The following is a 72,089-nucleotide window of genomic DNA, read 5'->3' on the forward strand; positions in this document are numbered from 1 at the left end:
TTCAGCTACGTGAATAGCGTAGCTGAAGTCGAACTACCTTAGTTCGACTGACTTACCCGTCCTGACGCCGCGGGATTGAAGTCCGCGGCTCCCCCGTCGACTCCGCCACCGCCGTTCGCGGTGGTGGAGTTCCGGAGTCGACGGGAGCGCGTCCGGAGTTCGAACTATCGCGTCTGGATTAGATGCGATAGTTCGAACTCCGAGAAGTCGAACTCTCCGCATCGACCCGGCGGGTAAGTATGGACCTACCCTCAGTGTTTCACCCAGAAACACAGCACAAGTTTTGAAATACAAATATACCAGACATATCTATAGCTCACAATACAAAGGTGATACAAACATATAAACAAGATCATCATACTTGGCAAATCATAACATTTTCACAGATACATTACATGGCACATCTGCTCAGATTCCTTGCAATTTTATAATATTGGTATCAACATTATCATAAAGTGTCTCTCATATTCCATACAGCGGGACACCCAGCCCTCATTCACTGGCTGATTGCTTGAAGGAATCACAGGCAAAGTTAATCTTGAGATGAGATTTACAGGAGACCATATGGATCAGTTCAGGAAGTGCAACCCTGAATGGGTGGTGTGGAAAAAAGCAGGAAGATGTTTCTGTGAGGAGCTGACAGACAGCTGGCTGGGGCTGTGTGATAGTGTATGATTGAATATGACTATTTCTATCATTGATATTACAGCTGTTATACAATTGTAACAATTCTTGTACAAAGTATGTCCTGTAAGATGTCAATGAAAAAGTTATGATTAGCTAAATACAATTATACTATTTATATGCATGTATCATTTTTGTATCTGAAGTTATGCATATTGCCTATGTACTAATTTCTTACACGTGTTGTACTCCTGGTAACAACACGTTACCAGGAGTACAGACAGAATTTACTTTAGTGCCAGACAGCTATGTATTGAGGACACTTATCTCTCACAATGGGACACTGAATAAGTTTATCCCACCCAGACAGTTCTTCCTGTGGACGCCTCAGAAAGAATATGGGCAATGGCTGCCCCCGTGAGTCATCAAAGCATGTGATATATTCATGTGACCTTTGGCCACCATCTTGGTCTCGTAACTTTCCACAAACAGGCTGTGGGCTGTGTTTGGGACAGTAAAATTCCATGCACGTGGCAGAGGCTATAAAAGGCATCTGAGATATCTCCATTTTGTCTTCATTTCCTGCTTCATTTCTCTGGACTGGATTTCTAACAAGGAAGCTCTAAACTGATGACCCCAAAGCTGTTTGGGTAATTCAGAGAGACTTTTGCAAGCTAACAGTTTATTCCATCGCTGCTATGATCTTGATCTATGAACACTGAAAAATCAGCTGCATGTATATGATCTGTTAACCATCTATAACTCTCCTTTCTTTTATTATTAAACCTTTAGTTTTTAGTTACTAAAGGATTGGTATCAGCGTGATTATTGGGTAAGATGTGAGTTAGATATTGATCTGGCTAAATGGCTGATCTCTTGGATTGAAAGGACTGAGTCTATATATGATGAAATTGGTTTTCAGTAACCACTCATCATGAAGTCCAGTGTCTGGGTGGAGAGCCAAGGGCTGGAATGCATTTTTGGCTTCTTATTAACCAGTGTAGTGAGACAGAAGTCCACTTCATTACTGGCTTGGTGTAATCTAATGATAGAATAACCACCAATTTGGGGTGAGTCTGCCCTATTTCTCTGCAGTCTGTCCTGAATTTGGCATCCTCAGCTGTGACCCACTGAGGCATGGTGACAGACTGGCATTTCTGGCAGGGCAAAGAGGCAAGGGGATATGATTCAATCAGGGTATGTCTAGATTGGCCACTCCTTACAACGGCATGTAGCGTACATGTTCCGCATGCCTCCTAGTATGTGTATAAATAGCAGTATAGATGGTGAGGCATTGCTTAGGCAAGTAGAGTACAGACCATCTGAACCCTGAGGGTATGTACCATACAAGTCTGTCTACACACCAAAGTAGTTCTTCCCCGATCCACACTGCTATTTTTAGCATGTAGTATCCCGCTGCCTCCCTGCTGCCAGAGCCTTTTCCCGCTGCCTCTCCCTTGCCCTCCCTTTTCACTGTGGCATGTAGCCGCACATGCCCTACATGCAACTGCCAGTGGTGTGCATTACAGAAAGAGCCTAAAGAGACAAGGGGACAGGAGCAGCGTTCATACCGATCCTTGGCAAGAGAAAAGTGTTTGCCTTTGGAATAGACCAGCTTTGCTGCAAGCATCAGGGGCAGGGCTGGTGCAACCCTTTAGGTGACCTAGGTGGTCGCCTAGGGTGCTAACATTTGTGGGGTGGCGACCACGGCGGCTGGATCTTCGGCCGCCCCGGTCATCAGCGGTATTTTGTGGACGGGATCTTCCACCGCCTCTGTCGGGGGCGGTATTTCGGGGGCGGGACCTTCCACCGCCTAGGGCGTCAAAAAAGCTGGCGACGCTCCTGCTCAGGGGTGAAAACCGGGCCCCATCCAAGTAATTGCCAAAACTTCCATTGACTTTGGGGGGGGGGCAGGATTTCACCCCAGTGCGGGGAGGATATGCCAGGATCTCCCATAGCAGGTCTTCTTCCTCCTCCTTCCTTTCTAATGTCACAAGCTGAACTCTGTGCTGCACGATCAATATTCTCACGATAGTTCTTAGGAACAACATACAAGCATTTCCAGCAAGGGCACTTAAATTAAATTTTCTTAGACAACTAGTGCTGCTTCCTTACCAGAAGGCAAATGGGGGAATAATGTGCTGCTTATCAGGCTGATCACATTACCTTAAGTGCTCCTGTCCCTTTCTTGTATTGTCTCTGTAAGCCTGTAGGGCAGAAACTCTCCTTTTGTTTTGTGTTTGCACAGTGCCCTGCTCAGTGGGCACTGGATCCCTGATAGTAGCCTGCAGGCACCACCACAATACAAATAAATAATCACCCCAGTCCATTTCTCACCCTCTCCAAGGCCACATGCACCCTTCTGATTGCACATATGGCTTATCACAGGCGAAGTGGGAGCCCCTTTGTCATAGGTCTCACCCCCACTTAGAGCTATTGGGTTCCAATATGGGCACCTGCATGAATCCTTCTTCTAAACTAAAATCCTAGTTTAGATCTGGTAAAGCTGCCACCACCCAATCAGGTACGTGGATTGGGACACAGTCCTTCCCCAAAATCCTTGGGGATCCCAAGAACCCCAAATCCATGGAGTTCTTACACCCAGGAGAAATAAACCATTCCCCCCTGCTTCCTCCCCCCTCCCTTTTCCTAGGAGAGATACCGGGATCTAACTACAGAGGGATGCCTCCCCCTCCCCTTTCCCTGAGAATCCACCCAAAGAAAGATTAACCAAGTTCTTAACAGAAAAGATTTATTAAAGAATAAAAAGAAAGTAACTTGTCTCTGTAATCCAAGATAGAACAATACAGGGTCTAAACTTATCAATCTCTGGAGAGAATCCCCCCTCCTTCCTTTCTCAGTAAAAGCAAAGTAACAGCAAACAGAAATAAAGAATTTCCTTCAGCAACACACAATTGCAAATGTAGAAATCAAATGATAAGACTAATCCACCTTTCTAATTAATACTCACTATTGAATAGTAGAAACTACTCCAGGAGAACTTGGAGACATGTCTGGCCTCTCTTAGATCCAAAAAGAGAACTAACACTTACACAAAGAACACAGACAAAGGCTTCCCTCCACAGAGATTTGAAATTATCTTGTCTCTGATTGGTCCTCTGGTCAGGTGGTCATCAGGTACTGCATGTTAACCCTTTACAGGTAAAAGAGACCTTAACCCTTAACTATCTGTTTATGACACCCTTATGAAAATATTTGCCGGAAGGCTCTTGTAAGGATTCTTCCAATCTCAGCTCCTCAAAAAACTGCATATGGAACGGAAGCAGCAAATCTCACCAGAAACTCTGTTTGAACCATGCACAGGGGTTCTGTCTGCAACCATGTCATAATTTGTCTTTGTTTCAGTAAACCCCTAAGGGCTGGTCACCTGTGCTAGAGAAACAGTTGTCAGGCTGGCTCAGAATATGTGCATTTCAAGACTCATCTTCTGCCCTATCCATAAATTGACAACTTGCTTTCCCTCTGCCAGGTCTTCCAGTACCCTACTCTTTGCCCTCTCCACATGAATGATTGAGCAAACCTTCCCCTGAATGGTCAACATTATTCACTTGAAGTGGTATTTTTGTTTCTGGGAATGTTTTTTAGGGCGGGGGCGGAGAAGGCCGGGGTCTTTTTATACAATAATGCTTTTTTGATAAAAAAGGAAATTTCCATGAAAATTGTACATTTTCAACAACTTGTGTGTGTGTGTGTGTGCGTGAGGGGAGGGGGCGACATTTTTGCCCAAAACCCCCCAAACCCCTAGACCCCAAAATGTTTTGGATTTCAGTGACTGAAAATTCTTGGCCAAAACTTGAAAAAATTTCCAATGAAACTCTGAAAACTTATGAAGAAAAAAATGGCATGGAAACAAAAGCATTTCTGTTTTTGTCAACATTTTTCTCAGGAAGAAAAATCCTTTCCTTTGAGATAGTGTCATATCTACTGCAGGTGAAAAGAAGGAAAGGGATGATATTTGTTGGCTGAGAAGATGGAGGAATTGTCACCTCTCTCACAAACACTCCCTTCCACCACCACCCCCAACAATGCTCTAGAACCATCCTCTGTGCCCCATGTCTCTCTTGCTCTCTGGTGACAAGTGTCACCCTCCTTTTCACCTGAAAAATTTATCACCGTAAGTCACGCACGCTGTTTGCACGAACTAGAATTACCATTTTACCTGAGCATATGAAAAGCACCACACTGGAATTGCCTATGGACTCAAGAGACAGCTGCTGTTGGTACAGCAGAAGATATTGACACTTGAGCCAGTGGGAGGGAAACAAATTGTCCAGATAATGCTATTAAATTGTTTTGTTTTTTGTTTCTGTTTTTGCCTAGGCTCCAAAGTCCATTTTAGCTCCTAAGGGGCTCTAAACATCAAACATTTTATTTAAAAAAAATGATTTCCAGCATCAGTCAATATTTAAAAATGGGTTATCTCCCCCCACCCTGCCCTGCACCAGCTGCTGTCTCTAAAATATATATATGAGCAAACATCAGACAGTGATATAAGAGATGCCAATATCTTTCCCAAGGCCCTTAGGGGCTGACACATTTTATTTCAAAGCACCTCAGTCCACCCAAAAGTTAGCTCTACAAATTATTAAACAAACAAAGGTTTTTATTTCCCTAGCTGAACAAATGGTGATTAAAATGAAAGTGTTCTGCACTTTCACTTGCTAAACTCTTTAAACTGAAGTTTATTTTAATCCTAAATATTAGGGGGGGAAATTCCTGGCTCACTGAAGTCAATAGTAAAATGTTAATTGGGAGCCAGGATTTTGCCCCCAATCTGCACTGAGCTACAGGGCTAGGTCTGCTTTTCAGTTGAGGTTAGTGGCCAACAATGCCAATGTCTTTAATGGTAGAAGGGGAAGGTCACAATATAGTATATATTGCCTATGCCTGCGTGTGTATGGCAACACTACCAATCCCCAAGTGTTCAAAAATCATAAGAAGATAAGAATGCCCAGACTAAGGCAGACAAAAGGTCCATGATCCAGCCCAGTATCCTGTCTTCCGACAGTGGCCTGTGCCAGATGCTTCAGAGGGAATGAACAGAACAGGGCAATTTCAAGTAATCTATCCCCTGTTGTCCAGTCCCAGCTTCTGTTAGTCAGAGATTTAGGGACATTAACAGCATGGGGGTGCATCCCTGATCATCTTGGCTAATAGCCATTGATAGACTTAGCCATTGACGGATCTATTCTCCATGAATTTATCTAGTTCTTTTTTGACCTCAGTTATACTTTTGGCCTTCACAACATTCCCTGGCAAAATCATGAGTCAGGTTCCAAATAATAATAATAGTAATAGTAATAATAACAATTAACAATTAATATAATATACATTCTGGGTTCTCTTTGTTTTCCTTCTGGTTTCAGAGCCTGCAGGGTGCACTTGGGTCATGTTGTTATGTTCTATGAGTAATCACGAGAGCTATAAATTTACTTCTTTAAAAAATAAAAGCTGTGATTCATATCTAATTACATGTCTCCAGGAGTTGGATCTTCAAATAAAACACCAAATTTTGTGAGATTCATGATAAAATTCTGAGAATAAGCAATATTGCTCTGATATTTCTAATATGCCTGTCACCATGGTATCTATGTGCTAAATACAACATTATTAATATTTAAGAGGGGACTCGGGTCACTGCTTCTTTAAGATTATAGACTTCAAGCTTACCCCAAATCTGTCAGCTGCTAATGGCTGTCAGGTGGGTGAGCTTCTGCCTTGTAGTAGAAACATGCTGATGTAAGCAGAGTCTGAATGAGCTCTCCCCTAACGTCTAGTGGTGAGCTCTGGAAAAAGACTTCAGAAGCTGATCTGGTTTGCATGGTCACACCCACCCTGCCTAGGTGCTCAGCATGATGGGATTGCTTACCCAAATGATCACTTGTGGCTGGTGTTGGATCCCCAGTCTACTTGTTATTGGGGCAGGAGTAATAAAGGGTGGTTATCATTGCTGTATGAATCGAGGGCAGCAGAACTGTACCTGGCATACCTCAATGGAGGGACTCACCTTCAAGTGAATGGAATCGCTAGGCAGGGGACATGGGTTCCAAAGCCCAATGAGTTGTGAGAGGGTCTCAGACACCATTTGACCTGTCCTCTCTCCATGGTATAATAAAAGAACTAATTTAGACTCAACTGAGAGTCTTGTTACATGCTGCAGAGCTGAAATCACTGATACCTAGGTCTAAGTATTAGACCTACTTTGGGAAGTGTCTCTATTGCAAGAGACTTTTCAGTGTGCACCAGCAGTGGGGCTCCCCCACTACCAGCTGAAATCACTGAGAGCTGTGTTAAGGGGGGGCAGAACTGAAGACATCTTGGTGAGTGGGTAGCTGGTGGAGAGTGGCCAGCGGAGAAGTTGGTGGAGAGAGCCAGAGCAGAGCCCCGCAGAGGCATGGAAATCAGCTGTTGGGTGATGAGCAAGTGCCCAAGCAGTGCAGCATGTAAGGTGTCTCCTCACCCCCTCGCTGCCGTCCACACGGGGTGGGAGGTGAACTCTGCAGATGAACTTCTGAACTCTGGGGCTGCACTGGCCAAGGACAGCAACTGTGAGTGGGATACAGAGAAGGGATGGGCACGTTCAATGAACTTTTGGTTTGCTGGACTTAAGACCCTGCCCAGCTTATTTGGGTGTGGGTCTTTTGCTCATGGTTTGTGCTTATGAACCCTAGTTGTGGTGTTTTCCCAAATTAATGCTGAGTTAATTCCCTCTTTTTATTAAAAGTTTTTGCTACACTCAGACTCTGTTCTTGTGAGAGGGGAAGTATTGCCTCTTAGAGGCGCCCAGGGGGTAGTGTGTAATTGTCCCAGGTCACTGGGATGGGGGTTGAGCTGGTTTTGTACTGTATTGTTGAAAAGGAAACCCTAGATGCTGGACCCAGCCCTTGTTGCTGCTGGCTCCACCTGGCAGAAGGGTTATACTTGTTTTACTTTTACTTCATCACTCCACTTCCTCGCCTGCCTTAGTCACTTGTTGAATCCCTTTATAAACCTACTGTTATGCTGGCAGACCAGGTGCCAGCTCATGCCAAGGACCTTAGGCCTCAGCTGAACACTGACGAATACATAGCTGGAAACCACTCTGGCTCACCTGTGTGCTAGTGTTATTCAAATAAGTATTAAGATTTATAAAAATGTGTTTAGTGTTTAGACTTTCTGAAATGCTTGTAGGATGCTGCATGCATTAATCTCACTTAACATCTGTACCCCATGTTATCAGGTTATATTATGTGTCTGCATTGTAACCCTCTGTAACTGAGTAACTCACTAAACAGGAACGAAGCATTAATTAACGTAAAGGCTGGCTTCCTATAGAAGGTGTTAGGTCCCGCACACAAGAACCGTTGAAACCAAAGGAGCCATTGTGAAACATCAAAGACCAAAGGCTGTGGCTACACTTAGCACTTAAAGCGCTGCCGTGGCAGCGCTGCCATGGCAGCGCTTTGAAGCACTAAGTGTAGTCAAAGCGCCAGCGCTGGGAGAGAGCTCTCCCAGCGCTGTCCATACTCCACCTCCCTGTGGGGAATAACGTACAGCGCTGGGAGCCGCGCTCCCAGCGCTGGGGCTTTGACCACACTGGCGCTTTGCAGCGCCGCAATTTGCAGCGCTGGAGAGGGTGTGTTTTCACACCCTGCTGCAGCGCTGCAAATTTGTAAGTGTAGCCAAGCCCAAAGACTTTAATTGCCCCCCTTCCCGGCATGAAGAGGAGACGTACATGTGAACTCATCCCATCAGCTTGAACTCTGGGGAAAGGGAATAAAAATCCATGAGAAGAAGAAACTGGATTTCTGTGCTCCTTGGACTTTGGGAGGGCAAGATTTCTAAGCATAAGCAAAGGATCCCCAGCTGCTTAGCCTGGGTTAGCCCTACAGGACATAGAGAGCTTGCATATTACAGCAGTTTCTATCACCTTTTGGAACCTAAAACTGTAATTCATTGGTGAGTATATGTTTACCTGCTTTAACCTTGTAAATAACACTCTAATTTCTTTTTCTTTGTTAATAAATCTTTAGTTAATTTATTATAGGAATGGCTACAAGTGTCGTTTCTGATATAGTATCTACTGTGCAATTGACCTGGGGTAAGCAACTGGTCCTTTGGGACTGGGAATAACCTGAATATTGTTGTGATTTAGGGTGTAAGGGACCACCTGTCACAAAGGCAGGCTTACTTTGGTGACAAGATAGATCGGGGTACCCAAGAGGACTGTCTGTGACTCCATGTTAAGGCTGTTGCAGTGCCTGAGGAGGTCACACTTGTTGCTTGGTTGGTGAAATCTAAGTATAGCACCCACAGTCAGTTTGGGGTTTGTGCTCTCATTGTGCTCAGTCTGCCCTGAGCTTGGTACTCACACTCCTCAGCCCCTCCAGGCAGCTTTACACCTGTCCTGTGAGCTCTTTGGAGCACAGACTGCCTTTACATTACTTGTTTGTACAGCACCTAGCACCATGGGGTCTTGATGCTTGACTGGGGTTCCAGGTGCAATACAGTACAAGTAATGGATTAATAAATAAATATAAGAATAAAGCACTTCTCATCCTAAAGAACTTCACAAACTGGACACACGGTGGAGGGAGGAAAGGGGAGAAGTGTGATCTAATGTTCCGGCAGCCAGGAATATCCAAGTGTGGCAACCACCATCTTGGCTTACAGAGCCACCCTGGCTAACTCCAGAGCTAAAAGCATAAGGTGCTGCAGCTTGAAGTGAAGAGCCAAGACTCCCTAACTGAGGTTGTGACAGGCTCCATCTCTTCCCTGGATCAGGCAGAGTGGCATGCAGCACACACTCACCAGTGGGTTATACAAGCTGTTATTCCGACTCCTACACCAACTTCCTCAGGGACCTTGTATGAGTCATTTCACTTCTCTGCCCCTCTTTAAAATGGGGGAATAGTAATTATTTCCTCCCACTCATGGGCATAAAGCTCCATGAATCTTGCACCTATTCTTATTAGGAATGCTTGGTGGGAAGCAAGCAAGCAGGCTGCACAAGAGTGAGGGGGATGTTTGGAGAAAGTCCAAACACCATGGGTCCTTCAGCATCCACTCAGAGAAAAGTGCAGAGTCTTAGGGCTTGTGTACACTTACAGTGCTGCAGCAGCCACTGTAGCATTTAGCAAAGACACTACCTTTCATAAACAGACAGTTAAGGGTTAATTCATCTTTTACCTGTAAAGGGTTAAGACGTTCACATAGCCTAGCTGACACCTGACCAGAGGAACCAATGTGGGGAGAAGATGTTTTCAAAGAGGGAGGAGAGAAATCAGTCTTTGTCTGTTAGAAAAGTTTGTGCCAGAGTGAAGAATCCAGGAATCAGCCATCTAACATTTCTTAAAAGTAGTGTTTAGAGAAGAAATGTATTAAATAATGTTTATTTTCTTTTGTGACTTTGTTTTGCATAGAGGCAGAATCAAATTGGGTTTCTTTGTGTAACTAAGGTTTTTTCCCAGAGGGACAGCCTCTGTGTTTTGAATCTGTTGTCTGTGAGAGTAGCTTGCATGCTAATCTCACAGAGGTATTCCTTTCACCCTTTTTCTTTAATTAAAAGTCTTCTTTTAAGAACCTGATTGATTTTTCCTTGTTTTAAGATCCAAGGGTTTTTTGGATCTGGGCTCAACAGGAATTGGTGGGAGGTGAATCAGTCTCAATCCTGCCAGGAAAGGGGGGATAAAGAGTGGGGAAATATTTGGAGGGAAGACAGAGTTTCCAAATGACTCTCCCATAAACATTTGTTTAAACTATTTGGTGGTGGCAGCTACTAGATCTAAGCTGGTAAATAAGTTTAGGGGTTAACTCATGCAGGTCCCCACACCAGTACTCTAAAGTTCAGAGTGGGGGTGACACCTTGACACTACCTGTGCTGATGGGGGAGCTTCTGTCAGTTGTTTATAGTTGATGGTGTCTTTGTCTCCTCCTTTTCTATGTGACTTGTCTTCTTAGGCCTAGGCTACACTAGCAGGGGGATTCGAATTAAGATACGCAACTTCAGCTACGCGAATAGCGTAGCTGAAGTTGAAGTATCTTAGTTCGACTTACCTGGCCGTCCTCATGGCGGCGAGTCGACTGCTGCGGCTCCCCCGTCAACTCCGCTTACTCCTCCTGCCGAGGTGGAGTACGGGCATCGATTAGCGGACCAATTTATTGCGTCCAGATGAGACATGATAAATTGATCCCTGATATATCGAACGCTACCTGTCGATCTGGTGGGTAGTATAGACGTATACTTAGACTGTGAATACTTTGGGGCAGGCACTGTGGTTTTGTGTGTGTTTGTACAATGCACAGTATAGCGGGTCCTTGCTCACGACCCATGACGTCTGAGTGCTACTGAAATATACATATTTAATAACTGCATTTGTAAATCACAGGGCATGAGCTCTTAGAGAGATTGATCTTTCTACTCCTTTTGTATGGAGAAGGGGAGAAAAGCCAGCTCTGGTGAGCTTCATTTTTATCAGTTACAATAGTGCCTACCCAGAATTTCATCTTCTGAGTTGGTTATTTTAATTACAATTTGTTTGTTTTCATTGTATAAATGGCAATAGGTTATTATTACAGCACTGTATTTGAATTGTGCAGGATATGCCTTGGAATCAGTGGGTCATTCTGAGTGTTTTCATAATGGACTTTGGTTTGATAACAAACTCAGCAGAGAAGAAAGGCAGAAGAATCCTTAATAATGAAAAATGTTTAGCAACCTACATACTAAGGTCACCACCAGTTCCCCCTATAATGACGACTACAGGGATTAGCTATCTCTAGTACGGATGATTTAACAGTGTCCTGAAAGGAGGTACTGCAGGAGAGATAAAGAATTTACCCCATCCCCCTCTTCAAGTCACTGGGGAGGCTCTGGTGAACTTCTGAGACCTCTCTCCAGCCCAGCTTTGAGCACCATATACTATTCCTCTAACACAGAAAAGTTAACAGCATGGGTAACATTTATTTTGCAACAAATACCAACTTGGAAATGTCTAGACCTGTTAGCAATCGTGCCAGCAGATGGCACTATGCAGCAGTCAAAAGCTAAGCAGATGGACACTTTAAATTCAGCAGCAGTTTATCAGGTTGCTGGTGAATCTGTACAGAAATCGCAACTCTATCTTTTTTTTTTTCTCTCTTTCAGAGATGACAAATGTAGTAATCACCCCGGGTAGAACTGAAAAGCAAGAACACTAGAGAATTAGAGATTAGGGCCCTGCCTGTCTCCACCACCCCACAGCAGTTGTTTCAAACAAGCTTTCTTTATTCTTGCAGATTGCACGTGGCCCCACAGTATTGCTAAAGGTTAAACTTGAAACACCTCCTTTTGGGCCCCTCATTTTTTTTTTTTAAGGAAGGTGGCTTCTTTGGTATTTCCCGTTCTGTCTCTCCTTTTTTTTCACCCTCAAAGGCCCTTCGGTTGTGGCTACCTACCTCCCTGCCAAGGAGGACTTTGCAGTGCTTGTGAAATGCCATCCCAGGCTATAGGTGATGATGGGATGAGTTCTATCTTAGTCCCTTATGGAAAGATCCTGAAGAACTTCTAAGGAATGATATTAATTGGGTTCAGCAGAAATTTAAACAGGATTCTATAGAAATGACGCTGATATCTATGGGAGTCACTATCTCCTTTCTATCATTTTTTTTAAAGCAATCTGTGTAACTTGCTCATGAATTAGAGCCTGGCTATAGAATTCTATTGGGTAAAAATGTTATAGAAAAGTTTTCGTTCTCCACTGGATTCTATAGGGCATTCAGAATAAGAGAGATACTGTACTTGCAGCTCCTTGTAGCTTTGGGGAAATGAAAGCCTGAGCTTTATCCTGAATTTGGGTTACCCCTTGTGGACTAGAAGCACTGGGACCTGGTGGACAAGGCACTGAATGGAGAACCAGGAGACCTGTTCTCAGTTCTGTCATTTGATCTGCTGTGCGATCTTGGGCACATCCCTTTGTCGTCTCTGCTTAGGTTGTAAACTGTTCTGGGCGGGGACAGCCTCTTACTATTTGTATAACGCCTAGCACAATGGGGACCCAATCTAGGCAGTGCCATAATATAAACAATAACAATAAGGTGAAAGCCAATCACGAGCCATACAAAAGCTTTAATTTCCTTCAGATTTGGGCTGTGACACTGGGAAATGAGTGGATTTGAACAGGCTCTTCTGATGTGTAAGTGATAAGTAACAGTCAGCATGGATTTGTCAAAAGCAAATCGTGTCAAACCAACCTGATAGCTTTCTTTGACAGAGTAACAAGCCTTGTGGATAGGGGGGAAGCAGCAAACGTGGTATATTTTGACTTTAGTAAAGCTTTGGATACTGTCTCGCATGTCCTTCTCATAAACAAACTAAGGAAATGCAACCTAGATGGAGCTACTATAAGGTGGGTGGAAACTGGTTGCAAAACTGTTCCCAGAGAGTAGTTATCAGTGATTCACAGTTATGCTGGAAAGGCGTAATGAGTAGGGTCCTGCAGGGATCAGTTCTGAGTCTGGTTCTGTTCAATATCTTCATCAATGATTTAGATAATGGCATAGAGAGCACATTTATAAAGTTTGTGGATGATACCAAGCTGGGAGGGGTTGCAAGTGCTTTGGAGGATAGGAATATAATTAAAAATGATCTGGACAAACTGTAGAAATGGTCTGAAGTAAACAGGATGAAATTCAATAAGGACAAATGCAAAGTACTCCACTGCAGAAGGAACAATCAGTTGCACACATACAAAATGGGAAATGACTGCCTAGGAATGAGTACTGCAGGAGTACTGCAGAGTACTACAGTACTCTGGGGGTCATAGTGGACCACAGGCTAAATATGAGTCAAAAGTGCAATGCTGTTGCAAAAAAAAGTGAACATCAGACTGGGATGTATTAGCAAAAGTGTTGTAAGCAAGACACGAGAAGTCATTCTTCCGCTCTACTCTGTGCTGATTAGGCCTCAACTGGAGTGTTGTGTCCAGTTCTGGGTGCCACATTTCAGGAAGGATGTGGACAAACTGGAGAGAGTCCAGAGAAGAGCAACAAAAGTGATTAAAGGTCTAGAAAACATAGAATCATAGAATCTCAGGGTTGGAAGGGACCTCAGGAGGTCATCTAGTCCAACCCCCTACTCAAAGCAGGACCAAACTCAACTAAATCATCCTAGCCAGGGCTTTGTCAAGCCTGACCTTAAAAACCTCTAAGGAAGGAGATTCCACCACCTCCCTCGGTAACCCATTCCAGTTCTTCACCACCCTACTAGTGAAAAAGTTTTTCCTAATGTCCAACCTAAACCTCCCCCTCTGCAACTTGAGACCATTACTCCTTGTTCTGTCATCTTCTACCACTGAGAACAGTCTAGATCCATCCTCTTTGGAACCCCCTTTCAGGTAGTTGAAAGCAGCTATCAAATCCCCCCTCATTCTTCTCTTCTGCAGGCTAAACAATCTCAGTTCCCTCAGCCTCTCCTCATAAGTCATGTGCTCCAGCCGCCCTAATCATTTTTGTTGCCCTCCGCTGGACTCTCTCCAATTTATCCACATCCTTCTTGTAGTGGGGGGCCCAAAACTGGACACAGTACTCCAAATGAGACCTCACCAATGCTGAATAGAGGGGAATGATCACATCCCTCGATCTGCTGGAAATGCCCCTACTTATACAACCCAAAATGCCATTAGCCTTCTTGGCAACATGACCTTTTCATGGGAAGATTGAAAAAATTGGGTTTGTTTAGTCTGGAAAAGAGAAGGCTGAGAGGGGACATGATAACAGTTTTCAAGTATGTAAAAGGTTGTTACAAGGAGAAGGAAAAAAATTGTTTTCTTAACATCTGAGGACAGGACAAGAAGCAATGGGCTTAAATTGCAGCAAGGGCAGTTTAGGTTGGACATTAGGAAAAACTTTGTAACTCTTGGGGTGGTTAAGCACTGGAATAAATTGCCTAGGGAGGTTGTGGAGTCTCCATCTGTCATAAACAGATAGTTAAGGGTTAATGCCTTTTTTACCTGTAAAGGGTTAAGAAGGTCACCTAGCCTAGCTGACACCTGACCAGAGGAACCAATGGGGGAACAAGATGTTTCTAAAGGAAGGAGGGAAGTTTCCTTTGTTTAGTCAGTTTCAGTTTCAGCCAGAGTGAAAAAGATCAAGGAACCAGCCTCTTACCAGAATAGTAAGTTTTAGAATGGAATAAATAGGTTTATGTTTATTTTCTTTTGTAACTTGTCTTTGTGCAATTAAGGGAATTTTCAAATTGGGTATTCTTGTGTGTATTAAGGTTTTTGCCCAGGGGAACACCCTGTGTTTTAAATCTGTTGTCTGTGAGATTAGCTGATATGCTGTCTCCCAGAGGTTTTTTTTTTCTTTTACCTTTCTTTTCTTTAATTAAAAGCCTTATTTTTAAGAACCTGATTGATTTCCCCCCCTGTTTTTTAGATCCAAGGGAATTGGATCTGGACTCACCAGAGATTGGGGGTGGAGGAAGTGAGGGGGAAGGAGTAATTCTTCCTTGTTTTTGAGATCCAAGGGAATTGGATCTGGACTCACCAGGGAATTGGTGGAGGAGTCTCTCAAGGCTACTCAGGGAGGGGAAGGTTTTGCGGGGGAAGAGAGTTTTCCAGGTACTCAAAAATCTGGATGGTGGCAGCGAGACCAGATCTAAGCTGGTAGTTAAGCTTAGAGGTGTTCATGCAGGTCCCCACATCTGTACCCTAAAGTTCAGAGTGGGGGTGAGACCTATGACACCATCATTGGGGACTTTTAAGAGCAAGTTAGACAAACACCTCTCAGGGATGGTCTAGATCAGTGGTGGGCAACCTGCAGCCCACAGGTAATCCGCTGCCGGGCTGCCAGATATTTTGTTTACATTTGCATGGCCACCCACAGCTCTCAGTGGCTGCCGTTCGCCACTTCCCGCAGCTCCCATTGTCCAGGAATGCCAAACCGCGGCCATTAGGAGCTGCGGGCAGCCATGCAAATATAAACAAAATGTCTGCTGGCCTAGCAGCAGATTACCCTGATGGGTCACGTGCGGCCCATGGGCCGCAGGTTACTCACCACTAGTCTAGATAATATTTAGTCCTGCCATGAGTGCAGGGGACTGGACTAGATGACCTCTCGAGGTCCCTTCCAGTTCTATGATTCTACAATGAGTAACTATGTAATATGCATTAAAAATAATACATTACTGCAGACATAAATTCATCATCCTGCTAAATGGACATTTAAAAGAAGTCCTGGCAGTGTGTCACTATGCAAAACAAGCCATGCCATCCTCTAATGAAATTTACATTTGCAGTCATCTTCACCACAACCTCTCTCAGGAGCTCAGCATGCTCTTTCTGAGAGCAGTCCTTGTCTGGAGTGCTAACTTATGCACTGAAAGAAAGATTTGTCTCCATTCCCACATGAAGCCTAAAGCTTATAAACAACAATCTAGTATGTGCAGGATCCCTATATCGGTTTCAATTGCCGCATGGCAGAAAGTCCATGTGAGGTTAAAGTTTAAAATACTTTGGGCCCAACAAACATCACACAGTAGTCCAGGATGATTTCAGCTCTTGGAGCATCTGATACTATGGTACAACTCCTTCGGCCTGGTAAATAACTTGAACCCCGGACACTTGTTCATGGTTTAACATATTGCATATGGAGGAAAAAAAGGATCATCCATAGATTGCCAGGATTATTTATTCTGTATTTATGAGCAGCAGAGAAAACACAACAGGAAGGGCAATTTCTATAGAAAGAATAGCAAGCTAGCTATTGTGCTGTGAACATCATTATCTGCTGTACCAACCTTACCTGAGATAAGAAGCCTACAGTTTATGGGGCTGATTTTACTCCGGCATTATTGCTCTTTCATGCCTTTGTAGCTCCATAAAAGACTCAGCCTTAACAGAAATCAACACTGGTGTAAAACTGGAGTGATTCAGTGGCAAATCAAGCCCTCTGATGGAAAGAATTCTGTTTGTTATATGAGAGAGAATTCCTCTCTCCCTCCTCTGGCATTCTGTTACATTTCTACAGGGCCTTCTCCAGTTAATGGATTAAACACAACAACAACACACTTTCAAGGTTAGTCTGACATCAGCGAGTTTACTGTTAATGGAATGCAATAGTCTAAATCAGCCATTCATTAATACCAACCTATGTTCTGAATTGCTTACAGGTCGCTGTAAAAATCTACCACTAATGGGAGCTACAGAGCACCTTATTGCTGGGAGAACTGTGGAAAATATTCATATAGAAACATGAAAGCTTTGCAATGTGAAGTTTTCTCATTTGGGGCTAGAACCTCAGCTGATGTAAGTCAGTGTCTCCCTATTAATTTTAATATGCTACACCATCGGAGCATCTGGCCAATTCATAGCTTGCACAATCATCTTATCTAATCTATTTCTGTATCGAATCTGTGAGATATTGTCCTGTTTCAAAGCAAAAAATCCTCATTCTTGGACAATTTAGTCTTGACCTTTTAAATTCCATTTTGGCTTAAATTAAGTTTTGCTGAATCATGCAAAATGTTGCCTGTTTCAATGCCAAATTTGTTTTGTTCACATTTTATCCTAAGTGGGGCTGTGTAGCTAGATGTCCACTTTATTTGGAACTACCTGCCTCAGATTCTCACAACTTGGTAGAGTCTCGTCTTCATTCCTGGAGCCTTGTCACTAGAGTTCTGAGTGAAACAGTTTCAAGGTGGCTGAAAATTCATTAGCATCTTAGAGGTTCATAAGAAAGCAAAACATCTTCCTTTTGCACCTGCAATTATTACTAAGGCAATTCACAGATCTGGATCTCTGTTAGTTTTGGTATGAGAGCCTGCTTTTGTACTGAAAATGGTTGATTCCTGAAAATGCAAATTCATGCTTTTGCTGGGCTTTGATGTGGAAAGCTGCAGTCATACAGAGGTGGCAGTGGTGAATATCTGTGAGAATATTGTTTCCTATTTTCATGTTTTCTGCCACAGCAGGGACTCTGTGTGTGTGTGTGTGTGTGTGTGTAGGGGGGAATTTCAACTTCTTTTTCTACATCATTTAGCCAGGATCAACTCTTTGGATCAAAAGGGATTATCCCATCTCACCTCACACACTTCCTGTATTGCAAAATATGAGTGCAGCGTTGTGTGGAATCCTGTTTTCTATTTCTACTGATATTTTTATTGTTGTTATTAATACTTGGATCTTATTTAGTGCTTTTGCTGAAGTATTAAATTGATTAGCCTCACGAGACCTCTGGCAGCTGGGTAAGTATTACTATAGCCTTTTTACAGATGGGGAAACTGAAGCACAGAAGGATAAGGGAATCTCCAAAGGTACACTGTGAGTTGGTGGCACACACATGGATAGGACTCAGGAGTCCTGACTCCCTGTCTCCTGATGTACCCAATTAACAATCCTCCCTAGCTTCAGGAGAATGCACAACTTAGTTAGCTGTATTCAATGTTGGAGTTATTGGGTAGCAGAAATAGAGCCTATATTGTTTCCCAGCAATATCTGCATAAAGTTATGAAAAAAAATATGTACTGCTATTTGCTAGCGTTCTATTTTAATGGAACATTAAGCTCATGCTACTTTAAGTTACAACTCAACTCGTCTAGAAGCAAATACAACATCCATATAAATATAAAAAAAATGACTTTGGTCAACACAATCACAATAAATAGCGAATGGCTTCAGAGTAATGGGACACTAAAAAGTATTACTACGGCTCCATCAAGTGTATCAAGGCTTCCATTAGTCATCAAGGTGAATGGCTTCATTTGATGCGTGGCCTTCAGTACAACAACCTTCTGAATGCTTGATGACATCACAAATCGAGAGCAGGGGAGCTAGTCAGAATGAAGTGATGTTAATAAATATCATCACAGATCCCTGGACTGATGAAGTTCTGTGCACGGAAGGAGCCTGGGGGATTAGTCCTTTGAGTTTGCTGAATAGCTGTGGTATTAAATATTTCCCTCGTGCCATTTATCTCCTGCTGGGACAAATTTTCCAAAAGTCAACCTCTCGGTTGAGGGAACGATTTTGATGCATAACTTTGAGTCTTGTCATTCTGGCACTGTCTTTGGACTGCAGACACAAATTCGCATACCCATTTCTGTAGCTGCCTGACTGCAGGAACAGGTCCATTACTTACAGATGCAAGTGCCCTTGATTTGCACTTGAAATCAGTCTTCTGGCGCAAAGAAATGGGCACAAATTGCATCCACAATAAAGGAGTTTGGGCATCAGCCAGACTGAAAATACAATGCTCATCCTCTCCCTCTTGCAGTCCTGTTATCTCTCTCATTAACACTTTCTCTCTCTCCCTATTCCCATCACCCCCATTTTTTCTGTCTTTTTCATCCCTGTTCTGACTCTGTGACTTCCTTGTTCACCTTAATTTTCTAGTGGTTGTTACCAACAGAGCTTTTGGATTTCCAAGAGGTGCTTTTGTAACCCACTGTTGAATGTGTATCAGAAGTCCTTTCTGTTCTGATTGACAGAAGTTATGAGTTGCTGCAGCCCCCACCAAAGCAGTGTTAGCTCAAGCTGTAGCAGGTCATGCTCTGGAGGCTTTTAGTTCATTCCCCAACATGACAGCCAAAATGGTGGCCATCACAACATGGTAACACTGATTGATGTTAATTCCCTCTATTTGTAGGGTTATTCAACAAAGAAGAAACATAGACAAAGATGATATTTCTTGGGCAGTGAACATTGTGCTGTCAAACTTTATTATTCATCTGTGGTATAGTTAAATACATTTAGAAGAAAGTTTGTTCCAGACCACAGTATTGAATATATTTCAGCCATCTCTATGAAAGCAAACATCTGTCAACCCATGATAACCCTCTCATCCAACCTTGATTTCTCATTCCCATACCTGAGAAGCTGTTAATCTAGTAAAAATCCCAAACCATAAGAATGAAAAGGGCCTTGCCTGAGATCATTGCTAATGGCCAACTAGTATCAGCGTATGGTGTTCAGCCCTGCCAAGCATGCCACAAATGTAATGCACTGGAGCTCCATTGGTATAAGGAGTAAGAAACCAGAGGTTACTCTAAAAGTGGTTCTTCTATGACATTGTCTGGAAAGCTGATGCTAATCGCTGTTTAAGATTCACCAATACTCTCTAGCTGTTTTGTGTTGCTCTGGCAATGCAAAGTACCCCTTGATGCCAGGTTAGCCACTGGTTTAATACAATTGACACCAGGTCAAATAACCAAATGTGGTCTGAAAACTGTAGTTTAGTGGATAGAGAACTGAACTGAGATGTAGAAGATCTGAGTTCTGTTGCCTGTTGGGTGACCTTCGCAAGCCTCTACATCAGTTTCCTCATGTGTGAAATGCCTCGTTTTGTAAAGTGCTTTGAGATCTATGGATGAAAAGAATTGGGTCAGAGCTAAATATTATTAGCAATGTTTCAAGCTACCATAGCTTCCTAAAACCTATGCTCAGTGGAAGCATTGGTTTCCCTGAAGAAAGAATAGTCTTCCTGTGTGGAAATTGTGTGTGTGTGAGGGGGGAATAGCTAACAGTGGCTATTTCCTTGTTATCATGGCTACAATCACACCAGAGTGATTGTATGCACAGTTCTGACATTTCAGCAGTAAGTGCTTCACTAATTAGTCACAGCTCACATTTCCATTGATTCATAAATCACAGTTTTATAAGGTCTGGTTAGAGAATGCCGGAACTATACTGCTAAGACATTTTTTTTATTGGTGGGAGGGGGAAAAAAACATATCCTTATAGAACTCTCCTCTTTTTCATCATGTGAACCAAAAAAGAAACAAGGTCTCTCTAATTCACAGAAGGTGAATAATTGCCTCTTCTCCTTAAGGCATATTATTATCATATTCTTCATTTTTGTACATTAACCATATCAGACAGACACATTGCTGGGGGAGCAGTGCATTTGTTGATAAGTGTGTTAATGGGGTTGAACTGCTGCAACATTATAGACCTCTAGAAAAGAAGCAAATATTGTGCAAGCCATTGGGAAGCTGAGTTTGTTTGCTTTCCCATGGTTGGAAGCCCCTGTTTCTAGTCCTGGAGATATGAGGCTATAAACCTTCCTCTGGTGTAAGACAGAATGTCACCTGATCTGAGCCTCAGACCAGAGCTATTCATAGAGTTGGTTGGGAATTTTTCAACACAACATTTTTTTCAGTGAAAAGTGCCAATTTGTGAAAATTGAAACTTGGTGAAACAGAGTCAGTTTTGACAAAGCTCCCAAATCAAAAACATGTTGGGAAAAAGAAGAGTTTTGAAACTGATGAAATGCAATTCCCCCCCCCCCCCCCCCGCAATTTTCGGGTTCCTCTGGGAATGGGGGTGGGTGGGAAGGGATAAGAGTGTGTGCAACCTTGAAAAGTTTGGGGAGCACTAGCATACAGTAAGTATCCAGTGTTTATATGTAAATAGGAAGCCTCCATAGTTAAAGCTGAAAAATTGTTTGTATTAAAAGCCTCAATTTGACACATTCTTAACAACCAAAATTTACTCTGAAATTTCTCTAGAAATTAGCATAAAATGTTAAGGGTAAAATAAAGACAGAAAAAGAGTAGTTAAGTACCACTCATACGTTATTTGTATCTCATGTTATGTTACACAAACAGAAAACACATACATTCATTCAGAACAACCTTTATGCTGGAGTAAGAGATCATTTGATAAAGAGAGAACAAGTAAAGCCTCTCGGAAAAGGCATATGTTGCCTCTCTCTGAAAAGTCTGCATTGAAAAGAACACAAAATGGCTGCCTGTCTGCAATGACAGTATACATTGAACTGAGCACAAAATAACTGCCTGTCTCTGCAGTCATTGGAGAACGCAGAGATTTATAAAGGTATAATCCACAGAAAACAAAGTCATAACAGATACATAGCTAACTGTGGCACATCACATACCTACCAGAAAAGGACCCGAGGGCATGAAGCATTATACAGATAGTGGGAATAGCTATCATGGACTTTTAAAGGAGATGGTGGTAGAGAAATGAAGCTCCTACTCTCTCCCTTGATGAGCATTAGGCCTAGTCTAAGCTACACAGTGAGGTCAATGTAAGCTGCCTTGAATTGACCTAGCTTTGGAAGTGTCTTCACCTAAATTTGGCTCCTGTTAAAATAAGTGCCTTTCTATGTCAATTTAGTATCACCACCTCCCCAATTGGTGTAGAGTCATGGTCGATGAAATTAAGTCAACACAGTGTCTGTGTAGACACCGTGTTGCTTACGTCAACTGTTACTGGCCTTCAGGAGCCACTATGCCCCACACTGACAACACAATCAATACAAGTGCTCCTGGTGAGGATGCACACTGTCTACACAAAGATCCAAATTTGCACACACAAAACCACACACACACATGTGATTTAATAACTGCTGTGGCTGTATGCTGATGTAAGTTAGGTTGGTAATTTTGTAGTGTAGACATGGCCTTAGTCACAGGGAGCCAGCTAAGGTAAAAAGATCCACTGACTTCAGTCGAACTGTGTGATTTATATAGCAGAGGATCTGGCCTGGGGTTTGCTATATAAATAGCACCTCGAAAAGGAGATGAAGAGAAACCTCATTCTTTGCCACAAAATTCCAAGAGTCCTTCCTTGGAAGATTTCTTAGTAATAAAGGGGAAAACATCAAACATGCACTATTCACTTAAAGTGTAAACTATCCTGCTACAACGTCATGCCACTTATGTCCTGTCCAGAATCAGAAAATAGTCTTGCCAGAAACCCCATTCTTGTGGTTATTCAGCTGCCAGTTTTAAACACATCTGTTCAAGGATCTGATTCAGCCTTGGTGTCTAAAGCACAGAGGTTTGGACATGCTTGTGGGGGTGAAATTCACCCCTGTGCAGAAAGCTAGCACAACCCCTATGTCTTATTTTAGTCCCATTTAATTCCTACTTTGAGGACCTAAGTGGTAAACATTTTGGTGTTCTGAATAGGCCTGAACTTTACCCTTGGTAAACTCCCATATTTGTGGATGTTTATCCAAGGTGAACCTTTTGAGATTCCTCCAACACACTATTAGTTTGTCTTTCCAGTCTCCTGCCATCTCTGGTGCCATCATCATTTGTCTATCACCAACAAAATGTTTGGTTCTGTACAAACTGCAAAAAGCAAGCCAATATTATTATTATTAATCATTATTTTATTATTTATAATCATAATTAATTAATTAGCATTAGCATAGCACCTAGGAGCCACAGTCATGGACCAAGACCTCATTGTGCAAGTCGCTGGACAAACACAGAGCAAAAAGACAGCCTCTATCCCAAAGAGCTTACACTCCAAGTATAAAACAAGAGACAACATATGGATAGTATCAGAGGGGTAGCCATGTTAGTCTGGATCTGTAAAAGCAGCAAAGAGTCCTGTGGCACCTTATAGACTAACAGACGTATTGGAGCACTTGCATCCGACAAAGTGGGTATTCACCCACGAAAGCTCATGCTCCAATACGTCTGTTAGTCTATAAGGTGTCACAGGACTCTTTGCTGCTTTAGCATATGGATACAGACCAGTGGGGGAATACAAGGAAACAATGAAACAATATTGGACAGCATGATTATTTGTGGTCTCCGCACTGCATAGTCTCTCCACAGGCAGACCTGATTCTATTGTGTGAGTATATTTGACGGCTCACATAACAAATAACATTTCTCAAGCTAATTGAAGTCAATTTGTAGCTGATGTGACTAGTGACAAGGCAGTGAAGAAAATGAAAGAGATGTGAAATAAGGTTTTAAGGCAGGAAGAAAAGCCCAGGAAAACTAATATACACTGATGGCTGGAAAGGAAGTTAACAATTTTAGCTCAGTTTAAGGTACTCTGTTAAATGGAAGGATGAGGGCTTGTAAAAAAAATGGCCAATATGTATATGAATTAAACATCTGGAGGGGACATAAAATAGGAAACCATTTAGAGGGAAATGAATCCCCTATAGAAGATATGCTAGTCATAAGAACAGAATGTACTGTGTAACTCATGGTAAGGAAGGGATGCATTAACACATTATTTTTAAGAGTCTCAATCTCACTTTTATTTATATCTAAGCTTTTAATCCTTGAGTAATTAGTCATTACTAATATTTAACGACTGGCTTGCTAATTGGGCATCCCTAGATGGAACTGAAGGCAGTTAAAATTCTAACAAACTGGCCATTACTACAGTAATGATCAAATTCTCTGGGATTATTACTATTATAAACTATAATTAACAGTTTATATCAGCTATATTTTATTTTGTATTTTTTTTCTGCAAAGGAAATATCCTGGATTGCGGCTGGGAGGCTATGATTAAATTCTCAGTATTAGGTACTTTGAACAGGTTTTTCTATTTTTTCCAAAAAACAGTGGTAGAATATTTGTCTGAAATGTTTGTCAGAGTGGATGGATCTTCCCTCAAGGGTCCAATAATACACCTCTACCTCGATATAACACCACCCGAAATAACGCGGTAAAGCAGTGCTCCGGGGGGGCAGGGCTGCCCACTCCTGTGGATCAAAGCAAGTTCAATATAACACGGTTTCACCTATAACGCGGTAAGATTTTTTTGGCTCCCAAGGACAGCGTTATATCGAGGTAGAGGTGTACATTCTAGTAGTATGGAGAGACACATTGGCAAATAAGGTGTGGGTGGAACTCTATTTCAGATTCTACAAATTCTGAATGAATGTTTTAAAATAAGACAAGGCCCAACCTCCTTTATTGTATGTCCTTCTTTGCAGACACAGTTGCTGCCATCATGGGTTGTGACTGGGAACTGAAGCTAGGCCCGCCAGTGCTGAATCCATGAGACTCGTGCTTGAGCTAAAGAAGCAGTTCCTGTAGCCAGTAGCTGTATCATCTCATATCCTTTGTGGCCAAGCCACTAGAGGGGACTGAGTAACAAGATCTAGTGGTTGGAAGCTGAAGCTAAGCCAGTGGTTCTCAGACTTTTGTACTAGTGACCCCTTTGCAAGCCTCTGACTGTGAATCCCCTTATACATCCTTTTTATATATTTAACACCATTATAAATGCTGGAGGCAAAGCAGGGTTTGGGGTGGAGGCTGACAGCTTGTGACCCCCATGTAATAACCTTGTGACCCCCCTGAGGGGTCCCGACCCCCAGTTTGAGAACCCCTGAGCTAAGCGATTGAGATTAAATCAAGAGCATATTTTAACAGGTAATTAATCATTGGAACAACATGCCATGGGCTATGGTGGATCCTCCATCACCTGAAATCTTTAAATCAAAATTTGAGGTTTCTTTCTAAAATATATGCTGTAGTTCAATGAGAAGTTATGGACTAGGCGCAGCAATTGCGTGGTGGAATTTTATGGTCTGTGTTGTGCAAGTCAGAGTAGATGATCATAGTGGTCAAATCGGGGCTTAAAATCCACGAACATACACCTCAAAATTTGTGCCAGCATTTTTGGTTCCACCAGAAGAATTGTATGCATGATTCAGATTATCTCCACCTACAAGTGACCTCATTTCACTGGCTGTGTTCATCATTGCGCTGGTTAGGCCTCAGCTGGAATACTGTGTCCCAGTTCTGGGCACCACATTTCAAGAAAGATGTGGAGAAATTGGAGAGGGTCCAGAAAAGAGCAACAAGAATGATTAAAGGTCTAGAGAACATGACCTATGAAGGAGGCTGAAAGAACTGGGTTTGTTTAATTTGGAAAAAAGAAGACTGAGAGGGGACATGATAGCAGTTTTCAGGTATCTAAAAGGGTGTCATAAGGAGGAGAGAGAAAACTTGTTCATCTTAGCCTCTAAGGATAGAAAAAGAAGCAATGGGCTTAAACTGCAGCAAGGGAGGTTTAGGTTGGACATTAGGAAAAAGTTCCTAACTGTCAGGGTGGTTAAACACTGGAATAAACTGCCTAGGGAGGTTGTGGAATCTCCATCTCTGGAGATATTTAAGAGTAGGTTAGATAAATGTCTATCAGGGATGGTATAGACAGTATTTGGTCTTGCCATGAGGGCAGGGGACTGGACTCGATGACCTCTCAAGGTCCCTTCCAGCCCTACAATCTATGAATCATTTTCACAAGTCTGCATGTACAACTTTTGTGGGTATAACCTGTACCTAGAAAAAGAGGGTGACCTTTGAAAATTGGGCTTTTTCTATTGAGCTCTCATTTTCAGATCTTCATTATTTGAGCCCCATTTGTCCAATATTCACTTTGGAATTCTGAAATGTACAGACTGGTCTCCTGGATTCTAGTCCAGTTCTGCTACTGACTTGCTGTGTGACCACAGATGCCTCAGAACTGTCTAAAGTTACTCAGAGAAAGTCAGAACAGCCCAGGAATGGGATGATGGAAAAGTGGCTGTAAAGCTAGAGGAAGGTAGGAAATCATTTTCCTGTGCCATGAAAATTTTCAAGATATCACAGAAATGTCTCATCCTCAATCTGGAAGCAAAGTCAAAATCTCAAAATTTTTCATGAACCAAAAAGCCAAAAAATGTTTTGTTTCACCAAAATTGAAACATTGTTTGTTTCAATTATTTCAAAATAATTGTTTTAATTTTCACTTTTTTACTTTAATTAGCTTATATTTCAAAATCACTAGTCATTTTGAACCCGAAAAACAGAATTTTGTGATAAGACAATGTCAAAACAAAATGGTTTGATGGTTTCAAATAGTTTTTTTCCCCTCAACTGTTTCCAAGTTGAGAAATTTCTCAAAACTGACCCTTTCCCGCAAAAAGATTTGGTTTTGATACATCAGCATTTTCTGACTTGAAAAAACTTTCCATCCAAAAATTCTCTGTAAAACCGTCTGAGCCCTTTTCCCCTGGGGATATGAGTTCTGTGCTATGACTCTGTTTCAGCACAGGCTCTCTCTTGGACTGCAGTACAGGGATCCTGATTTACAGCAGCTGAAAATGTCTTATTTCAAAAACAGAACAGTAACACTATAGTGTGGTTGAACCATGCCTATCCTGCCTATCGCAATGTCGCTGTTAATTATGGGCCTATTTCTGATCCCACTGAAGTCAATGGCAATACCTCCATTAGTTATATTTGTGCCGGATCAGAACCTGTATCAGAGCATGACAGATTCCCTAAAGTTGATAACTTACAAAGTTTAAAGATATTGAAACATATGTGGTTAAGGAATGCATAGGACCAAGAAGACCGGGATGAATCAGGCAAGATATTTTCAGTAGAGATAGGGAAATATTAAAACCATGTTGGTTTTAAATGTTAAAACCTGATGGTTTTACAGAGAATTTTTGGATGGAAAGTGTTTTCAAGTCAGAAAATGCTGATGTATCAAAATGCTAATGTTACAAGGCACTGGTGAGACCTCATCTGGAAAGCAGTGTACAGTCCTGGTCACCCATGTTCAAGAAAGATTAATTGAAATAGAGAAGGTGCAGAGAAGTGCTATTAGGACAATTAGGAGTCTGGAGGAGCTATCTTATGAGAGGACACTAGAATAGTGGTTCTCAACCAGGGGTCCTGGTCTCTTAGAGGGCCACAGGCAGGTTTCCAGGTGTCCACCAAGCAGGGCTAGTGTTAGATTCGCTGGGGCCCAGGGCCGAAAGCTTAAATCCTGAGCCCCACCACCCAGAGCTGAAGCAGAAGTCTGAGCAACTTAGCTTCATAGGGCACGCTGTGGTGTAGGGTCCCGGGCAACTGCCTGGCTTGCTACTCCTTAATGCTGGACCTGGCTTTTATATGCCGAAAACCAGTTGTTGTGGCACAGGTGGGCCGTGGACTTTTTATAGCATACTGGGGGAGTTGGGGGAGGGGAGGCTTCAAAAAGAAAAAGGTTGAGAACCTCTGCACTAGAAGAGCTTGGCTTGATTTACCTAGCATAATGTAGGCTAGGAGGGGATCTAATTGCTCTCTATGGGAGTTAGGGTGACCAGACAACAAATGTGAAAAATAGGGATGGGGATGGGGGGGTAATAGGAGCCTATATAAGAAAAAGACCCAAAAATCAGGACTGTTCCCATAAAATCGGGACATCTGGTCACCCTAAAGGGAGTAAGTACCAGGAAGTGCAAGAGCTATTTCAGCTAAACGACAATGGCACAAGAACAAATGGGTATAAATAAGCCATGAATAAATTTAGGCTGGAAATTAGAAGGTTTCTAACCATCAGAGGAGTGAGGTTCTAGAACAGTCTTCCTGTTGCAGTAGTGGGGGCAAACAATCCAACTAATTTTAAAATGGAGCTTGATGAATTAGATTATATGATGGGGTTACCTGCAATAGCATGAGCCTGGGTTTAATGATGCAGAAGACCCTTCCAGGCCCATGTTCTATGTAAGACCATTTAAGAGTCTACCATGACACATACATAGAATCATAGAATCTCAGGGTTGGAAGGGACCTCAGGAGGTCATCTAGTCCAACCCCCTGCTCAAAGCAGGACCAAACCCAACTAAATCATCCCAGCCAGGGCTTTGTCAAGCCTAACCTTAAAAACCTCTAAGGAAGGAGATTCCACCACCTCCCTAGGTAAAACATTCCAGTGCTTCACCACCCTCTTAGTGAAAAAGTTTTTCCTAATATCCAACCTAAACCTCCCCCACTGCAACTTGAGATCATTACTCCTTGTTCTGTCATCTGGTACTACTGAGAACAGTCTAGATTCATCTCTTTGGAACCCCCTTTCAGGTAGTTGAAAGTAGCTATCAAATCCACCCTCATTCTTCTCTTCTGCAGACTAAACAATCCCAATTCCCTCAACTTCTCCTCATAAGTCATGTGCTCCAACCCCCTAATCATTTTTGTTGCCCTCCACTGGACTCTTTCCAATTTTTCCACATCCTTCTTGTAGTGTGGGGCCCAAAACTGAATACAGTACTCCAGATGAGGCCTCACCAATGTCGAATAGAGGGGAATGATCACGTCCCTCCATCTGCTGGCAATGCCTCTACTTATACAGCCCAAAATGCTGTTAGCCTTCTTGGCAACAAGGGCACACTGCTGACTCATATCCACCTTTTCGTCCACTGTAACCCCTAGGTCCTTTTCTGCAGAACTGCTTACTAGCCATTCGGTCCCTAGTCTGTAACAGTGAATGGGATTCTTCCATCCTAAGTGCAGGACTCTGCACTTGTCCTTGTTGAACTTCATCAGGTTTCTTTTGTCCCAATCCTCTAATTTGTCTTGGTCCCTCTGTATCCTATCCCTACCCTCCAGCGTATCTACCACTCCTCCCAGTTTAGTGTCATCTGCAAACTTGCTGAGAGTGCAGTCCATGCCATCCTCCAGATCATTAATGAAGATATTGAACAAAACTGGCCCCAGGACCGACCCTTGGGGCACTCCGCTTGAAACTGGCTGCCAACTAGACATGGAGCCATTGATCACTACCCATTGATTCCAATGATCTAGCCAGCTTTCTATCCACCTTATAGTCCATTCATCCAGCCCATACTTCTTTAACTTGCTGGCAAGACTACTGTGGGAGACCGTGTCAATAGCTTTGCTAAAGTCAAGGAATAACACGTCCACTGCTTTCCCCTCATCCACAGACCCAGTTATCATCCAGGAGCCAAACATAGTTTGTTATCTAAACGTTTAGAGTAAATAAAAGCCCTTTCCCCCATAGGAAGCTTGGTGTGCAGCCATATCAATAGGAGAAAAGCACCGTGCACACACAAGCTAAGCATGGCCTGAGTCTCTAGCATTATGCAGCAATTTGTCAGCATGCCCATCACACACAATAACAGAAAAGCTGAGCTTTACAGCCACCAGTTCATGACTGCTAAATAAACCGGAATGCACCTGCTTTACAAGGCTGTTTGTGCATGTGAAATGCAACAGTTCAATTGATACAAATTGGGAAGCTTTGAGGTTTTGTATTAAAGACTAGCTGAATAGTGCTTTTTGACGGTGTCCTCCTTTCACATAAGGAAAGCGAAAAGCATCAGAAAGCCTGTTTCTGAATTGTCAGCGATAACATCTTATTTTGTTTATTTAGAGATGGTCCGAAGCTGTAACATTTAGAATGGGGGTAGGATTTTTTACACCTCAGAGGTGTCCAGATCTGGGATTTTTGTTTTCAGTGCATTATAGGGCTATCTGCAACATGTAGACCTGGATTTTTCAGATTGCAAAATTTGGGGATGTTCGGATTGGGGATTTCATCCTGGGCCCACTCTTGTTTTTAATTAACACTGAGATTTAGGGGATTAGATGGTGCAGGAATTGGTAATGTAGTACTAAAGATCGGTTTCAGAGTAGCAGCCGTGTTAGTCTGTATCCGCAAAAAAAACAGGAGTACTTGTGGCACCTTAAAGACTAACAAATTTATTTTAGCATGAGCTTTCGTGAGCTAAAGCTTGAAGAAGTGAGCTTTAGCTCACGAAAGCTCATGCTAAAATAAATTTGTTAGTCTTTAAGGTGCCACAAGTACTAAAGATCGAAAGCCTTCCTCCTTTTAAATTGCTGGTTCAATTTCAAGTCTAATGAATACAGACGGGAAATCATGATCAGCAACAAAGCTGTTCAGCAGTGTCAGTGAAATAAACATGAGGGTCCAGCTCCTCAGCTGGTATAAATCAGTGGAGCTCCAGAGTGGACCTAATCTGATTTACACCAATTGAGGATCCGGGCCCATGTTATCGCTACTGAGTTTCTAGTGTCTGCACTAGATGCAGCTAGGTTAGCAGTGAAGATTACATGGTTTGTGGAAAGTGAACTACCCTCTTGCCTACAGAGGTGATCCTTCATGTTAAGGTTCATTGCGAGGGAAGCTCCACGCGGGGTCGATCGAAGATACGCAACTTCAGTTACGTGAATAGCGTAGCTGAAGTCGACGTACTTAGATCTACTTACCGCGGTGACTTATGCTGCTGCCGCTCCATTGTTTCCCCCACAACCACGGTGGCTGGGATCTGTGGGGTGCCCCTCTGCCCGCGGCAGCTGGAAGCTGCAGGGTGACCATATTTCCCGAACAGAAAATGGGACACCCAAGCTGCTCGTCCAAGGTGCCCCCTCCCCGTGCGAAGCTGTCACCTGTCGCTGAAACCCTCCAGGGCCTTGCTGGCTGCCAACTCCAGTCCCTCGGCCCTTGGTGCTGAAGCAAAGAATGTCAATGTGGTCTCTGGAAGTCACAGATTCCATTACTTCCGTGACCTCCGTGACAAACGTAGCCTCACTGATGAATATTTAATGTGTGGTTTAGGATTCTGTGCAGAGCAGCACAGCTGGCATCTTGCAAAACATTGCACCCTTTACTTATTGGTAGCTATCTTCTCTTTCTAAGAGGACCCTGCACAGCTGTGTAATATTTTATATGCCTCTTTTACTCAGCAGGATTTCTCATTCTGAAAGATAGTCGTTAAAAATCTTATTAAGCCATTAAATGTCTACAGGGTGATCGTGCGGTCGTAATTATGAATGTTCTCTATGCAAACAGGACTGTTCGGTATAAGGCCATTCAAAGTTACGCAAGAGATTCATTTAACACCTTACCTTCAAACTGCAAGGACAGATCCTCAGCTGGTATACATTGTCAGTTTACACCATCTAAAGTTCTGGCCCTACGATTCTAACTTTCAATTTTATTATTTTCATCCAAATGAATCTTTCAGATCTATTCATTTATGAATTCTATTTAAGAAATGTCCAAACTTTTATTACCTAAGGGATGAGTTACAGCCTGTAAGGTATTTTTTAATGTTCTTATCATGCAAAGGAAATTCTCTTTTTAAATATACTAAAAAATGTTCTATGTTAAACATGGTGGATGAGTTTGGAGCTTTATTTCTTGCTTTTGTCAGGAAAAACTTGAAGAAAGATGTATTTCTCTGCTCCACATTTTTAATATTCTCCAGTGTGAATCATTGCCATATTCACACACTCAACTTGCTGTACATCTGAGTAACAACAACAACAACATAACTGGACTAAAATGAAAAGTTTCATACATCTTCTACACACAAGACATCCCAAGTGAATTCAATGTCTGCAGTGGAGTGTCAATGAAGCATTCAGACAAGGAAGTGGGCCAGATTTTCAAAGGAACGTACAGCATTTATGTGTGCTTGATTTGTGTACACAAACATCCACTGCATGAGTACATGAAACTCAGAGTTTTGGAAATAAGGCATATGCTCTAACTTGTGCCATTGGAATTACTGTGTTGCAGTCTTTGCAGCCTTGGACATGAAAAGCCTTTTGATTGGGAGAGTGGTTGGTTTAGGTTTAGATACTTAAATTCTACAGGGGTTAGATGCTTAACATTCTTAAGCGTTTTTAAAAATCCCACCTCTATCTGCATCTTTAGGCATCTAACTACATTGGAAATTTTGCCCTTCGGAATTTAATCTCATTAAAAGTCAATGGGCCTTAGTCTGCTAAATTGTTCGGTGCTTCTGAAAATGTTACCCAAAACTAGAGTTGGTTTGGGAATTTTTTGCCATTGAATAATGCTGACTTGTCAACATAAAAACTTTTAATTGGCTAGGGTCAGTTTACATGAAGTTCCATTCTGAAAAAAGAATTGGAAGAAAAAGTTTGGAATTGTTAGCATCCCACTTTCATCTTTTAAAAATAAACTTCAAGTTATTTGGGTTAGAAATGACCATTCTGAAATTTCAGTTAAGTTATAATATTTTTATTTAAATAAAAAAGTTCACAATTGAAATGAAACTTTTCAAAATTATTAAAATGGAAAATTTTAATTGACCCAAACTGATTTTTTTGGGGGGAGGATTTTCGCTTCCTGATATTTTTAAAGATTTTGCCTTTTTGGCCTGACTCAGGACGGGAATATTTTTCAAAATCTCAAAAAAAACCCTTTTCCACCCAAGCTGTACACCAAACTCCTTCTCCAACCTGTCAGAAATGTCTCCAGGGACGGATTCCTGTTATCTCCCTGTCATAAGAAAACGTTTCTTCTTCTGTGATCATTCATTTGTAACAGACATCAAATTGCTTCTAGGACAATGCAACCAAAGTAAACAAGTGGGACATATGGTATTTTAATTGGCTGCCAGATACAAATCGTAAGTACTGTATTAGTGACTACAGAAGAATAAAGCTAGTGAGATCAGCGAAGTCTATTTAGCATTCATTATGTTGTTATTGTTGAAGCAATAGAGCAAGAAAGAGACACAGAAATCAATATTGTTCATTGCTTAATAACCACATATCATTTTATAAAATGGAATGGTGCCGTATGATGGCAGGTAACACTGTTTCTTCTCGATGCTCTATTCCTATGATAATCAGGAGCTGTCTGGCTTTTGGAGGAACAATTTAAGTAACATTCAATGGATAGTGCAGTGGAAATTCTCAGCATTCCTGCCTCAAGACCATGTAAAAATGTGAAGAAACTGATGGAGGCATGCATGGTAACATAGAAAATAAAGCCAGGGCAGGTGCATCCTACTAAAGAATTAACTCAGCCACAGACTGCTGATGATTTATTTGTATTACAGTAGTGTCCAGAGGCCACAACCAATTGAAATTAGGATCCTATTTTGCTATGTGCTGTATGTACTCACAGTAAGAGGGTCTGTGCACAAGAGCTTACAATCTAAATAAACAATGGCTATCCCTGTTTTACAGTTAAGTAACTGGGACACAGAAAGGTGAAATGGCTTGCCCTTGGTCACAGAGGAACCTGGTTGCAGAGCTAGAAACTGAACTGAAATCTCCTGAGTCCCAATCTAGTGCTTTAAGATGATCCTCAACTAAGCAAGGATTCTTAGGGTAGAATATAAGGAGATCATTAGAAAAACAAGCCTTAAAAAATTACATTGTTTCAGGATAATCTCTGCCTGATTTGAGCCACACAGTCCGATTTGCCAGGACCTGAAAGCAGTTAAAAATAAAACACTCATTAAATAAAGCAGCAAAGAATCCTGTGGCACCTTATAGACTAACAGATGTTTTTGCAGCATGAGCTTTCGTGGGTGAATACCCACTTCTTCTTCTTGCATCCGAAGAAGTGGGTATTCACCCACGAAAGCTCATGCTGCAAAAACATCTGTTAGTCTATAAGGTGCCACAGGATTCTTTGCTGCTTCTACAGAACCAGACTAACACGGCTACCCCTCTGATCATTAAATAAAATAAGTGAGGTGGATAGTAAGGCTGTAATTATTACCTAAATATAACTTTTGAGCAACCACAATGTACCCAGTTCTGTACAGAACCTAGAGCTATTGGGCTGATGCTCCACGGCTCTGAACAGTACGTAGTAATTGACAAAAATCCAGTAGATGTAAAATACTATCAATTTCCAAGCACTGGATCTTATTATGCCTTTGTCTATTTGACTAAATGGGTCCCTAATGTCTTTTCCTTGAGTAAGTTTATATAGACTGTGAATGAGTTGCCTCTTAATGTTCTTTTTGATCTTGTCTACACATTTTCACCATCTTAACTCTACCCGTACTTTTACTGGAATAGCTAAAGCTGTACAACCCTCCAAGTGTGAACACAGCTATGTCAGTATACAGGCATATTACATATGTAGGAAAGGGTAAAAAGCTATAAGTACATTTAAACAGATATAATCACATCCACACTGGGGATTGCATTGATTTAATTGTTTTGATAGAAAAATCACACTCCCACCCAAAATAGTTATACCAATACAAAACCTGGGTATATCTAAGACCTTTCATAAGTTAGATAGATCGGGCACTTAAGTCTCATATTCTGTGTATGTCTAGAATATTTTTTCTGCTGTTGTAACTAAAGTTACTTCATTGCAATTAAACTCAAGTTAGCTGATATCTTTGTAACACTCCACAAACTTCTTTCCAGGACACAAATGTTTCTGGTTTACTGTGGACTAAGTCCTTAATTGACAGCAAAGAATCTAGTGTAGACATGGCTTGTGAAGCATTCAGGAAGAGCATGGCTACTACTGATAGTCAGAGATACAGGGCCAGACTCTGATGTCACTTACATCGCTGAAACACATAGTACTTCTTTTGACGTCTTTGGATATTCAACGGAGTAAGTTAGCTCAGAATCTGTCCACAGCTGTCAAAGGGCTACAAGCATAATTTTATGCCCTAAAATGTAACAATAAGGAAGGCAAGCATTCACATTATTGAGGAGTTTATTCCTCTTTGGTAAAGAAAGAAAGAAAGAAAGAAAGAAAGAAAGGTTGTTTATCTTAAGAAAATATAGCCTCATCTAGGTTGAAACTATCTCAGTGGCATTTATTTCTTTTTTACTCTTAATACTCTTCATGGTAATTTACCCTCCAAAGTAACCTGGCATTATCAAGTGGTGTAAATGATCCAAAATAAATTAGATTTGCTTGTACTAAGGTACAGAAGCATTTCAAGTAGAAGGACTGAATAAGATCTAATGTACCAATTGCAGTTAAATGGGCTCCCATAAAGGTATCACTTCAAATGTTGTCCACCTTGAACGATCAATTGGAAAGAGGGGTTGGGGAGGAGTGGATAATTGTTTGTAAAACAATGCACCTGGCTCCCTATCACTTGGTGACTCTAGAACTGGTTCATACTAAGTATTATGCTACTGTAAAAACATTTTAAAACACAATGAAAGTTTTAGTGTCAAGGCACTGGAAAACAATGTCCTATTTCACTGCATAATAGGAGACAGCAGAACAGTGTTCCTTACATTTTGAATCCCAGTGGTGTCCTGGAAGGACTATTCCTAGGCTAAGCTGTTTCCATAGTCCAATCGTTCCCTGCGTTCTCAGAGGAGATCACCTGCAAGGAGGGTTGGATTAGTGATAGCGGCATCTTGAGATAAATCCTTGTCTATGAAGAACAGGACTGAAACCCCCAACACTTTTCACAAAGGTCACTGAACAACCATCAGATAGCAACAAAGAGAGCAGGTCAACAAATTTTCCATCCAAACTGTTTTTGGATGGAAAATTCAGCATTCAGCTAAACAAATGTGCATTGAAATAAGTGTGTGGAAATTCTGTGGAGATTTTTGACTTTTGGATTGAAAAAAATCTGAACACTTAAACCAAAAAGTTTTCAATTTCAGTCAGGGACTCCCATGATGCATTGTGATGGCTCAGTGAGAGGGGAGACTGTGATGCACCATGGGAGATGCAGTCTGGCCAGGGATCTTGGACCACAGAGGCAAAAGGAGGCATGAGACACTGCAGCAGCATTTCCAAACTGAAAATTTGCTGTTTTAAGATGAAAGTTTTTTGCTGAATATTTTCAACTGTGGCTGAAAGTTTTTAATTGTTCATTTTTCTCTGAGAAATTGAACTGTTCTGTGGGTTGGGAATCCAATCAGCTGAGGTAACAAGTCAACTGCTGGTCAGTTCAGATTAGAACCACTGCTCTATCATTGAATGTTTCTAGGACTGCCACTATCCTGAGCCCAGTTATGACCATGGCTTATTCCCAATACCCAGAGTCATTTGGATTAACCTGTTATATCTCTTTCAAATCTGATTTCACTGAATGGAGTGCTCTTAAATATATTTATAGCACAGATCACGCTTGGGGTGCACTGCTCTAGCCCATATATTATATATAGTGATAGCCAATCAGTGTATGTTTATTTTATTAATATTAAATGTGTCCTCTATGAGTGGAGCACATAACAAAAGACTAAGGTCTATATCCTCAGCTGGTGTAAATAAACTCCACTGAAGACACCATCAGATACTTTGGCCCAGATTTTTTGCTCCCAAGAGCTTTCTATCTGTGGGAAAAGAAAACTACTTGCAGCTCAGTCTTCTGAGAAGGCTTTATTATTTCCACGGGAATGGAACAGATGATTGAGCAAAACTTTGCAACGTTGTTGATTTCAGGCAAAAAGGGAAAAAAAATCACATCTAACTCCTATGGTTTAAAAGTCTGCCAGGGGAAAATTAACTTTGTAATTAGAAATGTGAATCAACTCTAATGAGCTGCAGTTGTATAAAACACTGGAAGAAAAGAGATGGCTAATTATAATTGATGGGGTGGAGCCACTTAGCAACCTGCTCTCTTTGGAAGTTCAATCAGAAACCTGAGTGCAACAGAGAACTTTGGTTTTGCTGGTAATTGATGCAATCAGATGTGGAAAAGTAGGTGAACTGTGAGTAAATGAACTCCTACTCTGACAGCAGGGGTTACATCTGGCCTTACTATTCATACCATGTCAGGATGATTGCACACATCTTTGCCTTGTTTTAAAGGAGAAAGATGAGTAAAAGCATTGTCAAAGGATTTAAAATAAATGCTACATCATGTTGATTTTACCAAGTTATCAGTGTTGCTTTTGGTGTTCCAGGGAAATGACATGACAGCTGAAGTTAGATATATGCAGCTCATTCTGAATCATAGAATATCAGGGTTGGAAGGGTCCTCAGGAGATCATCTAGTCCAACCCCCAAAGCAGGGCCAATCTCCAGATAGATTTTTCCCCAGATCCCTGACTGGTTTCCTCAAGGATTAAACTCACAACCTGTGGGTTAAGCAGGTCAATGCTCAAACCACTGAGCTATCCGTCCCCCTCATCTTAGCATGCTTGTTCAGGCTGCCTGCAGTTCAGAAAACAGCACTGCATCAATATACATCCAGCTGACAACTGGAAAGTTTACTTCACATCCATTGGTGCTAAAGATATCATTTATTCTCTAAATGGAAGCTTACATTGAGGAAACAAGAGAGCAATCACTAGAGAAAAGTAACAGTTCAATGAACCACCATAAGCCAATCTGACTATGCAAAAATGTGAGCTCAAAATGAGGCTTTGCGTCCTCGCAGGATGGAGTTTTCAGTTGTGTGCCTGTATAGGTAGAAATCAAAGTACCTGTACTGATCTAGTCTCAAGAATTGGTTTTCAATGACAACTTGGCTACGTCTCAACTCCTCAGAGTTAAATTTGTGCAATAGCTCAGACAGCAAGGATAATAACTTCGCCTCCCTCAAATCTGCTTTTTGCAAGCCTGACAAGTTTGCAGTATCCAGGCCCTACTCATGTTACTGACATTTTATCGCTCTTTTCATATAAATAATAAATAATACTAAATACGTAAATAATGGAAATAAATTTTTGGTTTTTCTCTGCAGAAAATTTGAATGAAAACATTTTTTCATTGTCTTCAAAAATTTCCATGACTAAAAATAAAAGTTATGACTAAGCCTAAAATGTACCATGAGTAATTAAACAAAAATTTCCATAGCATTTAAGGGAAATTTTTTATTACATATATTCCAGGATGACCTCTCAGAACTTAAGGTAGCTACTGACTAATTCACTCCTATTGTACAAGGAAGGCAGTTTAAGGTTTGTCTACACATGGAGTTACTTGGGAATCTATTCCTGAATAACTTGCCATGTGGATAATCTTAGTTTGGATTAAAAGAGTGCCTTGTTCCTCTTTAGGTTAACCCATTTTCCAAGTGTGCTTAAATTAATGCCTTTTGCCTCAAAGAGTCAAGATGCTACTCCTCAGGATATAAATTGATAGGTAAAGTTGGACAAAACAGAAAACTGTGGTTTTAAGGAAACCATTTTTTAAAAACATTTTTGTTTATTTTTCACAAGTGTCTTCTTTCTGCAGAAAGTTTCAACTTTTTGTAAAAAAAAAATCAGAAAACTTTATCTTTTTTCCATTTTTTAGGTCAAAAACTTTTCCATTTTTGGTTTTTCTCTGCAGAAAATTTTAATGAAAACATTTTTTTCTTTGTCTTCAAAAATTTCCATGACTAAACCCCCCATTTTCTGAACTACTTTATTGATAGCAGTATATAGTTCCTGGTTTGAGCTGTAATGTACTGTAATTTGCAACAGCAGGTGAAGAAACTTTTATCGCACAGATGTGCGGGGGTAGTTCAGTAGTTTGAGCATTGGCCTGCTAAACCCAGGGTTGTAACCTCAATCCTTAAGGGGGCTGTTTAGGAATCAGGGGCAAAAATCTGTCTGGGAATTGGTCCTGCTTTGAGCAAGGGGTTGGACTAAATGACCTTCTGAGGTCCCTTCCAACCTTGATGATATGTTCACTGTTCCTGGTTCAAAAGTGAAATAGATTCAGCTAAGTTTCATGAGAAATGGAGCTGGTAGAAAAGAATTGGTTAAAAAAAATCACCCAAATAAATAAAATTGAACCCTACCCCTATTTTAAACTTAATCAACATTTTGAAATGTGAAAAAAAATGTCCCATATCTTCAGTTTGTCAAAAAACTTGGGATGGTGATAGAACACTAGATGGTAAGGGCTCTGAGTTACTACAGAACATTCTTTCCTGGCTGATGGGTCTTCCCAAAATGCTCAGAGTCCAACTGACCACCATTTTTGGCGTTGGGAAGGAATTTTCCCCAGTGTCAGATTGACAGAGACCTTGGGGGGTCGCCTTCCTCTGCAGCAGGGGGCATGGGTCACTTACAGGTTTAAACTATAGTAAATGGTGGAAGTCTTTAATTCATGAGTTGAGGATTTCAGTGACTCAGCCAGAGGTTGTGTGTCTATTACAAGAGTAGGAGGATCAGGTTCTGTGGCCTGCGATTTGCAGGAGGTCAGATTAGATGATCATGCTGGTCCCTTCTGGCCTTAAAGTCTATGAGTCTATGAGACAGTGCTAGAAAATCCAGCAACGTTTCTCTTAACTAGACAGATCCTATTGCAGTGTTGCTCCCTTAGGATCATTGGCAGAAGATTTATTTAGCACTAGTGTTTTCCCATTTACACACAGGCAGGGGCGGCTCCAGGCCCCAGCATGCCAAGCGCGTGCTTGGGGCGGCATGCCGCAGGGGGCGCTCAGCCTGTCACCGGGAGGGCGGCAGGCGTCTCCGGTGGACCTCCCGCAGGCGTGCCTGCGGAGGGTCCGCTGGTCCCGCAGCTTCGGTGGAGCATCCGCAGGCATACCTGCGGGAGGTCCACTGGAGCTGCGGGACCAGCGGACCCTCCGCAGGCACGTCTGCAGGAGGTCCACCGGAGCCGCGGGACTGGTGACCGGCAGAGCGCCCCCCCACGGCGTGCCGCCATGCTTGGAGCGGCAAAATTGCTAGAGCCGCCCCTGCACACAGGGCTGCCCAGAGGATTCAGGGGGCCTGGGGCGAAGCAATTTTGGGGGCCTCTTCCATAAAAAAAAGTTGCAATACTATAGAATACTATATTCTCGTGGGGGCCCCTGTGGGGCCTGGGGCCTGAGGCAAATTGCCCTACTTGCCCCCTCCTCTGGGCAGCCCTGTTTACACACAATACACAGGACAAAATACTAGGGACTAGATTCACAAAAGGACTTAGATGCCTAACTGCTACTTTAGGCACTTAAATCCCAGAATCAGGCCCTTCTGGGATTCACGAAAATTCCACTAATCTGCCAGAGCCTGTGCCTAAACTTGCTCGTCACCTAAATTTTTGCATTAAAAATTCCCTCGGTGCCTATGCTTCTGCCTCTGAGCATACACACTGCAGCCCCACTCCAGACATCCAGAAGCTAAGCTTCAGAGCAATGCATGAACCAGGAGGAAGATAGGTGCTCCGCCGATGAACTCACTTGCTGAGCCCAAGATTGTGAAAGTGTGTGCGGGTGAGGAGGGCAGGGAGAGTGATCAGAGAGAGAGAGAGAGAACACAAACATGAGGCTGACTCTGTAGCTTGGTGGTTAGATCACTTATCTGGAATGGAAGATCTAAGAGCCAGACCCAGTCCCCCAACAGCAATGACTTTTTATATTATTTATCCACTGTAGAACTGCTTCAACATGAGAGGCTGAGGGAAACTACCCATCCTCCTTTCTTTCTATGAGACTATCTCATAGACCAGTGGTTAGGGCACTCATGTAAGAGATAGTATCTTCCTCTTCAAAACTCTCCTCCCCCTCAGGTACAGGGAGCTTTTGAACCAGGTGTCTCCCATCTCCCCGGTGGGCAAGAAGTTATGAGGGCCCTCCCCCTTTCCTGGCTTCTTCCAAAAATGACATAGGTACCTAATATCAATAGACAGTCTGAGAATCCCAACCACTGGAAGGTGCCTCCCTGCAGCCTGCATTTAGATGTCTACGTCCAGCAAACGGCTTAGCACACACCCCTCATCTTGCCATCTCCCCTTGGCTAGCTTAGGCAAGGAGCCGCCTAGCACACTGACTTTTCTGAATCCCATTCTTAGGTGCGTCTCTCTCCCCATTCATTGCGTCTGGAGTCTAGGTGCTGAACTCAGGCTTTGCAAATCCCAGTGATTTTCGAGGTGCCTATTACGCATGGCGATGCTCAGCATCACCAGGCCTATGCTTCTTTGTGAATCTAGCTCTAGATAGCGCACCTAAGGGACCAATTCAACACTCACAGGGAAATGACTAGAGGATCAGGTCTGATCCATCTCATACATCTCTGGCAACGTACTTCTCATTATTGACTCTCAGCATAAACTAGGGCAATATTTATAACGGGTTCCCTTTGCTTCATAAACTGCTCAGAAGGTGTTCTATCTGAGATGTAATGAAATTGTGCTAATGAAAGTCATTTCAATTTGTGTATAGCTATGAGACATAGCATATTCCATCAGAACTATTGAATCACGTCCTCCTTTCTCTTAGGTCTGGTGAGAAGCTGTCCTATAGCTAGTATAGTCAGCAATGTAAGAATCTGCTCCAAGTCTGGGGATCTCTAGGTGGCATGGAGCTCCACCATCTCTTTCTTTCAGACAAAAAAAGAGATAGTGCGGGGGAGAAAGCAGAGAGTCTCGGGACTACTGGTAGCTGGTGAAAGTTGGAACAGCCTTTGGGTTGCTATAAATTGTTCCAGGCGAATAGATCAATGCATTGTGATCCCAGAATCATGAAGGTCAAAAGGTGGTTTAACGTTCCCCCCACAAATCCTCTCATCAACCATGCTGAGCACTCCTGAGGATCTAGCCCACTGTTGAAGGTTCATTAAAGTCTTACTTGGTGATAAAAGGATTATAATATGCCATCCAAGGATCCAGACTAATTTATAAGTGTAGATAAGATAAATAGGAGGATGCTAAAGATTCCTGCAGGTTCCACTCAAACTGCTAACAGTTTACAAGCCAGAAACAATGCATAGTTGTAGATATTTCTCTGCAGAATTCTAAAGGCTCTGCAAATCCCTCCTTACAAGAAAGACAGTGCAATATCTGAAAGCTTTTGGGGGAGGGATAGCTCAGTGGTTTGAGCGTTGGCCTGCTAAACCCAGGGTTGTAAGCTCAATCTTTGAGGAGGCCACTTAGGGATCTGGGGCAAAAATTAGTCCTGCTAGTGAAGGCAGGGGGCTGGACTCGATGCCCTTTCAAGGTCCCTTCCAGTTCTAGGAGATTGGTATATCTCCAATTATTAAATTAAAAAAACAAACCACTTGCTTTGGAGATGGGCTCTTCTGTCTCTATGATACCAAATAACTCACTGCCTGGGGAAATGGTTTGTGTGGGGACAAAGGAAGGTACCTTTAGATGGGTATAAACTCATTTGACTTCAGAAGAAAGAACCATCTCTGAATAATCTCTTCTATTGAGCTAATGGTTCAATGCTGACAGGCAGAGGAGATTTCTCAGCGTAAGAGGGAGATGTTAAATTGCAGAACAGAAATCTCCCGCCCAAACCTGTCTATGGCACCGTAGCCAAGATTCAGCTATAATGAGAAATCTTTTTTATTTCAATTTCCAAATGCCACAGCTGCCCTTTAGTAAAACATATTGTATGATCCTGCTTAGAGGGCAAGCTCTCTTTCATGCACAGTAGGCTGTGATTACACTTCAGTTGTAGTAAGAGAACAACAAACATTTCCTCTATGCCTGCAGGACACAGTCAGTTTTCAATACAGCTGTCTTTTAATTCTGGCATATTACATGCTCCCTAAATCTCACACTAAACTTTGCTCAGTAAATATGTTCAGGGCCTATTTATCATGATCCCAGCTTGATGTAATCTCTGATTTATGTGCATGTGCTCAGTCTCCGCTCTCTCTTTCTCTCTGTGCTAGCTCTAATCTATCATAGTGCAGTTTGCATTGTGTTCACCAACAACTTAGTACCATTAATATTGCCTGTTTGGGAGGGGATGACTTTTTTTTTTTCTTCCAATCTGAAAAGGCAGCTGCTAGACATTCCCTCTAAGCACCACCTTCATATATTTGGAGCAAATTGATCTTACCAATTGATTGTGGTAGTCAGTGAAGTTTTGATGTTTCACTCCCCTGCGTCTGCTATTATTTTTCTCTCCCCCGGTTCACAGCCAAATAGAAAAGTTTTACTTGCCCCCACTGAAACAGTGTTGGCCAGTACAAGGAACAGAGAGTAAGGAATCCTGGATTCTGTTCTCAACTGTTACCCTCTAAATCCAACAGCCTTGTTATTAGTATTAACGGGAGTGTCCATAGTGCTTTGTACATGCCTATATTTAGTGGCCATCCCAACACTGAGCAAGGTGAAGTGAGTTGCCTGAGGTCACGCAGATGATCATGAGTAGAGCTGGGAATAAACCAAGGTCTCTTGTCGACCCACCAAGTGCTCTAGCTGCTAGATCATGCTGCCACTAAGACTGTAGCTTTTCCCTATTGATTTCAAACCTAAACTGTAATTAGCGTTATGTGTGTATGAAATAAGGTTAAGAGGACACAAGAAATGTCCTCCACTCATGCTCCTGAAGTTGTCATCTTGGCCTGTGGACTGCTTTAGGTCAGCTCTGACAACATCACAGGCCTCCCCTAAAGCCGTGTGAAGGCCAGGGCAGTGGTCATCCACCATTCTCCACTGGCTAGGCGAGTGCATTATTTCAAAGGCCACACTGGCCCATGAGCACCCAACAGTCCTGGAGTCATAATGTCTAAAGAGAGGCTCAATGCCTGCTGGAGCTGAGGCGGCATACCTCAGCAATCCTTATGCATGTGGTATGTGGGAGCCACCATGCTTCAGTGGATAGAACACAGCATAGGGACTCTGAAAATTCAGGTTCTATTCCCAGGTCAGTTCTGGACTCACTATGTGACCTTGAGCAAGTCCCTTGACTTCTTTGTGCCTCAGTCTCCCAATGTGTAAATCAGAGAACTGATGCTCACTTGCTTTTGTGAAGCACTTTAAGACCTATGTTCAGTGGCTTATGTGATGTCCACCTTCTTGGCCAACACACGGGGGATTGAGCCAAAGAGCTAAAAGAGTAAATTCTGTAGCTTGAGCTGAAGAGCCAAGCCTTGGTAAAGGAAGGGCTGTTACAACTCATATCCTTTGCAAATCAGCACAGAGGGGCTCTATAGCACGCACTCACTAGTGGGTTACACTTACATGCCGCTGTGTCATGTGCTATTTCCTTAACAGTCACCCTCACCATTCCCAAACATGAACTTCAACTCTAACGAACTCAGAAGTCTAGAGTATGTAATACCCATTGCACATTTTAATCAGATTTCATAAGAGACAATATTGCAATTGGGAAATGAGATAATGAGCAGAGCCTCCCGTGAATTTCCATCTTAGCCAAGCTACTGTACATTACTATAAAACCGGCTGTGCCCTTGCTCCATCTGTTGATTGTTAGCACTTACACAGATAACTTGACAATTTAAAAGCTAAAAAGGGAAAGAGAAAAACTCCGTAAATTAAGCGCCTGGGAAGGACAGATGGTCTGGAGTTTGAAGTTCTGTGAATATCTGGTACATAAAGAGACCATGGCTGAAATACTAACCTCACTGAAGTCAATGGCAAAACTCCCATGGACTTCAGTAGGGCCAGGATTTCACTTCATATGTCCCAGTTTTAATGAGACAGTCCCAAATTTTCATGTGATGTCCCAACTCTCTCAGTTACTTCTTTCAGGAGGCCTGACATGCTCCAGTTTTCCATTTCACCAATCAAACTGTCCAAAGAGGGGAGAGGGATAGCTCAGTGGTTTGAGCATTGGCCTGCTAAATGCAGGGTTGTGAGGTCAATCCTTGAGGGGGCAATTTGGGGCAAAAAATCTCTCTGGGGATTGGTCCTGCTTTGAGCAGCAAGTTGGACTAGATGATCTCCTGAGGTCCCTTCCAACCCTTATATTCTATGATAAGATGTTTTTGTTTTTTATCACCACAGCTGTGTGTTCCAGATGTATTACAGTCCCAATATATTTCATGTTCCTGCCACTCTCATTGTGTAGTGAGCATATGTTTTGACCTAGCCATTGTGTCTGGCCATACCTTGTCATAACTTGTCAGTTGACAATACTGCCATATAAATCTGATGAGTTGAGCATTCATTCTAGTCTGAGCAAGACTCCTGCTCTAATCCCATCAATGGCAGAGTAATGTAGGAACTGCAGGCTGGATCAGACTCAAGGTCCATCTTGTCTACTTTCCTGTCTCTGTCAGGGGCCAGCACCAGATGCTTCAGCAGAAAGTGCAGGAACCCCACAGAAAGCAGACGTGGGACAATCTTCACTCTATATCGGTCTCATCCTCGTCTTGAATAGTTAGAGATCACCTAAAATCCTCCTGAAGCATAAGTTTTTGTTATCAATATTTATCGGAACTCCGGATGTATCTCTTTATGTATCTAATTTGATAACATGACCCTATTTGAGTCTAGCTAAATTCTTGGCCTCAACGAATTCCTGTGGAAATGAGTTCCACAGTTTAATTACTTTTTTCACACAATGTGCATTTCCTTCTATTGGTTTTGAATTTCCATTTTTTAAATTTAATTGAATATTCCCTTGTTCAGGAAGAACATAGGTTACTGATTTACCTTCTCTAGACAGTTCATTATTTTATATACGCATAGCTTATCCCTTATTAGTTATCTCCTTCCTAAAGTAAAAATACTGGAATTATTTACTCTCTCTTCATCTGAGAGTTTTTACATGTCCTTGATCATTCTCACCTTCCCTCTCTAAACCCCCTCTAGTTCTGCAATATCCATTTTGAGATGGGGTGACCAGTACTGCACAATATTCCAGATTGGTCTGCACCATTGATTTATATAATGGCATTATAATATTCTCTGTGTTCTCCACCATCTTGTTCCCCTATGTATTCTAACATTGTTTGTTTTTCTGACCTCAGATGTACATTAAGCTCAGGTCTTCATTGAGCTGTCTACACTGATGCCCAGATCCATTTCTTGGGTTGATAAGGGTAATTTAGAACCCTGTAAGGTATATGAGTAGTTTTATGTTTTTCTCTACAATGTGCTCTGCTTTGCATTTATCAAATTGACCTTCATTTGCTATTTTGTTGACTATTCACATAACTCAGTTGGGGTCCTCTGAAGTTCTCAGTCCTCTCTGGTCCTGGCTAACCTAAATAATGTTGTATCATTTGTAACTGTTGCTAACTCACTGCTCATCTGCCTTTCCAGATCATTAATAACAACACAGAGCCTAGTCGAGAAACTTGAGGTCCCCATTGTTAACCATTTGAGATCAAGGCAATTGACCACCTAATCTTACTCTGCTTTCTGTTTCCTAGGCAGTTTTCGATTAATGACTATATTTTGCCTCTTGCCTAGGACCTTGCTAAAGGCCTTTTGCCAATTTACATAAATTATGCCAATCAGTTCTCTTTTATTCATTACTTTATTGACATGTTCAAAGAAGTCTAAAAGATAATGAAGCATGATTTTCCTTTTTAGCAGCCATGTTGGTTAGAGGGGCTAGAAAGGGAGGGTTATTGGTGATTCCTCTATCCCTCATTTATCTTCTTACCAGAATCATAGAGAGAGGGAAGGAGAGACAGGAGGGCATAAGGAGAGATCTCAGCTGTTCTTTGAGCTGCTCCAAAGGCAACGTCTATCCCAGTGGAGTGGCTCAAAGCAAGAAGGCAGAACATGGATCACTTGAGTATTTTGTGACCCTAGAAAAGTGTTTGCCACCCAAGTGTCCTTGTTTCTTTAGTTTGAAAATACAGTGCAAGCTTCCCCACACTCTCTCTGCCTTCATGCTTTAGCCCTCCCCTACAAGGATTGCCAGTATGGTAAGTCATTCTCCATGCCCATTTGGTGACTGGCTTCTCTGCTGTGTCTGCTGACTAGTGCCAACCATGAGTCTGGATACAGGATGGAGAGCTGTCTGCAAAAAGCTGGACTGGCACCACCAGCTCATTTCAGGTAAGTCTCAGAACAGTTTGCAGATGACAATAGCAACTCCAGTCCACTCTTAATTTGGGCACTCAATCTGGATGAGCCCCTTGTAACACCGGTGTCTGTCTGTGTGGAGAACGTTATAAGATCAGGGCCTTGGGCTATAACTATCTATTAACAACACTGCTCAAATCTTGTTGGAATGAAGGGGATCCATTTATGTGGGAGGCATGTTTACAAAAGACTTGCTTGGAGCTTCAGGGCAAATTGGAAGTTTTGGGAATCAGGAGAAAGAAGTAAGAAAAGATCTGATCCACACCTTAAAGATTAAATAGATACATGTTTTTAATCTAATAAATTTACATTTCTCCTATTTCATCTCCTTTAAAGTCTGTCATGCTCCAGGATATATTGGGCTAATTGTATGAGAGGAGCTGGATTTAATTTCTCCAAATAGCACAATTGGGTCAGAGTTCTGGAACATAATTATTGAGGCATACACTTCAAAAAGGATTGTTTCCATTAGGCCTTCAAAAGTTCACAAGCTTATCAGAGGCTTGTCCAAAAATCTGTTGGAGCTGGAATAGAGTCTCGTTGTTTGGTTAGTACTTTGGAACAATTTTGTATTGTGTGTGTGTGTGTACAGCCAGGGTGATATGGGAGCAGACTGGGATCACTTTTATCCATCATTCATAAAGTCAGTTATGAAGAACTTCCTCAATGAATCATTTTTTAAAAAGTCCAGAAGATGAGTTGACAGAATTCACTCTTCAGGGACTTTAATATTTTTCCAAGCATCCCTTTCTTTCCTGAAAATTACTTAGCAGTCTGGAGTCTAGTTAAAAGTATTATTTGTATTTTAGTAGCATGGGGAAGCCTGAACTGAGACTGAAGCCTTGTTGTGCTAGCTGCTGTTCACACACATAGACAGTTATCTACAGCAGAAATACATGACACAGAGGGTGGGAGAAAGCACTTGTTGTTATTACAACTCTGAAAAATCAGAATTTCCAACCTGTGGAAAATTCCAATATTTCAACATTCAGGATGAAAAGTTGAAATATAAGTTTTTTTCACAGAATTAAAAGTTTTGATTTAGCAATACTGAAGCATTTTGCTGCAACATGTTTGATCATAAGAACATAATAATGATTATTCTGGGTCTGACCAAAGATCCAGCTAGCCCAGTATCGTGGCTTCCAAAAATGGCCAAAGCCAGATGCTTTAGAAAAAATGAACAGAACAGGGCAATTATCAAGTGATCCATCCCCTGTTGTCCAGTCCCAGTTTCTGGCAGTCAGAGGCTTAGGGATACCAGAGCATTGGGTTGCATCTCAGACCATTCTGGCTAATAGCCATTGATGGACCTATCCTCTATGAACTTATCTAAATCTTTTTTAAACTTGGTTATACTTTTGGCCTTTATAACATCCTCTGGCAACGAGTTCCACAGGTTGACTGCATGTTGTATGAAGAAGTACTTCCTTATGTTTGTTTTAAACCTACTCCCTAATAATTTCATTGGTTGACCCATGGTTCCTGTGTTTTGTGAAGGGGTAAAAAACACTCCTTTATTCACTTTCTTCACACGATTCATAATTTTATAAACCTTGCTCATATCCACACTCAGTCATCTCTTTTCTAAACTGAACAGTTCCAGTCTTTTAAATCTCTCCTCATATGGAAGCTGTTCCATAATCCTAATAATTTTTGTAGCCCTTCTCTGTACCTTTTCCAGTTCTAATATATATTTTTTTAAATGGAGCAACCAGGACTGCACACAATATTCAATGTATGGACGATCCATGGATTTATATAGTGGCATTATGACATTTTCTTTCTTATGATCTATCCCTTTCCTAAGGGTTCCTAACATTCTGTTAGATTTTTTAACTGCCACTGAACATTGAGCAAATGTTTTCAGAGAACTATCCACAATGACTCCAAGATCTCTTTCTTGTGTGGTAATAACCAATTTAGACCCCATTATTGTGTAGGTACAGTTGGGATTATGTTTTCAAATGTTCATTACTTTGTATTTATCAACATTGAATTTAATCTGCCTTTGTCACCCCGTTGCCAATTTTGAGAGATCCCTTTGTAACTTTTCACAGTCTGCTTTGAACTTATCTTGAGCAATTTTGCATCATCTTCAAATTTTACCACCTCACTGTTTACCCCTTTTTTGAGATCATTTATGAATCTGTTGAATAGGACTGGTCCCAGTATAGATACCTTGGGAACACCACTATTTAACTCTCTTCATTGTGAATACTGATCCTTTATTTCTACCCTTTGTTTCCTGTCTTTAAACATAACAGTTATTGATCCATGAGAGTACCTTCCCTCTTCTCCCAAAGCTTACTTTGCTTCAGAGACTTTGGTGAGGGACCTTGTCAAAGGCTTACTGAAAATTCAAGTACACTCTATCCACTGGATCACCCTTGTGCACGTTTGACCCCCTCAAAGAATTCTAATAGATTGGCAAGACATGATTTGCCTTTCCAAAGGCTGTGCTGACTCTTCCCCAACAAATCATGTTCATCTATGTGTCTGATAATTCTGTTCTTTATTGTAGTTTCAACCAATTTGCCTGGTACTCAAGTTAGGCTTACCAGCCTGTAATTGCCAGGATTGCCTCTGGAACCTTTTATAAAAATTGGCATTACATTACTTATCGTCCAGTCATCTGGTACAGAAACTGATTTAAATGATGGGTTACATACCACACTTAACTATTCTTCAATTTCATATTTGAATTCCTTCAGAACTCATGAGTGAATACCATCTGCTTCTGGTGACTTATAGTGTATAATTAATCAATTTGTTCCAAAACCTCCTCTATCGACACCTCAGTCTGAGACAGTTCCTCATATTTGTCACATAAAAATAGCTCAGATGTTGGAATCTCCCTCACATCCTCTGCTGTGAAGACCGATGCTTAGAATTCAAGACTGATGCAATAAATTTATGCTTTGTTTCAGTGTGTTGAACTGAATCGAATTGTTCATTTTTATTAAGTTCAGCATTATTACATTTTTATATGCTGCAGTTGTGCTGAAATGGGGGTGTCTTGGGCCCAGCAAAGGATAAGACAATAATGAAACCCTTGTTCACTATTGCAATGTTAAACAGTTAAGTGTGCTTTAGGGATTTTGTCCTGTTATTGCTGGCTTGCTCCCACTGTAACAATCAGCAATATTCTTTTTTTTTTAACCTTTTATTAAAAAAAAAGGAAGTAGTAAAAAAAGTTACAGTATCTGAAGTGTAAGGTATTAAATAAGATTTTCATTTTAATGACATCCCTTATTTGTTTTCTTTTTCTGTAGAAAGTGTTTAGAAGGAAAAGTCTCCATGCTTAACAGTCTTTTAGATGGTGTTAAAGATGTTATAACAGTTCTTTTTGGGGAAAAGAGAAAAAAGTTAGTTGAGCTGGTCTGAAGCTGCTGTTGTTGGAGTCTAGTACAAAAAAAGGCAAACACAGACAAAGGGAGACAGAAAAGAATGGCAAAGAGAGAAAATATAGCTTCTGTCTCTGGTGCTGATTCTCACTTGCAGCCTTACTGCTGGAGAAACACAAGACAAAGCACAGTTTTATCAGCCACTTCAAGACCTGGCAAACTTGTATCAGCATCGGGCTGATAAGGGCATTGCTTTTTATTGCCTCACTGGTCATGGGCTCATGGCATTTTGTGAAAGATCCAGTCTTGACCAGCTAAGCCAGACTCATTAAACAGAAGACAAAAAGAGAGAGATAGGAAAGACAAGAAGTAAGGTGTAAAAGGAAAACGACACATGAGGAAGTGGGGTAACAGCAGAAACCCCAGTCTCACATACCAGGTGTTGTTCAGGATTTATCTGAAGTCAATGAAGGCATTACCAGCTACCTCTCTCTGGCCCAGTCTGGTCAGGACAACTCTCATGTTCAAGATGAAGAAAGCCCAATGGTATCATAGTGCATGCCAGAGACCCAGGAGACAGTGGGGAGGCAATCATGATGGTGAAGCTTGCTCCTTTCAGTCCATCCATTTTCCCCACCACACTCCCATTCAGTGCCTCCCAGATAAACAAGGTCCAGCAATCATTGCCTATCATGCTGCTCCACCGGACTGTCTATATCCATCTGCCTCTTGCCTCAGATTTACATTAAAACCTCTGTGGGGACAGTTTTTTTTTGTTTGTTTTTTTTGTTCTGTGTTTGTACAACACCGTGTGCAAGTGAAACAGTCTCTAGAGGAAAGAAAAGGAATATAATTTGACTAAAGCATGAGGATTCCAAGCACTAAGCTGCTCGAGGCCTCCTTTTATGTGGGCATATAGAAAATAATTTAATAAATGAATAACTGTGAAAAAGGCAACAGAATCTCAGTGCAGCAGTGGGAATGTATATAACGAACATTTGAACTGCCAAATGAATGAAATGCCAGATAGAGAATGTAAAGAGAGATCTTTCAGGGGCTGAAGTTGGGGGCATGGTTGTCTGGTATCCCTCAGAGAAAGCGTGGGCTGATTGTTTGCCCACTAATAAAGGTCCATAGACAATTTTACACATTTATATGCTGTCTTTTAAGTATATCTAGCTATGTCCAGACCAACAGGAGACACATTCAGATGCACAAACCTATTACACTGCTTATTTAACCCTAACTGAAAATTAGAGTATTGTGATATGGTTTAATCCACATAGTATTTACTGATACTGCATCAGGCCATCTAGTCTAATATTCCAGTTCTGCAGTATTGTACCCACTGCTTCAGAAGAAATCATCATACCCCATTAATTCATCTAACTAAACCAATTTGTGCAATCAAAGTAATAAATCATTCCTAACCTCTTCATGAGATGTCCGCACTTTTATTTTAAACATTCATAAATACAGACACAAAAGTTTGACCCTTTGGCCTTGCATCAGAGTGATTTTCACAGTATACAGGGTGTGAAAAAATGTTCACTTTTATTAATTCAAACATACAAACTATTAATTTGAGCAAATGACCCACTGCCCTCCTGTTATGAGAGAATGTAAAAAAGTATGAACCAGTCAATTTTTACTAGGGGCCTGGTCTCAGACTTCCATGGATTTCAGCGGATAATGGATCAGACTTTATATCCATCATAAGGGCCCAGTCCAACTCCTATTAACATAAATGGAAAAACTCCCACTGATTTCAATGGAAGATGGACTGGGTTCAAGGAGAGCAGTGTGGTCCTATAGCTGGACTGGGCTTCATGAGACATGCATACTGTTCTTGGCCCTGCCCTTATGTGTGACGGTGGACAAGCTTCTTTGCCTCAGTTTCCCAAGTGTAAAGTGAGGAAAATGAAATGCATCCTTCTCCATAGAATACCTTGATACCCTAGATTGAAAGGTGCTACATAAGCGCTGTGGATTATGATAAATAATCTTTTAAAACTCAGTCTTGTCTTTCCAAACTAAAGAATTCTAGTTTCTGCAACTCTCTAATCCTTTTTTTCCTGTTAGATAATGGGTCAAATTCAGCTCAAGGATGGATTTCAAAGGGATTGCACTTGCTTAGACCAAGGCTAAATATAGTCTGCCCACTTCTGTGTGACTGTCAAGCAAGGATGACAAATGCAGTAAATAGCAGCACCTAATCCTTCCTGCTTCTCTCACACGAGGCTGAAAATTGGAGGGTTTGGTTATACAATGCCCGTTTCTCGAAATCCAGCAGTAATGGGTAAAGGCAGTGAATCAGAACAGAGAGTGGCCTGTACCATGGTAGGTTTGCTTTGGATGAAATACAAGACAATTTGTAGATGTGAAAATGAGAGTAAAATAGTTAAAAGAGAATATACAGAAAAAAAGATCAACAAAACACAAGATTGCAGCCTTAATCATGGTTACACTGAAAGTAGAGAAGTGACAAATTTTGGCACCAAAAGGGCACTTAAAATCTGAGTTTTTCACATTTCATTGCAAATTTGAAAAAAGGCCCATTTCCTAAAAGGATGATGAAGCCCATCCATATAGGGCGTGTTCATGTATGTTGTAAAATACAAGTTTGCACATATGCTGTGATGGGGTGTTTTTTTAAATTAGTAAAAGACTACTGTTTTCATTCTTAGTGTCTTTTACTTATAATCTTTATTCTCTTGCTAATGTTTTATGTTCTTGTTGTTATTTAACCGCCCCTCGCCCAACATCCCTGTATCATTTACATATAAACCCTGCGGACTAGATTGTGGAGCCCTTACTCACACGCTGGTGCGTATTTACCCACTGAGTAGACATTTTGAAGTCATTGGAATAAGCATTCACCAACTTGAGTAAAGGTTTATATTGCTAAAATGCCTCCGTGAGTAAGTGTTCACCAGTGTGAGTAATGGTTGATGCCAACAGGACTACTCAATGAGACAGTGATCACTAAAGTGAGTAAGGCTTGATATCAATGGGACAGTAAGTGCCCACCAACTTGAGTAAATGTTGACATGAATAGAATTTACTCGGAGAGCACATGTACAGCCTTTATTCACCTTGGCAAGCAATCACGCTCCCAGAGAAGGCGGATCTAGCTGAAAGATAATAGTTTGTAAAGATTGATCAGTAACATATTCAAATAAATGGCCAATCCTTCTTCCTTCAGCTAGGTTTTGTTTTTCTTTCTTTTTATAATGATGTCCATCTGTGGTGAATTATTTTGGTATGGATGCAGAAAGGTTATTCAGCTGCAAATTAGCATTATTGACTGTGTCATTATACAAGGCACTGCTGTTTAACCATTATGTTCTGTTTACAGTTTATAAAGACGCCGAGCAGGGGGTGAAACTCGATTATACCGCAGGACTGTATGTAAAATGAAATTGTCATTTTTAACCACAGGAGGAAAAAAAATCTCTGCCATTTGAAAGGTTTTTGTTTGGCTCCTGCCCTGCCTTTTCCCTGCCAAAGTCTTCCAGCCTGACAAAAACCTCCACAATGCCTCCTTGTCCTGTGTCTCCAGTGGCCCAAGCTGGACCTCTGCCAGCAGCAGCTGAGGATTCAATGACACACACTCTGTGAAAGCTGAGGGGCCGGTTTATTGTTTCCAACCCTCCTTTTTCCAGGTCACAGCTTCTTTCAGGAAAATAAACCCTCCGTTGGGATGTGGCAGTTGAAATTCCTGACAAGTTCAGTGCCACTGGGAGTCAAAGACCACAGGCTTTTAGTAGCGGTTTTGCAAGTACAGGACTATGAAATACACCACTGTTCTCGTTAAGTGCTCAGATAGCAGGAATTCTCATTTATTTTCATTTCCATTTAGCTAGGAACATCAGGCACCCTCATTATCAAATTACTGTGCTTGTTTTTATCACAGCATCTCTCCCCTTTTTCTGAAGTGCTACAGTACAATGGAATCAATACAGGCTCTAACATGCATTGCTTCGCAGTCATCCATCTCTGTGCTCTGTTATATAATTTTTCATTATGCCTGGATCTGCAAGAGCTATTCAGACCCTGTGGAAGGCGAGACTAACTTTTAACAAATACTTTGAAACGCATGTTTTAACATTCATGAATCACAGAATCATAGGACTGGAAGTGACCTCAAGAGGTCATCCAGTCCAGTCCCTTGCACTCAAGGCAGGACCAAGTATTATCTAGACCAGGGGTCGGCAACCTTTCAGAAGTGGTGTGCCGAGTCTTCATTCATTCACTCTAATTTAAGGTTCCGCGTGCCGGTAATACATTTTAACATGTTTAGAAGGTCTCTTTCTATAAATCTATAATATATAACTAAACTATTGTTGTATGTAAAGTATATAAGGTTTTTAAAATGTTAAGAAGCTTCATTTAAAATTAAATTAAAATGCAGAGTTCCCGGACCGGTGGCCAGGACAAGGGCAGTGTGAGTGCCACTGAAAATCAGCTTGTGTGCCGAAGGCGGCACGCATGCCATAGATTGCCTACCCCTGATCCAGACCATCCCTGACAGATGTTTGTCTAACCTGCTCTTAATGATGAAGATTCCACAACCTCCCTAGGCAATTTATTCCTGTGCTTAACCACCCTGACACTTAGGAAGTTTTTCCTAATGTCCAGCCTAAGCCTTCCTTGCTGCAATTTCCACCCATTGCTTCTTGTCCTATCCTCAGAGGTTAAGGAGAACATTTTTTCTCTCTCCTCCCTGTAACAACTTTTTATGTATTTGAAAACTTATGTCCCCTCCCAGTCTTCTCTTCTTCACCCTAAACGCACTCATGTTAGAGGGCTTTCCCTTCACTCTCTCTCCTGGTTCTTGTCATGCAGAAAGAGAGCAGAAGACCAGAAGACCAAAGTGCAGGCGTTTCAATGTTTATTGGGGTTAGATCCGAGCAAGCAGATCCATAGCTCTACATGCCGGCAGAGTCTGTTTCCCAGTGTTTTATTCCCAGCTCTGATACCACAGAGCCTTTACCCCATAAACCCCTTAGAATCATAGAATCTCAGGGTTGGAAGGGACCTCAGGAGGTCATCTAGTCCCACCCCCGGCTCAAACCAGGACCAAACCCAACTAAATCATCCCAGCCAGGGCTTTGTCAAGCCTGACCTTAAAAACCTCTAAGGAAGGAGATTCCACCACCTCCCTAGGTAACCCATTCCAGTGCTTCACCACTCTCTGAGTGAAAAAGTTTTTCCTAATGTCCAACCTAAACCTCCCCCTCTGCAACTTGAGACCATTACTCCTTGTTCTGCCATCTTCTACCACTGAGAACAGTCTAGATCCATCGTCTTTGGAACCCACTTTCAGGTTGTTGAAAGCAGCTATCAAATCCACCCTCATTCTTCTCTTCTGCAGGCTAAGCAATCTCAGTTCCCTCAGCCTCTCCTCATAAGTCATGTGCTCCAGCCCCCTAATCATTTTTGTTGCCCTCCACTGGACTCTCTCCAATTTATCCACATCCTTCTTGTAGTGTGGGGCCCAAAACTGGACACAGTACTCCAAATGAGGCCTCACCAGTGCTGAATAGAGGGGAATGATCACATCCCTCGATCTGCTGGAAATGCCCCTACTTATACAAGCCAAAATGCCACTAGCCTTCTTGGCAACAAGGGCACACTGTTGACTCATATTCAGCTTTTCGTTCACCGTAACCCCTAGGTCCTTTTCTGCAGAACTGCTGCCCAGCCATTCGGTCCCTAGTCTGTAGCAGTACATGGGATTCTTCCATCCTAAGTGCAGGACTCTGCACTTGTCCTTGTTGAACCTCATCATATTTCTTTTGGCCCAATCCTCTAATTTGTCTAGGTCCCTCTGTATCCTATCCCTACCCTCCAGCGTATCAACCACTCCCTCCCAGTTTAGTGTCATCTGCAAACTTGCTAAGGGTGCAGTCCACACCATCCTCCAGATCGTTAATGAAGATATTGAACAAAACCGGCCCCAGCACCGACCCTTGGGGCACTCCACTTGATACCGGCTGCCAACTAGACATGGAACCATTGATCACTACCCGTTGAGCCCGACCGTCTAGCCAGTTTTCTATCTACCTTACCGTCTGTTCATCCAGCGCATACTTCTTTAACTTGCTGGCAAGAGTACTGTGGGAGAGTGTATCAAAGGCTTTGCTAAAGTCCAGAAATAGCACATCCACTGCTTTCCCCTCATCCACAGAGCCGGTTATCTCATCATAGAAGGCAATTAGGTTAGTCAGGCATGACTTGCCCTTGGTGAATCCATGCTGACTGTTCCTGATCACTTTCCCCTCCTTTAAGTGGTCCAGCTGTGATGCCACAGAGCCTTGCCTGTGTCCCCGTTCCCCTATTCCTTATTCTTATTGAATTCCCCATTCCCTATTCCCACCTCCTCCTCCTTAGCAGGCCTAAATATACCTGCAATGCCCACAGTCCCACCCCTTACAACTTATGGTTGTGTTCCGTTCTGGAGGGTCGTGAGTTGGGGTCTTTATCCCACCTTTTTTGTATCCCATGGGAGGATTAAGGAGTGAGGTTGTGCTGAGGTCAGAGACAGGCATTTCTTTGGTCTTTTAGTGTTTCATACCTTCCCCCACCAAGCCTCCTTTGCCCCTCCCTACTGGTTGCTTGATTTTGCCTAGAGATAGGGGTTGAGGCAATCTTAAAGTGTGCTCTTGAGTAACACTAACTTCTCTTATCTGTTCCCATTGTACTAACTAATCCATCTGTCTAGGCAGAAGCAACATACAGTCTCTTTGTCCTTTGTTTACACATATTAGTATAAGATATATCAAAACATCAAACCCAAAATTCTATATCAGGCTGGCATACTAACAACCCAATTTTTTCAATCTTCTTTCACAGGTCATGTTTTCTAGGCCTTTAATCATTTTTGTTGCTCTTCCCTGGACTTTCTCCAGTTTGTCCACATCTTTCCTGAAATGTGGCACCCAGAATGGGACACAGTACTCCAGTTGAGGCCTAATCAGCACAGACTAGAGCAGAAGAATTACTTCTTGTGTTTTGCTTACAACACTCCTGCTAATACCTCCCAGAATTATGTTTGCTTTTATTGCAGCAATTAACACTGTTGACTCATTTATCTTGTGATCCACTATGACCCTTAGATCCCTTTTCACAGTACTCCTTCCTAGGCAGTCATTTCCCATTTTGTATGTGTGCAACTGATTGTTCCTTCTACAGTGGAGTACTTTGCATTTGTCCTTATTGAATTTCATCCTATTTATTTTAGACCATTAATCCTATCCTCCAAAGTGCTTGCAACTTCTCCCAGCTTGATGCCATCTGCAAACTTTATAAGTGTACTCTCTATGCCATTATCTAAATCATTGATAAAGATATTGAACAGAACCAGACGCAGAACTGATCCCTGGAAGACGCCACTCGTTATGCCTTTCCAGCGTGACTGTGAACCATGGATAACTACTCTCTGGGAATGGTTTTCCAATAAGTTATACACCCACCTTATAGTAGCTCCATCTAGGTTGCATTTCCCTAGTTTGATTATGAGAAGGCCACATGAGACAGTATCAACCTTAAAAAAATCAGTATATGTTACATTTACCACTTCTCTTCTATCCACAAGGCTTGCTACCCTGTCAAAGAAAGCTATTAGGTTGGTTGGACATGATTTGTTCTTGACAAATCCATGCTGATTGTTATTTATCTTATTATCTTCTAGGTGTTTGCAAATTGATTGCTTAATTATTTGCTCCAGTATCTGACTGGTCTGTAATTACCCGGTTATCCGTATTCCCCTTTTTATAGTTTGGCAAAATAAATGCCAAATGTTTATAGAATGGGCAGTAGGTGCTCAAATGTGCATCAATTAGCCATAAGTAAGAACATACTGTACTGGTTTCAATAATGGATTTAGGAGCTGAGTACCTCATGTAATAGTTTTGATTTAAAATGTTCTGTTGGCAACTGGGTCATCTTCTAGAACAACCCCTTTACCACAGTTTGATCTCCGTCATTACTGAGCCAGTCCAACACTTTCTTTTAGCCCCCCCTTTCTGGGACTCCTTGATTGATTTTAGGCTTAAGGCTTAATAAAGTTTGGGTTAGAGCATGAAGTGGCAAAAGTTTCAAAATGTGGCCTCCGTTTCCCTGAGATTTTTCACAAACAAACATCAAATATTATTGCACGTGCAAGTTATCGATTCGTCATTGCACGTAGAAGTTAAAATTCTCAAAAATGCATGTGCACAAATGTTTTCTGGGTTGTGGCTGTTTTGATTATTTGTCCAAGTATATCTATAAATTGCTCTGTTAATAATCAATCAGCCGGAACCAGCAACGGGATGGGTAAAAGGAGGGGATTTCTATTTAGATTGATCCGCCATGGTGAAATCTCATGGCCTTTTTGTAGAAGGTTTATCTGAAGCTCCCCGGCAGGCCTTGTTATAACTCCATCACTATTTATTATTGATGAAAGAACTTCAAAAGATGTAAAAGCTGAATTTGGACAAGTAATGCCAAAATTGTACACTGAGATCAAAAACTTTCTAAGTCTACAAAATTGGATTCTAAGGGTGGGATTAACAAAGGTATTTAGGTACCTACCTTTCATTGAAATTAATGGGAATTAAGCCCTAAATCCTTTTATGAATCCCACCCTAAGTGACTTAGGAGCATGTGTCCCTTTGAATTTCAATGGGGCTTGTAATATAAGTAATAAAGGCACATTTAAAAGACCCATCCTAAATTTTCCAAGAAGTCTTTTCTTGTGGGATTTTCAGTACTTGTCACTTCCTGGCAGAAACAACACAAAATTCGCTGTGCCCAATATTTTGGCACTGCCATCTCTAGTCTGGCCCATGAAGGGCAGCAGGTTGCAAAAAAGGAAAATCATCATGTAACGGGGGAAAATTAACTCAATATTTTTGTACCTTTTGTTCTGTATGGACTTGAAGTCTGAGTGATGGGTAAGGTCTGACCTGACTTTATCTGAGGTTTGTTTGTTTTCCCCTCACTAAAGAATCAAGTTACCTGCTGGTGTAAATGGGTGAAGGTACTGGAGCTGCCCTTGTTTACACCCCATGGGAATTTCACCCAAATGTTTTTTTAATACAGTCTTGAGTTGGGGTAGGGGGGCAATCAGTACTCATTTGTAATGGGCCAAACTGAGACAGGCAGCTAGAAATGGTCTTTTGCCACCTCCGTGTCTGGCCATCCAAGCAGTATGAGTGTTCCAGTGCTTCTGACATGATTTCTGGGAGTGCATTGTCTTAGACTTGTAAATCTCAAACTGGATTGGAAATACTGATTTGGCTGCTGGTGCTATCACATCATTCCTGGCAGAGCAGAAGACCAGAGCACTTACTCTTTGGGGACAACATCAGAGTGTTGCATTTTGGTGCATATCATGCTGGTATGCAGATACTTCAGAGGGATGCATGAATGGTTATGCATAGCATGTGAGTGTTGAAGATGTGCCTTGGAATGTAGACATATTTGAGGTGTGTCCATGAGCATCCACAGGTAGTAGTGGTGTTAGCTGCTCTATTTCAGAGTGGTGGTGTTCCTGCCATTGCAAGCCTCAGGTCCAGCTAGCTCAAGTTGGTAGCACCCAACAAGAGCCCCTGCTCGGAGTAATAAACAAAGACCAACTAGGGACTCAGCTGAAGGGGGTGTGATGTTATTGACATGAACTGTGACCATATAGATCATTGTTGAAACCAAGGTCCTAGAGTAGCACCATATTTTGTACAAAGGAGGTCAAGTAAGGTGTCTTTGAAAAGGTTATAATTTGCTGGTTATGATTATGCTATCTGAATGCATGTATCATTTTGTATTTAAAGTTATAAGCATTGGCGCTATACTGTCTGTATTTTAAATTTGTGCTATGCTTCTGGGTGACACCCCAGACAGTTTGGCATCAGCACTGCCTAGCCTGCTTGATGGCCCATTAAGGACCATCAGTTATATAATTGACTCATTGAGAGAAGGCAGCTACAACTTGTTGGTTCCTGGAGAATCCAGTCAGAACTAATATCTTCAGATCTCTCCAGGGAGTGTTTCTCTGGAGATGTTTGACCTGAGTGAATTTGCTTAATCACTCCCTGCTATTCTCCTATTTACCCTTCCCATGGAAATACATCCGATCCCTCAATACCACAGACAATTGCAGCTTAAATACAGTGGACTCCAGAGACATTAAACTCAATTCAGTATGGTTTGTCCAGGATATTACAGGGTACTGTTATATATGCCACACTAAAGTACATTGGAATCAATGGAAGTTAGCAGCCTAAACATCTTTGCAGATCTGGGCCTCAGTGCTCAGATCAACGGTGAACAGTTTTTTAAAGTATCACCTGCTCCCTCTGCTTCCCTATCCCTTTCCAGCTCAGTTGGTTCCAGCTCTAGAGCCCTCCCCAAGCTGACACCACGAAGGGGAAGGAGGGTTTTCCAGGTGCAAATAGATAGTGTATGCAATTTCCTGTGTTGTGGGTTTTTTTTTTAAAGTAAGCAAAAAAAAAAAATTCCATTGGGTGGAACCACATGAGTCATCAGTAGTGTGGGACCGTTAGAACTGCCACATAGACCTCTGCCACTGGAGCTAGACCAGCAACTGGTAATAGTAGGCTCTCTTCTGTGTAAACCAGCCACTAGAGGGGGGGATGAGACATACTCATACCACACACTTGCACTCTGCCTTTACACTGTACTGAACAGGAGTTCCCCACACCCACGCTACACTCAATCGCTTACCCTACTCCACAGAAAGAACACCTCATCTGCTAAATTTTACAACTCCTTTGAGAACACCGTCGCTCTTATGTGCATGATGCCATATAACACTATCCTTTCCCTTACCCTTCATTAAACCTGCTGTACACACTCATCTCTCATCTAACTACTGACAATCTACATGGCAACAAGACCCCCATGTCTTGCTACTGACACAAACTACACATACAGTGCTAAAATGAGGCCTTCTGAATCTCTCAAGATACCCAAAACCTCTTTCCTTTCATCAAATACATGGAGTCAAGGAGAGGGACTCACCCCTTTCCTCCCTTCGTTTCACAATCACAGCTCTTCCAAATTCCTCCAGCTAATCGCTCCACCATTCAGTACAGCTATGCTTAACACAGTGAATGCATATGGAGCACATAAAACTAATTCCAAGCGTCTATTGCCAACTCCTAGGGGGCAGCATTTAGGTTGCATGCGCATGTACCTTCATTCTGTATTTCCTGTTTTTCAGACGTTTGAGTTTTGCTTAACTCAGCATTCTGGAAAGGCACTATATACCACAGGGAAATCTTAACTCTGCATTCACAACCTTTTTATGCCAATGAATAATTATTTTTTTGTATTGCAATAGGAATCAGAGCCCCATTGAGCTAGGCAATGTACAAACTTGGGCCAGGAATTTCAGAAATGACCAGTGATTTTGGGTGTCAAATTGATTTATAGCAAAGAGAAGGTTAAGGAGTGTGTGACAGGTTTCCCCCCTTCAAGGTGCCACCTGATGTGCTGAGATACCACTGAGCCCACCTCTTCTGCCAGCATGAGCCTCCTTTAACCTGTCTTGCTGAGCCAGGCTCTTACACCACCTCTAGCACACAGACAGGCAGGGCCACAACCCGCTGCAGAAAGGCACAGACACTGAGATCAGCTCTGGGAAGACTCAGCTTAAGGGACTTGCCCCAGCACCAGGTGCCCACCTCCCTTGCGGGGGGGGGAAGGGGGGGGGAGGCAGAGGAGAACCACGATGATGTCACTCCTCTGCATTATATAGCTCTTTTGTATGGCAGCAACCCTTTGTCTTCCAGTGGAAAAATAGTGGCATTCCAAGGAGGTGGGGTGTCCAGAACCAGGTGATTCAGACCTATGTCTCTGCAGGGCTGTGGCAGCTATTATGTGCAGGCTGTCTGGAACCTCCACAGGAAGACAGAGCCATTCACAGTCCATTGTCTTTGCTAATGGGCCAGTAGCACTGTCTAGCTTTTCATTGTTGAACCCGGAGGGCTGGTTGTGGGTGACACACAAAGTAGCACGTTTGAAATAGATACATGGTCAATATTTCTAACTTCAGATACAGAAATGATACAGGCATACAAACTGGATAATCACATTCAGTAAAACATAACCTTTCCAATGATATGCTTTATGCAAGATGGCTCCTGTAAGATCTCTGTTATGCCATATTCATATCATAAGCATATTTTCATAAATAATATGGAGTGTAACATCATAGAGAGACGATCAGAATTTATAATAAGTACCTACATGGAGAACAGATATTTGATAATGGGCTCTTCAATGTTGCAGACAAAAGCGTAACACGATTCAACGGCTGGAAGTCAAAGCTAGGTAATTCAGACCCGAAATAAGGTGTAAATAATTAGCAGTGAAAGTAATTAACTATTGAAACATTTTACTAAAGATTGTGGTGGATTTTCCATCACTGCTCATTTTAAAATCAAGATTGGCTGCTTTTCTGAAAGATCTACTCTAGCCATTTTTTGGAGGAAGTTCTCTGGCCTGTGTTATCCAGGAGGTTTGACTAGATGATCACAATGGTCCCTTCATGCCTTGGAATTTCTGAATCTATTTTCTGATCTCCAGACCAGGTGTTCAGCACTTTTTGAAAACCAGGCCCCTTTTAGGAGTCTCAAATAGAACATCCAAAAATGGAGGTACCACTGATCACTCTAGAAACCTTGATCATGACTCATTCACATTACCTTCTGTTGCATTCCGTCCCACTTCATGCATTAATCCAAAGTCTCACTAGATTGCTCTTTGGGGCAAGGATTTTGTCTTTGTTCTTGTCTGTAAGGCCCCTGATGAACTATCATTGCCAAACAAATTAAAAAAAAAAATAGTGTCTCTCAATATCTAGACTAGAGAGTGAGTCTCTAAATAGCTTACATAGTGTCAGTTTAGATTGTTTCCCTGTCTGAACTGACATCTAATAAACAATCCAAAAATATTGCCTCTTGTGAGTTGTTGCTGGCTTTGCTTTTGGTTTGCTGAAATTTGAGGCATTTTTATTCACATCCTTATCAGTCAGTCCTTGAATGCGAAGAGATTTCTAACTTCTCCCTTGAAATGTGGCATGATGGATAGAAGATGATTGTAGCTATTTAGAAGGAAAATATTGAGATGGAATACTCCTCTTCATCAACTACCTAAACCAGAGATGGATGGGTGAGCACTGAAATATGCCTGTATGCCCATGTCCCCCATTAACCTCCCTCACAACAAACTCCATATTGCCCATATTAGGGCTGCAAGTCTGCATTTCACTCTTGTAAGTACCACAGTACAGCTGAAGTTGGCCAGCATTAAAGCTGGGCAAAAAATTCACAATGTTTAATTTAGCCAAATAATAGTGTCTGTCTCTGCTTGCAGACTATCCACAATCAAATCATTATTTCTTCAAAGATACTTCTTATTTAAATTTATTTGAACACATTTCTCTAAATGTTTTTTGATTGATTGTTTTGTTTTTTGCTTGCAAGCAGTTCATTTAAAGCATTTCATACTCAGAATTAGGGCCCTGCTGCTCGGTTGCGATTGGTTAGGTCGCAGGGTACTGTGCGTCCAGGGGCGGCTCCAGGCACCAGCGCAGCAAGCGCGTGCCTGGGGCCGCAAGCTGTGGGGGGGGGGGAGGGCAGTGTGACAGTCGTCATGTGGGTGGCAGTCAGGGAGCCTTCGGCAGCGTTTCTGAGGGAGGTCCCCCAGTCCCGTGGCTTTGGTGGCAATTCGGCGGCAGGTATGCCGAAGGCACGGGACCGGCAGATCACCTGCAGAACCGCTGCTGAATCCATGTGACTGGTGGACCTCCTGCAGAAATGCCGCTGAAGGCTCCCTGACTGCCTGTCTTCACTGATTGGACGAGTGCACAATTGGATTTTGTTTGCGTGCAGTGGTGAGCTCCAGCCGGTTCGCACTGGTTTGCAAGAACCGGTTGTTAAATTTAGAAGCCTTTTTAGAACCGGTTGTTCCAGGACAACCGGTTCTAAAAAGCTTTTAAATTTAACAAAGGCTCAGGCAGCTGTCCGCCCGGCCCCCGGCCACAGCTCACCTCCCCCTCTCCCCTGAATGCTCCGCCCTTCTTCTCCTCCCCTTCCCCTGCTTCCCGCGAATCAAATGTTCGCGGGAAGCCTGAAAAAAGCAGCAGGCAGGTAAGCCGGGCACGGCGGGGGAGCAGGACGGCGCGCGCATGGCCCAGTCCGGCTTCCTCTGGCCCCGGCTGAGCGCCCCAGCCCGGTCCCAGCCAAGCAGCCCCGGCTCGGGCTGGTCCCGCCTGCGCGGCTCGGACCGGCCCAGCTCGGAACCCGCGGCTGTGGCGCCGGCCCGGGGAGTCGGGCCCCGTGGAGCCAGTCGAGGTCCCGGCAGAGCGGACCCGGTCCCAGCCCCAGGCAGTGTGGTAAGGGGGCAGGGAGGGGGTGTTCGGTGGGTTGTGGAGGGGTGGATAGGGGTCGTGGTGGTCAGAGGGCAGGGAACAGGGGGATTGAATGGGGGCAAGGGTCCTGGGGAGCAGTCAGGAAGGAGCAGGGGTTGGATGTGGTGGTGGGGGCACTCAGGGACAGAGAGAAGGGGTGGTTGGATGGGGTAGGAGTCCCGGGGGGCCATCAAGAATGAGAGGAGGGGTTGGATGGGACTGCAAAGGGCAGTTAGGGGACAGGGAAGGGGGGGATGGGTCCTGGGTCCTGGGGAGGGGTGTCAAAAAACATGGGGGGCATGAGGAGGGAACCGGTTGTTAATATTTTGGCAGCTCATCACTGTTTGCGTGTATATATACACACAGACCATCTATAGTAATGACAGACACAAACCTATATTAAAAGAACATTATTAAGTTTGCAAAGTCAATCACTCAAAAGTTAGGCAATGCCAGAATTATGGTTGCCTGAATAAGCTTAATTCAGCTCCCTTGTGTGCACGCATGATGATACAGTTTTTAATTACATGATCACATACTCGTTTTTCCATTGGACCCCTGGCTGAGTCAGTGCACATGGTCAATGCTCACTTAACGCTTTTCATCCCAATCCCAGTCTCCTTGCCCAGCAAGTTCTAGTCTCACTCTCTGTCTCAGATTCTGTCTCTCCCCTGCTATTACAAATCCCAGTCTCTTTGCCCACCCATTCCCATCCTCCCTCTCCCCCGGCTCCTCATCTGATCTGTCTCTCTCACCCCACCCTGGCCTTCAGTCACCCCCCTGCCAACCACGTTCCCCTTACACACTGGCTCCCGGTTCCAATCTCCTTCCCCAGTCTTGGTGCTGTCCCCTCAGCTCCTTGTTCCAGTGTCCCAGGTCTCCCCACACACCCTGACTTCTCATGAGCTGTTTCCCCCTTCACCTCCTTCTCTCCCTCCCCCACACTGGCTCTGCTTGCCCAGCTAGTCCCAAATTCCCTCTCCTCTCCCCTCCCCTCAGCCTCCAGTCAGTCAGTCTCTTCTCCCATCCCCAGGCTTCTTGTCTCAATCTACCCCCACCCCCTGCTGATCCTGAGGTGTGGGGAGACTGAGGCGTCAGTGAGAGCACAGGAGAGACAGGCTCCATTCTCTCCTTTCAGGTGCTGAGACCCAGACCCAGGAGGACCTGCAGCAGCCCAGAGCTGCAATTGCCGGGAAAGTCTTGCTAAGCCCTGGGCTGGAGCATGCCCAGTGCACATGGAATCTTTGGGGAATTTAGTTGCTAGACTCTAAGAAGTCTCTATTGTCCAGGGGAAAAACTGTAATTTTTGGAAGGTTTATAACTTGACCACATTTGAGCAGATTGTCATATGCACAGCAAAAGGCAAATTCCTGGCACAAAGGCCAACCCTGCATCAAATGTCAAGATCCTGCTCCAAAGTACAGGAGCACTGGAGCAGCTCAATAAAAGGGTTGTAAGAATTTTTTTTTTTTTTACGTAAGCAAAACAATGTATTTTTCCCTGATCTTGGAAATGACTGAACCATTTGGGCTGAAGCTTTCAAAAAAAAAAAAAAAAAAACCCTAACCCCCGCTAACTCAGAAGCAGACACCTGGTGTGGAACATTTTAGCCTAAACAGTTACATTTTGGCAAAGTTACTAGCAACTGAAAGTAGGGTCTTATGGGAAGTGTTGGGAAACCTTAATAAATAGACAGAGCTACCAGCCCTGCCTATAATAAAGTATTATATACAGTAATAAAATGCTACCCATTATGGATCCTTTGGAACCCTGTCTCATTCCAAGCTTCATTTCACTCAAGCATATAAATAGCTTTACTGTTCATGGGAATAGTCCTCTAAGTTAATTGGACTACTTGCGTGCATACAATTTCTTTCCTCTTTAAGGGTTTGCAGGATCAAACCCGCAAGGTGCCAGTGTTCTGTACATTTTAAAGATTTTAAGTGCATCTGATCGTTTGCCAGTCATGTATGCATAATGTACTCTAAATCCCTTTGTGTTTGCTTTCTGCACGCTTTACTGATATCAGCATTAGAAGAAAGCATCTTTGAAAGTCTCTGAATTTTAGAAATCAAAATTTAAATTCACATATTCATGGTGGAATTGAAAGTGCTGATGGAATATGATTAGTAGAGTGGGACCTACACTGCATTTATTGTATGGTAATGGTACCTGATAAATATAAATAAATATAGTTTAGCACATCGCTTCACTATTTCTTGCATTGATATCACTACACACATGCATAATATACACATAGATAGAAAGATAGATGTCACATTGCCAGCAAATGAATCTTAGAGTTTAATGATACAGAAAATATAGATATTCAAACTGTAACTCCTGGTTCATATAATTGTGTTCATCCAGGCCTTCAGAATCAACGATTAAGCATTAAAAACTGCCATAAATAAGACAAGAACCCTCAATTAGATGTACTAACTTCTTAAATAAGATTTGAATGAAAAGTAAATCTCATTTAACACTGAAATAGGAGAACAATTATTGATAAACTAGAGAAGTCGTTAACAGAGAGCACAGAGTTGGTTAGAGAGGGAAGATAGTTATGATAAAAATAGTGCCTTGCATATCTGTTTTGCATTTCCTCAGATGATCTCAAGGTGTTTTACCAATAATAATGAACCCTCACATGGGAGGTATGTTGTTACTGTTATATGACCCTAATGTCCTCATATAGGGTTTATGGCGCCAGTGTACTAGGCACTGGACAAACTATTATTGGAAGATTGTTACATTATCTGACCGCACAGAAAGCTCAAATCAAGCATTAGAGGCAGGAAGTCAAATTCAAGTCATACAATAATTCTGTGTTCCCTTCACATTTGAAAGTGCAGATCTCCCTCGGGAAAATCAATATCCATGTGTTTGTACAAGCCTATTTCATCTTGATTTATGCATTTCACAGGCCCCTCCCCAGCTTGTTAGCCACACCCACTCATTGAGAAGCACTGCCATAGAATCATAGGACTGGAAGGGACCTCGAGAGGTCATCTAGTCCAGTCCCCTGCACTCAAGGCAGGACTAAGTATTATCTAGACCAGGGATCGGCAACGTTTGGCATACGGCCTGCTAGGTAAGCCCCCTGGCGGGCCGGGACGGTTTCTTTACTTGCTGCGCCCACAGGTTCGGCCGATTGAGGCTCCCACTGGTCACGGTTCACCGCTCCAGGCCAATGGGGGCTGTGGGAAGCGGCGTGGGACGAGGGATGTGCTGGCCGTGGCTTCCCCAGCCCCCATTGGCCTGCAGCAGTGAACTGCAGCCAATGGGAACTGCGATCGGCCAAACCTGCGGAGGCAGCAGGTAAACAAACCAGCCCGGGGGCTTACGCTGGTGGGCCGCATGCCAAATGCTGCCTATCCCTGATCTAGACCATCCCTGACAGGTGTTTGTCGAATCTGCTCTTGGGGATTCCACAACCTCCCTAGGCAATTTATTCTTATAAGCCCCAGGGCTTATACCTACCATGATTTATCCCATTTATTTTCCCCAACCCGCTATTAAAACGAAACTACTCAGAGTCCAGCCACAATGTCAGCCACACTTGGCAATTCCTGCCAAGGAGCAACTGTTTAATGAGGGCAGGATGGGTTTGTCAAGATCTGTTATGTGCAGTAGCAGGTAGCACCTCACAGACATTGTTATCCTTGATTTACCAGTACTGTACTACCAAGCATTTGTAAATCACGAGTCAGGCCCCCAGAATCAGGAGGTTTGTTTAAATATCATGATATTTATAATACATCTTGGGTTCTTATTTGCCTTCTGGATTTTGAGGTCTTTAGTGTTGCACTTTTGTCACATTTTTGAGCTTTTCTCCCCAACCCTAGGGGCTAGAAACTTAAAAAATAAAATTTAAAAAAAAAAAGCTGAAATTAAGTATCAAATAATCACATGACTTTCAGAGATGGGGCTTTAAGAAAAAACATCAAATATCAAGACACCTGTGATAAAATTGTGAGAGTTGGCAGCACTGCCAGTGGGAAAACTGGGCCACAGAGAGGTTATGAAAAAGGCCAACATGTTCAGAGTTGGGTACCTAAAGCTAAGCACATAAATCTGAATGTGGATTTAGATTTAAGTACTCAACATGGGAAATTTTGACCTAAATACCTTGCCCTATGCAACAGAATAAGCCTATAGCAGAATCAGTAAGGAAAGCAAGATCTCATGACTCCCAGCCTGATGCTTTAAGTCACAAGTCTATTTGCCCTTGAGTAGAGTTAGGAAACATAAATGAGACCAAATACAAAGAGGTTTCTGTTTCGTATCTTACATACATACCAATCTGTGCTAACAGGAAATTAGAGACTATTATATACTATAGTATATATGTTCATTTTTAGGACTGAATTTTGCCCCTGGACTAACATTCCTGCTCCTGGATGCTTGATTTTCATTTATTTCATTTTATCTATGTATCTTTATAACTATATAATTATACACACCACACTTATGTATACTATATTTTATCTATAAAATGTAAAACTTTGGTTGATAATTTATATCGGTTATTGATAGATACCAGATCAATACATGTACCGTGCTATTGTCAAATATGATTAAATTTTCATCCAGTCAATAGTGCATTAATTAGCAAGATGGCAAGCAATGGCTGTGTCCAATATTTCATCATGACTTCTCCTGATAAATAAATATAATCTATCGGCATTTAAACAGAGACACATAAATGAATGCACTAGGTGACCTTACCATTCGTTAAAAATGCACTACAAAGCAGCGGTACATTTCCCACCATGCCTACCACAAAATGCCATCAAAATACATTGCAAACCTAATCAAAACTCCACCAGCTGAACAAGCTGAGAGGCTATGATGTGAGCATCAGGAGACGCAACTGCTGGTGTTGATGGGGCTTTCAAAGAGGCAAACCCCTTACATGTACCTCAACCCCATGGTCTGTTTTAAGTGTTTGAAGGATTGGGGCTAGGAGCCCCTGGTGTATGCTGCGGCCATTCTAGATATGCTCAAATGTAAAGAACTCATATGGCTACAGTGCAGGTGCATTTCCATGCTGTGCATTATTGTCAACATCACACCTAGTGAACTGCCCTGAAGTCTTACTAACCGGGGCTGGTTCTTTACTAGCTTCCTAGTGCTCTGTTTAGCCTCTCACATGCTCCAAACACTTCTCAATCAATTGGTGAGTTTTCCAGGCAGAAATCCTTAATTGGTTGTGGGGCTATCCACACAGGTGAGAGTCATTAACATGAGCTTTCCTTGTAGAGAGAATGTCAGTACATGTGTTCTGAAATACGAAACAAAAGATACTAAAGAAATCAATATTTAGTATTTAATACAAACCTTTCTAATTAGCCACAAAGAAATCAATTGGGGGGGGAAGGAAATTCTCCACTTGAGGGGCTTTTCTCTCCCATGAGAACCACCAGGGAGGTAGGGAGCAATATCCATTTTCAATATTCTTCTGGACATGACATTCTTCAGGCTGCCAGGGTTAGAACAGGTCAGCACTACAGCTCTGGACCTCTGGCTTTGCCATCGACTTTCTGGGTGACCTTAGGCAATTCGACCAACCTGTGCAAGGCTGTTGTGAAGCTTGACATGTATTTGTACAGTATTTTAAGACCCTTGGAGGCAGGCAACTCTACAAGTCTGTAATGTTATTAAGTTAATAACACTAAGGTATTCCGTTAAGAGCAAAAACCAGCATCTGCTCCTGAAGTGCCAGACAAATACACTTGGCTGATTAAATAAGGACTCCCCAGGCAGAGGAATCTAAAATGGGAGCTGCAGCAGGAGCTAGGTGGATGGGAAAGGGTTTCAACAGTGTCTCCGCTGCACACAAGACCCTGGGATGACATTTGAGCTCAGTCCCTCCTTCTGTCCACACACAAATCAGTCTGACTCAGATCGACAGGCACTCAGGACTTGAGTCCTAGGACCTTGCTAGGGTTGTCCTAGCTAAACCTGCCTCACCACTGGAGGAAGATCTACCCCTTCAAGGGGGAGGACAGGAATAAGATCTGCTTTCTCTAGCCCACTCTCCTGTCTGGGGTATGAGCAAGGGGAGCGGGATAAATGATGCACGATCAAAATAGTTTTTTTTGAAAAATGAAGGACATACATTGGAAAGGTCAAATCCCCTGAGGAAAAGTCACAGTGGATAGTTTCCTGAAGATTAATTTTATGTCAGGATAGATGTCCCACTCTAGTCAGATCCAAGTTTCAGCATTTATAAACAGTCTTGATGAGTGAATAGGGCACTGGCTTGGGACACAGGAGACCTAGAATCAATCCCTGGCTCTGCAACTGGTTTGCTGGATGACCTTAGGCAAGACACTTCAAGTCCCCAGGCCTCAGTTTCCCCATCTGTAAAATGGGATAATGATACTGGCCTCCATTTTAAAGAGCTTTAAGATCTATGGATAAAAAGTGCTAGATACAAGCTAGGTACTTTTACTGGTTGTGTTATGATGTAAATGGAGGGAGGGAGAACTGGGAATGTGCTCCTCCCAACCCATACACTGCTCCCGGCCAAACACACACATTTGTTTGGCTGGCTATTAGCTTGCCTGGGGCCATAAGAATGGCCCTACTGGGTCAGACCAAATTTCCATCTAGCCCACTATCCTGTCTTCTGACAGTGGCCAGCGTCAAGTGCCCCAGAGGGAATGAACAGAACAGGTAATCAAGTGATCCATCCCCTGTCGCTCATTCCCACTTCTGGCAAACAGAGGCTAGGGCCATGAACTGAACCAATTGCATTTTTTGCATGAGAAAAAAAAAATCTACAAAAATTGTGTTTTGAAAGGTGACTGCCCATTTCTCAGAAGACTTATCTAAATAGGAGGTAAGAGGGGAGACCTATGCCTGTTGTCAGGGAAGGAGATGGTGTCTGAATGGAGGGGTCTGCCTGCCACAAGGATCTTCTTCCCATCCCATGGAGTTGAAGGGAAGATCACCAGAGTTTCTTTTCTTCTCTCCTTTTCCATGTGATGTCTGCGAGCACTGATGCATTCCTAGCTCAGTGCTGGTGCTGTCAGCAGCAGCCCAGAAGTGGCACTTTGCCAAACTGCGAATCAGATCTCAAAACCTTCCAGCTCTGTTCTAAATTTAGAGCCCACGATGTTTGTGCACATTCTAAATTTAGCAAAACGTGTTCTTTCATCTCCAGCTAACTTGGCTGCTTCTACTGCAACTGCTCATGCGGTTTTCTCCAAGTAGCTTCGTCACAAACTTTTTAGCTCATGAGGCAGCAAGTTACACTTTTTCCAGCTTCCTATTTTATGTCTTCCCATTTACGGTATAGTTTTGCCTGCGGTAAAAAGAGCTAACCCTCATCTGCCTTGGGAGCCCATATGGGCTGGGAAAGCAGGATCTGATTAAGCATATTTCTGGGCAGACATATAAGCCATTGGTGGCTCATAATATTTTTATTACAAAGCTTTTATTCACCCATTGAAATGGGAATTGTATCGTGCCAAGGAGATGAGGGAGGGATCCCTGGAAAAGGTTCCTGCAAGGTCCCGTGCTCCAAACTGCTACAAGGTACAAGGTTTGGTGCTCCATCCCTTACACTTATGGAAACAGATGACATTTAAAACAATAAAATGCCATGCTGTCAGTGATAGTGGCCATGGGTTGTAAGTTAGGGTGACCAGATGTCCCAAGTGTATAGGGACAGTTCTGATAGTTGGGGCTCTCTATACCCCCCACCCTTTCCCAATTTTTCACACTTGCTGTCTG

This window comes from Mauremys mutica, chromosome 6 (assembly GCF_020497125.1).
Source record: "Mauremys mutica isolate MM-2020 ecotype Southern chromosome 6, ASM2049712v1, whole genome shotgun sequence".
NCBI classification, from domain to species: Eukaryota; Metazoa; Chordata; order Testudines; family Geoemydidae; genus Mauremys; species Mauremys mutica.